This window comes from Nerophis lumbriciformis, linkage group LG12 (genome assembly GCF_033978685.3).
Source record: "Nerophis lumbriciformis linkage group LG12, RoL_Nlum_v2.1, whole genome shotgun sequence".
Lineage (NCBI taxonomy): Eukaryota > Metazoa > Chordata > Actinopteri > Syngnathiformes > Syngnathidae > Nerophis > Nerophis lumbriciformis.
Window position 1 is genome coordinate 2,657,743 of NC_084559.2, and position 72,089 is coordinate 2,729,831.

Here is a 72,089-nt window from a genome sequence, read left to right on the forward strand (position 1 = left end):
AAAGCACTTTTGTGCGTGCCACACAGCAATGCATCATCAGTTCGTAAAATAGTGACAGAGAATAGAACAAGGATGGACAATTCAACCCTAAACTCAACAATGAGTAGATGAGTGTTATGTGTGTGTATGTGTAAATAAATGAACACTGAAATTCAAGTATTTCTCTTATTTATTTATATATGTGTATATATATATATATATATATATGTATATATATATATATATATATATATATATATATATATATATATATATATATGTCTTAATAAGGTTATCCAAAAAATAGTGCTCGATACCGTAGTAGAGCGCAATATATGTATGTGTGGGAAAAAAAATCACAAGACTATTTCATCTCTACAGGCCTGTTTCATGAGGGGGGGTACCCTCAATCATCAGGAGATTTTAATGGGAGCATTCGCATACCATGGTTTGTATAGGGCACAGAGTGGGTGGGTACAGGCTGGCCTAGGGGCGTGGTGATTGGCTCATGTGTTACCTAGGAGGTGTTTCCGTCTATGGCGGCATGCTGTTACAATTTCGCTGCGCTTGTTGAGGGATGACAGGTCTGGGCGGTAAATAATAAACAGTTTCTCTTTCAAGCATAGGTTGCATCTTTTATTACCACTATTGTAAGGTGTGCTGGATGCAAGAATTTGCCATGTTATTGAATATTCAACATTATTGTCTTTGAGGTCCCAAATGTGTTTGCTGAGTTCTGTGGTATTTCGCAGGTTTTTGTTCCTGAAAGAAGCCTTGTGATTGTTCCATCTGGTTTTGAATTCTCCCTCGGTTAATCCTACATATGTGTCCGATGTGTTAATGTCCTTGCGTATTACCTTAGATTGGTAGACAACTGATGTTTGTAAGCACCCCCCGTTGAGAGGGCAATCAGGTTTCTTTCGACAGTTACAGCCTTTGTTGGTTTTGGAGTCGCTCTGTCTGGGGGCCGACGGCTCATTTGCAATTGTTTTGTTGTGGTTTGAGATGATTTGTCGTATATTGTTCATGCAGCTGTAGCTCAATTTAATGTTGTTCTTGTTGAATACTTTTCTTAGGGTGTTGTCTTTGGGAAAGTGTTTGTCAATCAGATTGAGGAATTTGTGTCCAATGTTAGTTGAGACGTTTTTGCTGTAAAAACGTGTCCAATGTTAGTTGAGACGTTTTTGCTGTAAAAAAGTCTCAACTAACATTGGACACAAATTCCTCAATCTGATTGACAAACACTTTCCCAAAGACAACACCCTAAGAAAAGTATTCAACAAGAACAACATTAAATTGAGCTACAGCTGCATGAACAATATACGACAAATCATCTCAAACCACAACAAAACAATTGCAAATGAGCCGTCGGCCCCCAGACAGAGCGACTCCAAAACCAACAAAGGCTGTAACTGTCGAAAGAAACCTGATTGCCCTCTCAACCCCTCATTGAATCTGCCGGAGTGTGTGAGCTATTCAGGGACAAAGGCCCTCGGTAGCACGGCAAGCAATGGCGGCAGTTTGTTCCCGCAGACGAGCGAGCTAAACCCCCTGGATGTCTTGGCTCACACCGTCCCTTATGCCACCGAAGATGATCAAGAGAAGAATATCGACCCTAGCTTCCCTGGCCTGCTGACATCAACTCCAAAACTGGACAGATCAGCTTTCAGGAAAAGAGAGCGGATGAGGGTATGTCTACAGAATATATTAATTGATGAAAACTTTATTCATTACTCGCGGTTTTATGTAAATTATTATACATAAACTGTGTTTACCAATAATTTAGCTTAAAAACATTACAACACTTAAAAACAAAAACATACCAATCGTTGGTTAGAAGGCGATCGCCGAATTCGTCCTCGCTTTCTCCCGTGTCGCTGGCTGTCGTGTCGTTTTCGTCGGTTTCGCTTGCATACGGTTCAAACCGATATGGCTCAATAGCTTCAGTTTCTTCTTCAATTTCGCTTAAGCCGCTGAAATCCGAGTCTGAATCCGAGCTAATGTCGCTACCTTGCTGTTCTATCCGCCATGTTTGTTTGTATTGGCATCACTATGTGACGTCACAGGAAAATGGACGGGTGTGGTTAAAATCAGGCACTTTGAAGCTTTTTTTAGTGATATTGCGTGATGGGTAAAATTTTGAAAAAAACTTCGAAAAATTAAATAAGCCACTGGGAACTGATTTTTAATGGTTTTAACCATTCTGAAATTGTGATAATGTTCCCCTTTAACTCTAGCCTGATTTAGCCATTCCTTTACCACTTTTGACGTGTGTTTGGGGTCATTGTCCTGTTGGAACACCCAACTGAGCCCAAGACCCAACCTCCGGGCTGATGATTTTAGCTTGTCCTGAAGAATTTGGAGGTAATTCTAATTTTTCATTGTCCCATTTACTCTCTGTAAAGCACCAGTTCCATTGACAGCAAAACAGGCCCAGAGCATAATACTACCACCACCATGCTTTACGGTAGACATGGTGTTCCTGGAATTAAAGGCCTCACCTTTTTTCCTCCAAACACATAGCTGGGTATTGTGGCCAAACAGCTCAATTTTTGTTTCATCTGACATTCCATGGACAAAGATAAGGAAAAGTGGAGGAACGTTCTGTGGTCAGATGAAACCTCTAATTGCAGGGGCATATTTACATGGTTTCTGGGGATTGGAGGAGAAAAGGTGAGGCATTTAATCCCAGGAACACCAATCTACCGTCAAGCATGGTGTTGGTAGTATTATGCTGTGGGCCTGTTTTGCTGCCAATGGAACTGGTGCTTTACAGAGAGTAAATGGGACAATGGAAAAAGGAGGATTACCTCCAAATTCTTCAGGACAAGCTAAAATCATCAGCCCGGAGGTTGGGTCTTGGGCGCAGTTGGGTGTTCCAACAGGACAATGACCCCAAACACACGTCAAAAGTGGTAAAGGAATGGCTAAATCAGGCTAGAATGATGGTTTTAGAATGGCCTTCCCAAAGTCTTGACTTAAATGTGTGGACAATGCTGAAGAATGTCAGAAAACCAACAAATTTAGCTGAACTGCACCAATTTTGTCAAGAGGAGTGGTCAAAAATTCAACCAGAAGCTTGCCAGAGATGATGTCATCCTCTAATTGCAGGGGCATGTTTACATAGTTTCTGGAGATTGTTAGGATTTGCTTTGATGTATTTTTGGTTTGATTCTTTGCTATTATTGCTCTCTCAAGCCATGCGCTATTGTTGCTAGTCAGACTCTTATTTAATGGACATAGAAATTAAAAAGACATACCGTCAATGAAACAAACCTAAACCAAGCTAGTGTATTAATTTGCATCAAGGTGGAATGGTGTTCCTGGGATTAAAGGCCTCACCTTTTCTCCTCCAAACATATTGCTGGGTATTGTGGCCAAACAGCTCAATTTTTGTTTCAACTGACATCACATGGACAAAGATTAGATTAGATTTAGATTTATTGGTCCCCGTTGGGGACCAAGTCTACATGTGTTTTGTGGACTTGGAGAAGGCATTCGACAGTGTCCCTCGGGAAGTCCTGTGGGGAGTGCTCAGAGAGTATGGGGTAACGGACTGTCTGATTGTGGCGGTCCGCTCCCTGTATGCTCAGTGCCAGAGCTTGGTCCGCATTGCCGGTAGTAAGTCGGACACGTTTCCAGTGAGGGTTGGACTCCGCCAAGGCTGCCCTTTGTCACCCATTCTGTTCATAACTTTTATGGACAGAATTTCTAGGCGCAGTCAAGGCATTGAGGAGATCTGGTTTGGTGGCTGTAGGATTAGGTCTCTGCTTTTTGCAGATGATGTGGTCCTGATGGCTTCATCTGGCCAGGATCTTCAGCTCTCACTGGATCGGTTCGCAGCCGAGTGTGAAGCGACTGGGATGAGAATCAGCACCTCCAAGTCCGAGTCCATGGTTCTCGCCCGGAAAAGGGTGGAGTGCCATCTACGGGTTGGGGAGGAGATCTTGCCCCAAGTGGAGGAGTTCAAGTACCTCGGAGTCTTGTTCACGAGTGAGGGAAGAGTGGATCGTGAGATTGACAGGCGGATCGGTGCGGCGTCTTCAGTAATGCGGACGCTGTATCGATCCGTTGTGGTGAAGAAGGAGCTGAGCCGGAAGGCAAAGCTCTCAATTTACCGGTCGATCTACGTTCCCATCCTCACCTATGGTCACGAGCTTTGGGTTATGACCGAAAGGACAAGATCACGGGTACAAGCGGCTGAAATGTGTTTCCTCCGCCAGGTGGCGGGGCTCTCCCTTAGAGATAGGGTGAGAAGCTCTGTCATCCGGGGGGGAGCTCAAAGTAAAGCCGCTGCTCCTCCACATCGAGAGGAGCCAGATGAGGTGGTTCGGGCATCTGGTCAGGATGCCACCCGAGCGCCTCCCTAAGGAGGTGTTTAGGGCATGTCCGACCGGTAGGAGGCCGCGGGGAAGACCCAGGACACGTCGGGAAGACTATGTCTCCCGGCTGGCCTGGGAACGCCTCGGGATCCTCTGGGAGGAGCTGGACGAAGTGGCTGGGGAGAGGGAAGTCTGGGCTTCCCTGCTTAGGCTGCTGCCCCCGCGACCCGACCTCGGATAAGCGGAAGAAGATGAATGGATGGATGGAGTAACGCATCATGTAGTAACAGTAACTGAGTTACTGAATATAACAAAATAACGTGTTAGATTACTATTTACCGCCGAAAGTAACGGCGTTACAGTACTTTGTAACGCGTTAGTCCCAACACTGCTAAATTCATAAAAAAAAAAAAACTTAATGAATGTTTTTTTTTACCAACAAGTATGTGCTCCAATCACTCTTATCACAACAAAATAAGAGTTGTAGATATTATTGGAAACTATTATGTTCTTTTACAAGTATATGTCAACTTTTGACCACGACTATATGAGCAAAGAGCTATGGACCACATTATTTTGTTATACATTTCATGTCCTATCATAGCATCCATAATCGGGCTTGCCATATTAAAAAAAAATCAGGGTTCATTCAGGTCACTGAGACAAAGGCCTTTATAGGGCCAGTGGAAGCTCTGTGTGCCAGGGATGACAGATGCCGAGACACCATTGGCCTGTTCCTGCACGGATGAGATTCGCTGTCAACAGGTCTCAATTAGTCCAATCACAGTGGAAGGAAACGGCACAGAAAGGAGACTTTGTTAGCACCGCTGTTTTGTGGAGTCGGAGGCAAAAAAACAAAACACAATCGGGAGCTCATTCTTCCTGCACGACACTCCGCTGGGGGGGGATTAACCCGGTCTTGTCGTAGCGTCGCGTTGTTGACACATTGTTTCAGACGTGAATGTCGCCGCTGATGTAAATACTGCCGTCGGCGTTGCCTTTGTGTGTCTGAATGGCGGTCAACGAACAGCGCCGCTTCCTGACACAAATGTGTCATCGTGAGCCTTTCAAAATGTGAAACAAACACGACCACGATCCAAGCGGTTCACATGAAAGTCCACGTGGGAACGCTAAAGTCAGGGCACACACAAATATGCGACCCCGTTGTGAGGAGTGAGATATTTGTTACTGTACACTGCAAAAACTGAAATGTAAGTAAGATTAAATATCTCAAATAAGGGTGATATTTGCTTATTTTCTGTCTGATAAGACAATTCTTCTAAGCAGATTTTATGTTAGAGTGTTTTACTTGTTTTAAGGCAGTGGTTCTTAACCTGGGTTCGATTGAACCCTAGGGGTTCGGTGAGTCGAGCTCAGGGGTTCGGCGGAGGGCGAGACACACCCGACTCATCGTGTAAATAAAAACTCCCTATCAACGTATTACGGATACGACATTTGTTGTGAGTTTATGCACTGTGTTGGTTTTGTTCTTTGAACAAGGTGATGTTCATGCACGGTTCATTTTGTGCACCAGTAATAAAACATGGTAACACTTTAGTATGGGGAACATATTCACCATTAATTAGTTGCTTATTAACATGCAAATTAGTAACATATTGGCTCTTAACTAGTCATTATTAAGTACTTATTAATGCCTTATTTGGCATGGCCTTATTATAACCCTAACCCTCTAACCCTGGCCCTAACCCATACTTGCCAACCCTCCCGGATTTTCCGGGAGACTCCCGAAATTCAGCGCCTCTCCCGAAAACCTCCCGGGACAAATGTTCTCCCGAAAATCTTCCGAAATTCAGGCGGAGTTGGAGGCCACGCCCCCTCCAGCTCCATGCGGACCTGAGTGACGTGTTGACAGCCTGTTTTCACGTCCGCTTTCCCACAATATAAACAGCTAATGATCGAGGGCGAGTTCTTGGTTTCTTATATGGGTTTATTGTTAGGCAGTTTCATTAACGTCCTCCCAGCGCGGCAACAACACACAACAACAGCAGTCAAGTTTTTGTCCCCCGTAAAGCAGTTCGTCTGCCGTAAACAGCAATGTTGTGACATTTTTAAACAGGACAATACTGCCATCTACTGTACATGCATATGTGACCCACCCATAATGTGTCACATTTTTGTGTTGATTTATTTATTTTATTTTGTGGTTTGAATTCGTTTTTGGAGCTGTCATTACACATTTATCACATTGGTCAGTAGGGGGCAGTAGGGTGTTTCTTCCCAATTGAATGCTATCACCTGCAGACCGGAAGTGTCTTGTCATTCTGATGAGAGCGACCAGTCTGTGAACAATTGAAACGTCCTGTGTGCTTTTTCCTCCTGTACAACAGGTTAGTTTTGGTGAATCAACTCACTGAATAATATCCATGTGATCTTTATAAGTTTAAGTACACATTCTGATGGTGGAGCCTAACTCTAAAGTGTTTGTGAGTTGTAGTTTGTATTTGTGAATGAATCCAGTGCACAGCTGCAGTAATCAATACAAAAAGGCGACGTGAGTGCGCAATGTTTATATAGGAACTTCTGATCCTAATTCAGACTCCCAAATTAGAGCTCCCGTTTTCTTATTGATTTTATAATGTATATTTGTATAATGTGTGTGTTCTGAAATAGTGACAGAGAATAGAACAAGGATGGACAATTCAACCCTTAACTCAACAATGAGTAGATGAGTGTTATGTGTGTGTAAATGTGTAAATAAATGAACACTGAAATTCAAGTATTTCTTTTATTTATTTATATATATATATATATATATATATATATATATATATATATATATATATATATATGTAATAAAATAAAAAAAATAAAAAAATATATATAGCTAGAATTCACTGAAAGTCAAGTATTTCTTATATATATATATCTCTCTTAACCACGCCCCCAACCACGCCCCCCGCCCCACCCCCTGAAATCGGAGGTCTCAAGGTTGGCAAGTATGCCCTAACCCTCAACCCTAACCCTAACCCTAACCAAATAACTCTAAATTAAGTCTTTGTTACTTAGAATATGTTCCCCACACTAAAGTGTTACCAAAAACATATAACTTTGTCTTGAATTTGACAAAAAAACTACATTTTATTTTTCACTAAAGAAGGGTTTGGTGAATGCGCATATGAAACTGGTGGGGTTCAGTACCTCCAACAAGGTTAAGAACCACTGTTTTAAGGGTTTTGGTCCTAAATGATCTCAGTAAGATATTACAGCTTGTTGCTGAGATTTGATGACCTATATTGAGTAAAACATGCTTGAAACTATTTTGTCCAAATGTCCAAAACACACCCAGCAATGGTGCACAGGAAGGCGGGAAGAAGATTGTCATGATCCGTGGTCCGAATCATGTTTTGTTTAGTTATGTTCTGTTAGTTTTGGACTTCTTTAGTTCCCTGTTTGCTTTTGTAACCATGGCGACTTATTGTGTTCACCTGTCTCTGATTAGTGCTCACCTGCTTCCCGAGCACTAATCAGAGGCATTATTTAAGTTACTTTTGCCAGTCAGTCGGCCTGGCTTTGTTGATTATGTCATACTGTTTACGTCTCGTCATGCCAAGTAAGTTTTGTCCTTGTCCAGGCCATAAGTAAGTAGCTTCACCTGTGTTTTAGGCACGCTTGCCTTTTTTGTTGTTGTATTGTTTGTGTTTGTGGTAGTTTGGATTATTTATGTTTAATAAATCTAAGCCTACCTTCACGCTGTCGTCCGGAGCCGTCTTTTGCACTGAAAAAACTAACCGCAGCAAGCTGCAACCCCCACGTGACAAAGAGGGGAAAATGCGGACAAAATGGTCAAAAAGTCCCAATTGTGTCCAAAATACCTCCCCGGGTTCCAGTCCCACGAGTCTCGCCGCCGGCCCCATGACCAAAATGTCCATAACACACCCAGCCGAGTCCCACGGGAAGTGGGGGAGAAAAATGATAAAGTCGGCAAAAGTCCCCAAAAATGTTCAAAATACCTACCCAGGTTGGAGTCCCATAAGTCCCGGGATGACCAAAATGTCCAAAACGCACCCAGCCGAGTCCCACGGAGAAGGGGGATAAAAGTTGGAAAAGTCGGCAAAAGTCCCCAAAAATGTTCAAAATACCTACCCAGGTTGGAGTCCCACAAGTCCCGGGATGACCAAAATGTCCATAACACACCCAGCCGAGTCCCACGGAGAGGGGGGGATAAAAGTTGGAAAAGTCGGCAAAAGTCCCCAAAAATGTTCAAAATACCTACCCAGGTTCGAGTCCCACATGGAGTGCACAATCACACCCGAACCCGGGTGTGAGTTTTGAACATTTTACCGACTTTTCTCACTTTTCTCACTGTCTTCCCGTGGGACTTTGCTGGGTGCGTTTTGGACATGTCGGGCATCCCGGCCAGCGGCAGGACTTGTGGGAATCGAACCTGGGAAGGAATTTTTAACATTTTTGGGACTTTGGCCGACTTTTCTAACTTTTATCCCCCGTCCCCGTGGGACTCGGCTGGGTGTGTTATGGACATTTTGGGCATCCCAGGACTTGCGCGGCCATACATAAGATTTTATGTTAGAGTGTTTTACTTGTTTTAAGTGTTTTGGTCCTAAATGATCTCAGTAAGATATTACAGCTTGTTGCTGAGTTTTGATGACCTATATTGAGTAAAACATGCTTGAAACTATTTTTGTCCAAATGTCCAAAACACACCCAGCAATGGTGCACAGGAAGGCGGGAAAGAAGAGGGGAAAAAGGCGGCCGAAATGGTCAAAAAGTCCCAATTTTGTCCAAAATACCTCCCCGGGTTCCAGTCCCACGAGTCCCGCCTTCGGCCGCACAAGTCCCGGGATCCAAAAAATGTCCAAAACGCACCCAGCAAAGTCCCACGGGAAGTGGGGGAGAAAAGTGAGAAAAGTCGGCAAAAGTCCCCAAAAATGTTCAAAATACCTACCCAGGTTGGAGTCCCACAAGTCCCGGGATGACCAACATTTCCATAACACACCCAGCCGAGTCCCACGGAGAGGGGGGGATAAAAGTTGGAAAAGTCGGCAAACGTCCCCAAAAATGTTCAAAATACCTACCCAGGTTGGAGTCCCACATAGAGTGCCACAAGTCTTAAGACTTGTGGCACTCGAACATTTTGAACATTTTACCGACTTTTCTCACTTTTCTCCTCGCCTTCCCGTGGGACTGTGCTGGGCGTGTTTTGGACATTTTGGGCATCCCGGCCAGCGGCGGAACTTGTGGGACTCGAACCTGGGTAGGTATTTTGAACATTTTTGGGACTTTTACCAACTTTTCCAACTTTTATCCCCCGTCCCCGTGGGACTCGGCTGGGTGTGTTATTGACATTTTGGGCAACCCGGGACTTGCACAGCCATACATAAGATTTTATGTTAGAGTGTTTTACTTGTTTTAAGTGTTTTGGTCCTGAATGATCTCAGTGAGATATTACAGCTTGTTGCTGAGATTTGATGACCTATATTGAGTAAAACATGCTTGAAACTATTTTTGTCCAAATGTCCAAAACACACCCAGCAATGGTGCGCAGGAAGGCGGGGAAGAAGAGGGGAAAAGGCGGCCAAAATGGTCAAAAAGTCCCAATTGTGTCCAAAATACCTCCCCGGGTTCCAGTCCCATGAGTCTCGCCGCCGGCCGCACAAGTCCCGGGATGCAAAAAAATGTCCAAAACGCACCCAGCAACGTCCCACGGGAAGTGGGGGAGAAAAGTGAGAAAAGTCGGCAAAAGTCCCCAAAAATGTTCAAAATACCTACCCAGGTTCGAGTCCCACAAGTCCCGGGTTGACCAAAATGTCCATAACACACCCAGCCGAGTCCCACAGGGAGGTGGGGATAAAAGTAGGAAAAGTCGGCAAAAGTCCCAAAAATGTTCAATATACCTACCCAAGTTCGAGTCCCACATGGAGTGCACAATCACACCCGAACCCGGGTGTGAGTTTTGAACATTTTACCGACTTTTCTCACTTTTCTCCCCGCCTTCCCGTGGGACTTTGCTGGGTGCGTTTTGGACATTTGGGGCATCCCGGCCAGCGGCGGGACTTGTGGGACTCGAACCTGGGTAGGTATTTTTAACGTTTTTGGGACTTTAGCCGACTTTTCCAACTTTTATCCCCCATCCCCGTGGGACTCGGCTGGGTGTGTTATGGACATTTTGGGCATCCCGGGACTTGCGCAGCCATACATAAGATTTTATGTTAGAGTGTTTTACTTGTTTTAAGTGTTTTGGTCGTAAATTATCTCAGTAAGATATTCCAGTTTGTTGCTGAGATTTGATGACCTATATTGAGTAAAACATGCTTGAAACTATTTTTTGACCAAATGTCCAAAACACACCCAGCAATGGTGCACAGGAAGGCGGGGAAGAAGAGGGGAAAAGGCGGCCAAAATGGTCAAAAAGTCCCAATTGTGTCCAAAATACCTCCCCGGGTTCTAGTCCCATGAGTCTCGCCGCCGGCCGCACAAGTCCCGGGATGCAAAAAAATGTCCAAAACGCACCCAGCAAAGTCCCACGGGAAGTGGGGGAGAAAAGTGAGAAAAGTCGGCAAAAGTCCCCAAAAATGTTCAAAATACCTACCCAGGTTCGAGTCCCACAAGTCCCGGGATGACCAAAATTTCCATAACACACCCAGCCGAGACCCACGGTGACGGGGGGATAAAAGTTGGAAAAGTCAGCAAAAGTCCCAAAAATTTTCAAAATACCTACCCAGGTTGGAGTCCCACATGGAGTGTTCTCTTCGGTGTGATTTTTGAAAATTTTACCGACTTTTCTCACTTTTCTCCCCGCCTTCCCGTGGGACTTTGCTGGGTGCGTTTTGGACATTTGGGGCATCCCGGCCAGCGGCGGGACTTGTGGGACTCAAACCTGGGAAGGAATTTTTAACATTTTTGGGACTTTGGCCGACTTTTCCAACTTTTATCCCCCCCTCCCCGTGGGACTCGGCTGGGTGTGTTATGGACATTTTGGGCATCCCGGGACTTGCACAGCCATACATAAGATTTTATGTTAGAGTGTTTTACTTGTTTTAAGTGTTTTGGTCCTAAATGATCTCAGTAAGATATTACAGCTTGTTGCTAAGATTTGATGACCTATATTGAGTAAAACATGCTTGAAACTAGAATATCAACCGTTGCAAAGCTGTGTCATCAGCACACTAAATTAGTTTGCTCGTTGATGATTTGTTTGGTTTTATATTGTGTAGTTATATTTATATGGTCATTATTATTCTGTGACTGTAAATTGTTTGCTTGTTTTCTTATTGATGCTTTTATTTTTTATTTTATTTTATTTTTCTGTATTGTGTAGTTATAATTATATGCTTTTACTTGTAATTGTATTGACTTGTGTACCCCAGGAAGACTAGTGGGATGTTGAGGGAACCAGCTAATGGGGATCCTTAATAAAAATCAAAAATCAAATCAAACACTCACAAGTATAAAACTACTTTTTTAAAGTAATCATTTCTTAATTCAAGCATGAAATAAAAAATCATGACTTTGACACAATTGTGTCTCATAATTAAAACAGATGACAGCCAAATGGACTTTGCTGTTTTATTTTCAATGAAACAACAGAAAATAGGTACTCATATAGTAGTACAGTTTGCACAGTTCAGTAAACTGACAGTTAATATTTAAACATGTGACATTTCTGAACAGAAATAGTTCATGCAAATTCAGATGAATTCTTCAAAATTACAATTACATTTTTTTTGGCCGGGGTCCAGGCTGTATATATGCGCACTTGACGCGATGATGTCATGTTATCCATGGAAAAATGCATTTTTAGACCATATGATTTGCCTGAGCGGCTAGGAGACCCCGAGAGTAACAAGCGGTTGCCTTGTTGCCTTTCCATTAAGAACAATAAATTAGTTTTTAGTATAAGTTTGCTGGTTTCAAGAAATGTAATGCCGAGCGCATATCATTATGTCAAGATAATGGCACTAGCATTTACTTCATTTAAGAACATTTTTCAACATATTGAGCAAAAAGGTCTCTTTTTTTTTTTTCTACCAAGAAAAGTGCACTTGTTATTAGTGAGAATATACTTATTTTAAGGTATTTTTGGTTTCATTGAAGTTAGCTAATTAGGGCCCGCATGGCCCATTGCATAAGGACTCCCACAGGGAGTCCTTATGCAATGGGACATAAGGACCTATTGAATTTGTAAGGTTTTATTATTATTCTTTCTTATTCCGCAGCTTTGTGCGGTACTTTGACCCCCTTAACATGCTTCAAAACTCACCAAATTTGACGCACACATAAATAAACTCGAACAAAACTCTTTGGTAAAAAACCCAAACCCCAAAACTCAAAATTGCGCTCTAGCGCCCCCTACAAAGTAAACTTTTTCTAACTCCCAGTACAAATGTCGTAGAGACATGAAACAAAAACCTCTATGTAGGTTTCACTTAGACTTAAATTTTATTAATTTATTTTCTCCGCCAAAAATCTACAGGAAGTTTGCTATTCCCCCTTCAACACTACATTTTAGTAAAATCAGTCACTTTTGCCTTTTTGAGCTTTAATTTGACCCCCTTAACATGCTTCAAAACTCACCAAACTGAACGCACACATCAGGACTGGCAAACATTGCGATCTACAAAAAAAACCCAAATCTCAAAATTGAGCTCTAGAGCAATTTTTGAATAAAACCGACAAAAAACTGCTCCTCGGAAGAAAAAAATGACAAAACTGCCTGTAACTCCCACTGGGAAGGTCGGAGAGACATGAAACTAAAACCTTTCCGTAGGTCTCACTTAGACCTACATTTCATAAATTGACAACCCCCAGCAAAATTCTACAGGAAGTTTGCTATTCCCCCTTCAACACAACATTTTTGTAAAAACCGGTCACCTTCCTTCAAAAACTATCTCCTCTGAGCGTGTTTGTTGTTTCGGCTTCAAACTAACACAGGAGAGAGATTTGAACCCTTTTGATTAAAAGTTATCGAAAGAGTTTTAATACCGGCTCCGGTTTTGATTTTATGACCCTTCAAAGAGCCGCTGCGCTGATGCTGCTGTTTTTTCCAAGAAGGCTGCTTAAAAGCAGGAAGCACCAACGTGCCCACACAATGCAGACAAGGTAGGTACACTAAACAAAAGTATTGGGAGAATTCGGACTAAAAGTAGACAAAAGTATTGGGACACTTATGACGAAAACTGGACAAAAGTATTGGGACACTTAGGACTAGCACCTGCCAAATATGCGGGCCCGACCAATGCTGCTTGCAGCTTTAATTTTACTTGTTTTGGAAAGTCTTGACAAGCCACATTTTCTTGTTCTATTAGCAGATAATTTTGCTTAGTTCAAATAAAATACCCCTATTTTTTTTTTTTTTTCTTGTTTTTGAACACTGACTTTTTGCAGTGTACAAGAATTAGATAAGGCATCTAAATACCCTTTTTTTTTAGGATTCTTGTAATTTAAATCAACAGGAAATCTTTTATCAAATCCGGCAAAGGACTATTGGGTGACCTTGACCGGCCTAAGTCATCAAGCAGGACTCGATGATTGACGGGACATTGATCTTTGACCCCCGGGGATATCACATAGGTGGGGTGGAACTGAAGGCCCGATTCATGCTGAGGAATATCAGCAAGAGTCGCCATGGCAAAGGTGAGGATGGACAGGTAATTGGCAAGGTGGGGCAGAGATGTCCTTTGTTTCCTCCATTTTCAGTGCATGTTCTCTTTTTGTCAGAATATTTGTACAAATGTTTGCAAAATACATTACTATCATGTGAAATACTTAGTTCAAGTGGTTGTGTTCACACTGTGTAAACCTTTACAAGCAACTAAATTTAACAACAGAGGCAGTCAAAAATTGTGTTAATGGCCGAAAATCATAAGAGCTCTAATTTTTAGTTCAGATAAAAATCAATGCATCTGTGGTTGGTATGTAAAGTATAAATTATATTATAAATATTGTATTGTAATTTAAATTATACTGTGTATTAGTGTTGTCCCGATACCAATATTTTGGTACCAGCACTAAAATAATTTCGATACTTTTCGGTACTTTTCTAAATAAAGGTGATCACAAAAAATTGCATTATTGGATTTATTTGAACTACAAATCTGAGGGTACATTAAACATATGTTTTTTTTGCAAGTTTGTCCTTAAATAAAATAGTGAACATACTAGACAACTTGTCTTTTATTAGTAAGTAAGCAAACAAAGGCTCCTAATTTAGCTGATGACAAATGCAGTAACATATTGTGTCATTTCCCTTTCTACTATTTTGTCAAAATTTTTAAGGACAAGTGGTAGAAAATGAATTTACTTAGTCATTTACTGTTAATATCTGCTTACTGTCATGTCTGTGTAATCATGTTTTGTTTTAAGTCATGTTTTGTTTAGTTTCTGGCTTTTCACTCCCTTGTCTTGTTTGCATGATTACCCATTAGTTTCACCTGTTCCACGTTTGGACTCATTGTGCACTCTTGTTTGTCACCATAGCAACCATTAGTTTTCACCTGTCACGTCACGCACCTGTTTCACGTTTTGAGTCACGCACCTGTTTTCGTTAATCATGTCTGTGTTATTTAAGCTTTTCATTTTCTGTTGTTCGTCCTGGAGTCATAGCCTTTCTCACCCTGTTATCCTCACGTTTTTCAAGCCCTGTTCACGGTCCCATGCCACACCTACTCAGTGGCCTAGTGGTTAGAGTGTCCGTCCTGAGATCGGTAGGTTGGGAGTTCAAATCCCGGCCGAGTCATACCAAAGACTATAAAAATGGGACCCATTACCTCCCTGCTTGGCACTCAGCATCAATGGTTGGAATTGGGGGTTAAATCACCAAAATGATCCCCGGGCGCAGCCACCGCTGCTGCCCACTGCTCCCCTCACCTCCCAGGGGGTGATCAAGGGTGATGGGTCAAATGCAGAGAATAATTTCGCCGCACCTAGTGTGTGTGTGACAATCATTGGTACTTTAACTTTAACTTTAAGTGTTTTATTTCGTGTTCAGTTTCTGCCTTTGTGCAAGTTTTTTACCTCCGCCAAAGTGCGCGCTTTTCGTTTATTCTTTGTTTGATAAATAAATCATGTACCCACCTTCAAGCCATGTCCGATCCAAATTCTCTTGCATCTTGGGAAAACAAAAACTCCACAGTCCAAGTCCTGACACTTACTTTCTCTTTTAACATTACACTTCTGTTAAAATGTAATAATCACTTATTCTTCTGTTGATTGATACTTCACATTAGTTTTGGATGATACCACAAATTTGGATATCAATCGGATACCAAGTAGTTACAGGATCATACATTGGTCATATTCAAAGTCCTCGTGTCCAGGGACATATTTCCTGGGTTTATAAACATAACATACATTTTAAAAAAACGAAAGAAGATGTGATGCCAAAAAATATTGTCCTGGGTCTTCCCCGTGGCCTCCTACCGGTCGGACGTGCCCTAAACACCTCCCAAGGGAGGCGTTTGGGTGGCATCCTGACCAGATGCCCGAACCACCTCATCTGGCTCCTCTCGATGTGGAGGAGCGGCGGCTTTACTTTGAGCTCCTCCTGGATGACAGAGCTTCTCACCCTATCTCTAAGGGAGAACCCCGCCACCCGGCGGAGGAAGCTCATTTCGGCCGTGATCTTGTCCTTTCGGTCATAACCCAAAGCTCATGACCATAGGTGAGGATGGGAACGTAGATAGACCGATAAATTGAGAGCTTTGCCTTCCGGCTCAGCTCCTTCTTCACCACAACGGATCGATACAGCGTCCACATTACTGAAGACGCCGCACCGATCCGCCTGTCGACCTCACGATCCACTCTTCCCTCACTCGTAAACAAGACTCCGAGGTACTTGAACTCCTTCACTTGGGGCAAGATCTCCTCCCCAATCCGGAGATGGCACTCCACCCTTTTCCGGGCGAGAACCATGGACTCTGACTTGGAGGTGCTGATTCCCATCCCAGTCGCTTCACACTCAGCTGCAAACCAATCCAGTGAGAGCTGAATATCTTGGCCAGATGAAGCCATCAGGACCACATCATCTGCAAAAAGCAGAGACCTAATCCTGCAGCCACCAAACCAGATACCCTCAATGCCCTGACTGCGCCTAGAAATTCTGTCCATAAAAGTTATGAACAGAATCGGTGACAAAGGGCAGCCGGGTCCGACTTACTGCCGGCAATGCGAACCAAGCTCTGACACTGATTATACAGGGAGCGGACCGCCACAATCAGACAGTCCGTTACCCCATACTCTCTGAGCACTCTCCACAGGACTTCCCGAGGGACACGGTCGAATGCCTTCTCCAAGTCCACAAAGCACATGGAGACTGGTTGGGCAAACTCCCATGCACCCTCAAGGACTCTGCCGAGAGTATAGAGCTGGTCCACAGTTCCACGACCAGGACAAAAACCACACTTTTCCTCCTGAATCCGAGGTTCGACTATCCGGCGTAGCCTCCTCTCCAGTACACCTGAATAGACCTTACCGGGAAGGCTGAGGAGTGTGATCCCACGATAGTTGGAACACACCTTCCGGTTCCCCTTCTTAAAGAGAGGAATAACCACCCCGGTCTGCCGAGTTGCAAATACAATTCTGCTAATGGCCCCAATTGGGGTCAGGGCGGCCCTGCTTGCTACTATGTGGCTTTAGAAATTGTTCTACTTGTGTTACAGGAATCCTAATTGTGCATGTTTTTAATAAGCTCCATAGTCTGATTGTGGATCCCTCTGGTGTACTTTTTGGTGCAATGTCACATACTAAAAGTAAGGCACACTCTACTTTGGGAACGTTTTCCAGGAAGGCTCTCTACCATGAATTCCATCTCCTGGAAAGGGCCTTCAGAAATCAGAGGACAAATTCAGGAAGCTATAGTGATGAAGTATAAATAGTGAATTTCCACTCAGGGAGTTGTTGTTGGTGGTAGATGAGTGATAAGCACACAACTCAAACCCAGGAGACCGGGGGGGGGGGGGGTAAAGCCTCATGTTACGTTGTTTAATTGTTATTTTTAGATCACTTGGTCCTTCTAAAAAATAAACATGCCCACCGCACAGAGAACCAAACCAGTCCCATGCAGGAATGCAGACAAGGAGAGATGAGAGAAGTGGTTCACAATAATTATTGCTGGGTTGCAGGATTCATTGCTTTGCTTAAGGCATATCTTGACATAAGTCTGCAACTATCACTCCAACAACACATTTGCCATGTTTGGAACCAAGACACAACCCTTACAGACTGAATAAAAGTCATTTTATTCACATGATGACTATTGACTATGAAAGTTTGCATTACAAGCTATAGTTTCAGTACCTCCACTATCACATTCAATATGTAGCATGCAGTCAATTTGCTTTGTTATTGACTTGCGACCAATCCAGGTTGTAGGATGGACGCAAAAACTTCATTTGATGATTAGTGTTTTGCAGTGTTAATTCTTCAGTAGGTACGACTCTATAATAAAATAACCATTTTACACAAGACCCTAATCAAAAGTTATGTCTATACCAGGGTTGTACGGTATACTGGTATTAGTATTCTACCGCGATACTAATGAATCATATTTGGTACTATGCCGCCTCTGAAAAGTACCGGTCCACCAATTTTCCTGGCAGTTGTGGCTGAAATCTTTGCTGGTCTACCTGAATCCTTAATTTTCCACTTCTTAATCAGCGTTTGAACACTGCTGATTGGCATTCCCAATTCCTTGGATATCTTTTTATACCCCTTTCCTGTTTTATGCAGTTCAATTACCTATTCTCGCAGATCTTTTGACAATTATTTTGCCTTCCCCATGACTCAGAATCCAGAAACATCTGGATGAAAGATGCAATGGTCTGTCAGAAGCCCAGAAACTCACTGACCTTTTATACACACACATGAATTACAAACAAACAGGTCACAGGTGAGGATTGGAACCTTGATTAGCCATTCAAACATGTTTGTGTCAACTTTTGTGCATGTTATCAGATCAAAGTCACTGGGGTATGTAAACTTTTGATCAGGGTCATTTGGGTACTTTCTTTTGTCATTTTGATTTAAAAAGAGTAAACACAGTTGTTTTCCAATAAATAGCTTCACACAACCATTAAGCATGAGTGGAAGAAAGGTTTTTGTGTTATCATTCGTATTCTCTGAAGAATGGCCAAGAAATCATAGATTCTCCCAGGGTATGTAAACTTATGAGCACGACTGTATATATGTATATATATATATATATATATATATATATATATATATATATATATATATATATATAAATATATATATATATATATATATATATATATATATAATATAGTTGACTTACAGTCAACTATCCAAATGTAAAGGGATAGCAACTGCTTGGCTTAAAGGCATAAAACGATCTTAAAGCTCTCAGTTTTTGTTTTTTGCGGTGAAATCTTCTTAAAGGGGAACATTATCACCAGACCTATGTAAGCGTCAATATATACCTTGATGTTGCAGAAAAAAGACCATATATTTTTTTAACCGATTTCCGAACTCTAAATGAGTGAATTTTGGCGAATTAAACGCCTTTCTATTATTCGCTCTCGTGACGTCACATCAGGAAGCAATCCGCCATTTTCTCAAACACCGAGTCAAATCAGCTCTGTTATTTTCCGTTTTTTTCGACTGTTTTCCGTACCTTGGAGACATCATGCCTCGTCGGTGTGTTGTCGGAGGGTGTAACAACACGAACAGGGACGGATTCAAGTTGCACCAGTGGCCCAAAGATGCCAAAGTGGCAAGAAATTGGACGTTTGTTCCGCACACTTTACCGACGAAAGCTATGCTACGACAGAGATGGCAAGAATGTGTGGATATCCTGCGACACTCAAAGCAGATGCATTTCCAACGATAAAGTCAAAGAAATCTGCCGCCAGACCCCCATTGAATCTGCCGGAGTGTGTGAGCAATTCAGGGACAAAGGACCTCGCTAGCACGGCAAGCAATGGCGGCAGTTTGTTCCCGCAGACGAGCGCGCTAAACCCCCTATCGACCCTAGCTTCCCTGGCCTGCTGACATCAACTCCAAAACTGGACATATCAGCTTTCAGGAAAAGAGCGCGGATGAGGGTATGTCTACAGAATATATTAATTGATGAAAATTGGGCTGTCTGCACTCTCAAAGTGCATGTTGTTGCCAAATGTATTTCATATGCTGTAAACCTAGTTCATAGTTGTTAGTTTCCTTTAATGCCAAACAAACACATACCAATCGTTGGTTAGAAGGCGATCGGCGAATTCGTCCTCGCTTTCTCCCGTGTCGCTGGCTGTCGTGTCGTTTTCGTCGGTTTCGCTTGCATACGGTTCAAACCGATATGGCTCAATAGCTTCAGTTTCTTCTTCAATTTCGTTTTCGCTACCTGCCTCCACACTACAACCATCCGTTTCAATACATGCGTAATCTGTTGAATCGCTTAAGCCGCTGAAATCCGAGTCTGAATCCGAGCTAATGTCGCTATAGCTTGCTGTTCTTTCCGCCATGTTTGTTTGTGTTGGCATCACTATGTGACGTCACAGGAAAATGGACGGGTGTATATAACGATGGTTAAAATCAGGCACTTTGAAGCTTTTTTTAGGGATATTGCGTGATGGATAACATTTTGAAAAAAACTTCGAAAAATAAAATAAGCCACTGGGAACTGATTTTTAATGGTTTTAACCCTTCTGAAATTGTGATAATGTTCCCCTTTAAGATCATGGAGCTCTAACATGCTGCCTCCAAAGAAGGAGTGGCGACGTATTCGTTTAATCTGGAGCCAGAAGATGTTTAAAGAGGACACGGTGTGTAAACTTAAAATCAGAAGTATTTATTCCCTATTGGATGCAATTCTAATACATATTGTCTGAGCGCTATCTGTCCCTTCAACACGGCGACTTACACAGGGCTCTTCCTCTCACGCTCTCACAATGTATGAATATCCAAGGAGGTGTCTGCTTCCAGGCGTGGAATCTTCCTCTGCCTTCTCCTTCCTGGACTCCGACTTCATATCTGGTGTTGTCCTTCAGACCTCGGCAAAGAAGCCACGCCAACAGTGATGTGTCGATAAGACTGAATGTGCGTACGCCTCAACTTGGACCCAGTTTCAACTGAAACTCAGAACATATGATTAGTTGCACAGCCTATTCCTAATCATAGCTATACTACACATTTCTTAAAGGGGAACATTATCACAAATTCAGAATGGTTAAAACCATTAAAAATCAGTTCCCAGTGGCTTATTATATTTTTCGAAGTTTTTTTCAAAATTTTACCCATCACGCAATATCCCTAAAAAAAGCTTCAAAGTGCCTGATTTTAACCATCGTTACATACACCCGTCCATTTTCCCGTGACGTCACATAGTGATGCCAATACAAACAAACATGGCGCATAGAACAGCAAGCTATAGCGACATTAGCTCGGATTCAGACTCGGATTTCAGCGGCTTAAGCGATTCAACAGATTATGAATGTATTGAAACGGATGGTTGTAGTGTGGAGGCAGGTAGCGAAAACGAAATTAAAGAAGAAACTGAAGCTATTGAGCCATATCGGTTTGAACCGTATGCAGGCGAAACCGACGAAAACGACACGACAGCCAGCGACACGGGAGAAAGCGAGGACGAATTCGGCGCTCGCCTTCTAACCAACGATTGGTATGTGTTTGTTTGGCATTAAAGGAAACTAACAACTATGAACTAGGTTTACAGCATATGAAATACATTTGGCAACAACATGCACTTTGAGAGTGCAGACAGCCCAATTTTCATCAATTAATATATTCTGTAGACATACCCTCATCCGCGCTCTTTTCCTGAAAGCTGGTCTGTCCAGTTTTGGAGTTGATGTCAGCAGGCCAGGGAAGCTAGGGTCGATAGGGGGTTTAGCTCGCTCGTCTGCGGGAACAAACTGCCGCCATTGCTTGCCGTGCTAGCGAGGTCCTTTGTCCCTGAATTGCTCACACACTCCAGCAGATTCAATGGGGGTCTGGCGGCAGATTTCTTTGACTTTATCGTTGGAAATGCATCTGCTTTGAGTGTCGCAGGATATCCACACATTCTTGCCATCTCTGTCGTAGCATAGCTTTCGTCGGTAAAGTGTGCGGAACAAAAACGTCCAATTTCTTGCCATTTTCGCATCTTCGGGCCACTGGTGCAACTTGAATCCGTCCCTGTTCGTGTTGTTACACCCTCCGACAACACACCGACGAGGCATGATGTCTCCAAGGTACGGAAAACAGTCGAAAAAACGGAAAATAACAGAGCTGATTTGACAAAATTCACCCATTTAGAGTTCGGAAATCGGTTAAAAAAATATATGGTCTTTTTTCTGCAACATCAAGGTATATATTGACGCTTACATAGGTCTGGTGATAATGTTCCCCTTTAATCACTTCATCCTTCATTATCTTAATTATATCCCAACATAATATATCCCAACAGGATCCAAGTCATGTGGCTCTCAATCATAGTTTGTCTGGCTACCAGGTCTACAGTAAAAAACAACAACAACTAAGAAACAGCTGGGTGTCGTGCTGTTTGCAAACAGACACTTTACTTTGAGACTGGACGCCAATGTGGCCTATCAGGTGTCTTTGGGCTGGGAGCAGGAGGTCAGGACTACTCCGAGTCAAAGATCCGCACAAGGGTGTTAGGCACAAAAGCATTGAATATTAGGTTCTTTCATCATTAAGGGTAAAATAATGTCAAATTAATCAAATGCTACTTAATTAAACACATTTGACTAATTACACACATTTTAAATGACCTATAAGGCAATCTCTATTATGGTCCAAGCACACAGTCTTACATAAGCAGGATAAAAAAGTATTTAAAGGCCCGTTGAGATTTCTCTGTGAGGTGGTATTCTGAGAAGACATGGTGCTATGTCGTATATCATGTATATGGAGTGTGAGATCGACCTGTTTATTTTGCTAGTGGAACACATCTTGGAGAAACCAATGAGCAGCTCACTAATGAATACGAATTCAGGGTTTGAAAACATGTGCTGCCCAGATTGAATCTTAACCCTTGTGTAATGTTCATATTGTTGTTACTCAGCCAGCGTTTGTGGGTCTGATGGACCCGTTGCATTTTGTGGCTTTTAATTAACAGATGTTTATTGGAATAAGGTAAACATCTGTTCAGTATTTTAACATAAAAGTGTTTGATTGTGAGGCATTAAAAGCCACAAAATGCAACGGGTCCATCAGACCCACAAACGCTGGCTGAGTAACAACAATATGAACGTTGCACGGAAAATTCCTCTGCCAGTTTCTGCATCCCACAGGGATTATTCTTTTGCGTTTCTGCACCTGTGGTTCCCACACAAGGTTGCAACATTGTTTGTCAACACTGTCTGCTCTCTTTTTCTCGCACATTTGACACTCTGATGGGTCAAATAAGTCGGGATGGTCTCCTGCTGGCCCCACTATGGACTGGACTCTTACTATTATGTTAGATCCACTATGGACTGGACTCTCACACTATTATGTTAGATCCACTATGGACTGGACTCTCACTATTATGTTAGATCCACTATGGACTGGACTCTGACTATTATGTTAGATCCAATATGGATTGAACTCTCACTATTATGTTAGATCCTCTATGGACTGGACTCTCACTAGTATGTTAGATCCTCTATGGACTGGACTCTCTCACTATTATGTTAGACCCACTCGACGTCCATTGAATCCGGTCTCCCCTAGAGGGGGGGTCACCCACATCTGCGGTCCTCTCCAAGGTTTCTCATAGTCATTCACATCGACGTCCCACTGGGTTGTGAGTTTTTCCTTGCCCTTATGTGGGCTCTGAACCGAGGATGTCGTTGTCGCTTGTGCAGCCCTTTGAGACACTTGTGATTTAGGGCTATATAAATAAACATTGATTGATTGGTTGAAAATACAAACCCTGAGTTCGTAAATCAAGGTTCCACCTTATGAACAATCATTTCAAAGAAATTAACTGACTAATTATTTTGTAGTGAATTAAAAGCTTTAAAAAAAAATCTGGTTTATATTCATTAATTTTTGTATTTATTATTTTTGTATATATTTATTTATTTGAGTCTGCAAAACATGTGTTCATAACTATAGCACCCATCCATCCATCCATCCATTTTCTACCGCTTGTCCCTTTAGGGGTCGCGGGGGGTGCTGGAGCCTATATCTCAGCTGCATTCGAGTGGAAGGCGGTGTACACCCTGGACAAGTCGCCACCTCACCACAGGGCCAACACAGATAGACAGACAACATTCACACTCTAGGGCCAATTTAGTGTTGCCCATCAGCCTATCCCCAGGTGCATGTCTTTGGAGGTGGGAGGAAGCCGGAGTACCCGGAGGGAACCCACGCAGTCCTGGGGAGAACATGCAAACTCCACACAGAATGACCCAGGACCTGGGGATCGAACCCAGGACCTTCCTTTTGTGAGGCACCAGCACTAACACCTGTTCTACCGTGCTGCCCTAATCACTAAATTATCAAAGGAATACTTTTGCAAGGCACTGTAACTGCACTGTGTCATACTGAACAGACTTGATAAGACCTATATGAAACTTTTTAACAGAATAGACTAGTGTTGTCCTGATACCAATATTTTGGTCCCGGTACTAAGAACTCACGCAGTCATGGGGAAAACATGCAAACTCCATACAGAAAGATCCCAAGCCCGGGATTCAACTCAGGCAATAACCCCTGTTCCACCCTGCTGCCCTAACTATAGCATATCATTTGAAATATTCATATTTACTTAAAAATATCGATGTTAAGTGTTGCTTTGATTTTCGTTAGCCAATGTATCATTTTATTTAATGCCTATTTTTTCCTGTTTTTCTTAATGCTTGTTGGGACCTAAGTCCAAAAGCTCCTTGAATCCTTCTAGTGCAGAGGTCGGCAACCTTTACCAGTCAAAGAGCCATTTTGACCAGTTTCACAAATTAAAGAAGACAATGGGAGCCACAAAAATCTTTTGAAATTTAAAATGAAATAACACTGCATACAAAGTATTTTTTTTGCTTTGTGCTATGTATAAACCAGGGGTCTCAGACACGCGGCCCACATCTTTTTAATATGAAAATTGAATGTTAGTGCGGCCCGCAAGTTTTATATGAATAGAGCTTGACAGCATCACACTTGTCAACCCCCCCGATTTTTTCGACAGACTACGAATTTCAAGGCAAGTATTCTCTCGAACGTACCGTGATGGTACAGCATTTAGCGCCCACTACAACCAGCGTGCCGACCCAGCCACACGTTGTATAGGGCTTCTGCTTGCTCACGTAAGTGACAGCAAGGCATACTTGGTCAACAACCACACAGGTTACACTGACGGTGGCGGTATAAAAAACTTTAACACTCTTACTAATAATGCGCCACACTGTGAACCCACACCAAACAAGAATGACAAACACATTTCGGGAGAACATCCGCACTTTAACACAACATAAACACAACAGAACAAATACCCAGAATCCCATGCAGCCCTAACTCTTCCGGGCTACATAATACACCCTCACTACCAAACCCCGCCCACCTCAACCGACGCACACACTGTGAACCCACACCAAACAAGAATGACAAACACATTTCGGGAGAACATCCGCACTTTAACACAACATAAACACAACAGAACAAATACCCAGAATCCCATGCAGCCCTAACTCTTCCGGGCTACATAATACACCCTCACTACCAAACCCCGCCCACCTCAACCGACGCACAGAGGGAAGGGGGGGAGGGGGGGCGGGGGTTGTGTGTGAGGGAGCAGGGTTGGGGTGGGGGCGGGGTTTGGTGGTAGCAGGGGTGTATAATGTAGCCCGGAAGAGTTAGGGCTGCATGGGATTCTGGGTATTTGTTCTGTTGTGTTTATGTTGTGTTAAGGTGCAGATGTTCTCCCGAAATATGTTTGTCATTCTTGTTTGGTGTGGGTTCACAGTGTGGCGCATTATTAGTAAGAGTGTTAAAGATGTTTTATATGTCCACCGTCAGTGTAACCTGTGTGGCTGTTGACCAAGTATGCCTTGCTGTCACTTACGTGTGCAAGCAGAAGATTCATATAACAAGAGGCTGGGCTGGCACGCTGTTGGTACAAAATCGTAGAGAGCGCTAATTGCTATACCATCATGGCACGCCCTTATTATTATTGTAAGGGTGAAAATCGGAGAATATTAATCCCGGGAGTTTTCTGCGAGAGGCACTGAAATCCGGAAGTCTCCCCGGGTAAATCGGGGGGGGTCGGCAAGTATGCAACTGAGCCGCATCAGAGTGGTCAAAGAGCCGCGGGTTGCAGACCCCTGTTCTAGTGCATCTGCTTGACTGACTGATCAATTTTTAATAACTTCTTTCTTTTGGACACTGACTCAGGGACCAAACACGATGACCTGCCAGTCAAAGATAATTAAGGGGAGGAACCCTCCAGTATCTGGCCTGAAGCTTGGAGGCTGCCAAACTCAGCATACCTGTCCGGCAGTGACGGAAATAAAGTGCTCGTCTGAAGACTCAGACCTTCCGAGGTACACGTTCTGTACACACACTGCATGTTTGTGTAAAACGTGTGTGTGTGTGTGCAGGAGAGTTTGATGTGAGCTTTTTTGAGCGTCTGCCACAATGAAATACACACCTTTCCAATTTTAATACGTCCCAGCATGCCTCTAAAGCAGCAACACTTGTGTTATTCTTTCAGCAACATTCGCCTCACACTGACAGGCCCTCTGTTAACTAGCCAGCCGGCCGCAGTGCAACCCTGCCAGGTCTGTTGCAACACACACTGATGCATTCTTACTAAAACATACGCACACGTCTTACTTAGACTTCCTTTATTGCCAATCAAATTGGAACTTTACAGTACAGATAAGAATTAAAGGCCTACTGAAATGCGATTTTCTTATTTAAACGGGGATAGCAGGTCCATTCTATGTGTCATACTTGATTATTTCACGATTTTGCCATATGTTTGCCGAAAGGATTTAGTAGAGAACATCGACGATAAAGTTCGCAACTTTTGGTCACTGATAAAAAAGCCTTGCCTGTACCGGAAGTAGCAGACGAGTAGCGTGACGTCACAGGTTGTGGAGCTCCTCACATCAGCACATTGTTTACAATCATGGCCACCAGCAGCGAGAGAGATTCGGACCGAGAAAGCGACGATTTCCCCATTAATTTGAGCGAGGATAAAAGATTTGTGGATGAGGAAAGTGAGAGTGAAGGACTAGAGGGCAGTGGGAGCGATTCAGATAGGGAAGATGCTGTGAGAGGCGGGTGGGACCTGATATTCAGCTGGGAATGACTAAAACAGTAAATAAACACAAGACATATATATACTCTATTAGCCACAACACAACCAGGCTTATATTTAATATGCCACAAATTAATCCCGCATAACAAACACCTCCCCCCTCCCGTCCATATAACCCGCCAATACAACTCAAACACCTGCACAACACACTCAATCCCACAGCCCAAAGTACCGTTCACCTCCCCAAAGTTCATACAGCACATATATTTCCCCAAAGTCCCCAAAGGTACGTACGTGACATGCAGATAGCGGCACGCACGTACGGGCAAGCGATCAAATGTTTGGAAGCCACAGCTCCATGCGTACTCACGGTACCGCGTCTGCGTATCCAACTCAAAGTCCTCCTGGTAAGAGTCTCTGTTGTCCCAGTTCTCCACAGGCCAATGGTAAAGCTTGACTGTCATCTTCCGGGAATGTAAACAATGAAACACCGGCTGTGTTACTTGGCACAACAGTCAGGGGGTGCATTCTACGGCGGGGGTGCGTTATCCAGCACAACACCTGTCGCAATACACCGCTTCCCACCTACAGCTTTCTTCTTTGCTGTCTCCATTGTTCATTGAACAAATTGCAAAAGATTCACCAACACAGATGTCCAGAATACTGTGGAATTTTGCGATGAAAACAGACGACTTAATAGCTGGCCACCATGCTGTCCCAAAATGTCCTCTAAAATCCGTGACGTCACGCACAGGCGTCATCATACTGAGACGTTTTCAGCAGGATATTTCCCGCAAAATTTAAAATTGCACTTTAGTAAGCTAACCCGGCCGTATTGGCATGTGTTGCAATGTTAAGATTTCATCATTGATATATAAACTATCAGACTGCGTGGTCGGTAGTAGTAGGTTTCAGAAGGCCTTTCAATTTTGTTGCATTAGCTCATTGTCTGGATTGGCAGACCGGGGTGGTGGTTCCTCTCTTTAAGAAGGGGAACCGGAGGGTGTGCTCTAACTATCGTGGGATCACACTCCTCAGCCTTCCCGGTAAGGTCTATTCAGGTGTACTGTACTGGAGAGGAGGCTACGCCGGATAGTCGAACCTCGGATTCAAGAGGAACAGTGTGGTTTTCGTCCTGGTCGTGGAACTGTGGACCAGCTCTATACTCTCGGCAGGGTCCTTGAGGGTGCATGGGAGTTTGCCCAACCTGTCTACATGTGTTTTGTGGACTTGGAGAAGGCATTCGACCGTGTCCCTCGGGAAGTCCTGTGGGGAGTGCTCAGAGAGTATGGGGTATCGGACTGTCTGATTGTGGCAGTCCGCTCCCTGTATGATCAGTGTCAGGTCCGCATTGCCGGCAGTAAGTCGGACACGTTTCCAGTGAGGGTTGGACTCCGCCAAGGCTGCCCTTTGTCACCGATTCTGTTCATAACTTTTATGGACAGAATTTCTAGGCGCAGTCAAGGCGTTGAGGGGATCTGGTTTGGTGGCTGCAGGATTAGGTCTCTGCTTTTTGTAGATGATGTGGTCCTGATGGCTTCATCTGGCCAGGATCTTCTGCTCTCACTGGATCGGTTCGCAGCCGAGTGTGAAGCGACTGGGATGAGAATCAGCACCTCCAAGTCCGAGTCCATGGTTCTCCAGGGTGGAGTGCCATCTCCGGGTTGGGGAGGAGATCTTGCCCCAAGTGGAGGAGTTCAAGTACCTCGGAGTCTTGTTCACGAGTGAGGGAAGAGTGGATCGTGAGATCGACAGGCAGATCGGTGCCGCGTCTTCAGTAATTCGGACGCTGTATCGATCCGTTGTGGTGAAGAAAGAGCTGAGCCGGAAGGCAAAGCTCTAGATTTATCGGTCGATCTACGTTCCCATCCTCACCTATGGTCATGAGCTTTGGGTTATGACCAAAAGGACAAGATCACGGGTACAAGCGGCCAAAATGAGTTTCCTCCGCCGGGTGGCGGGGCTCTCCCTTAGAGATAGGGTGAGAAGCTCTGCCGTCCGGGGGAAGCTCAAAGTAAAGCCGCTGCTCCTCCACATCGAGAGGAGCCAGATTAGGTGGTTCGGGCATCTGGTCAGGATGCCACCCGAACGCCTCCCTAGGGAGGTGTTTAGGGCACGTCCGACCGGTAGGAGGCCGCGGGGAAGACCCAGGACAGGTTGGGGAGACTATGTCTCCCGGCTGGCCTGGGAACGCCTCGGGGTCCCACAGAAAGAGCTGGACGAAGTGGCTGGGGAGAGGGAAGTCTGGGCTTCCCTACTTAGGCTGCTGCCCCCGCGACCCGACCTCGGATAAGCGGAAGAAGATGGATGGATGGATGGATGGATAGCTCGTTGTAGTGCAGGATAAAAGAGCAATAAGGTGCAGATATAAATACATTTACTGTACAGATAAATGAATTGCACTTTTGCATATGCATCCACGTTTCCGGATGTATGTTATATTGTCTTTGTATTCCAGCCAGTTAATCCATTTTGGGGGGGTTTTGAGGGGATTATTATGATGCGTTCAAGAGTCTTATGGCCTGAAGGAAGAAGTTGTTACAGAACCTGGAGGTTCTGCTACGGAGGCTGCGGAACCTAAGTTTGAACAGTCCTAGGTGGGGGTGGGAGGAGTCTCTACAGATTTTCTGAGCCCTGGTCAGGCGGCGGCTTTTTGCGATTTCCCGGATAGGAGGAAGAGGAGTCCTGATGATCTTTTCAAGGTCAAGTTCAAGTTTCAAGTTTATTCACAATACCATATTACAGTTACAACAGTAGTGAATATCCATTTGAGGATGGTGGTAAGTGAAAGGGTCGCCCAGATAAGCTAGAAGAAGCTTTTGGCAGGGGGACCAGAGGACAATATATGCATGGAATGCTGAAACATGGTGGCAGGCACAAAAACGCTATATGATAAACACAAAATAGGAGCATGCATACATTCATTCAACCACGCACAACCCAACAGTAGTCTACCCCACATGAGACAATCTATGTTGATTGTTGCTCATCAACATAGAGCAGGGGTGTCAAACTCAAATACAGAGTGGGCCAAAATTTAAAACTGAACCAAGCCAAGGTTGAACAAATAAACCTATTAATAGGGACCCAAACAAGTTTTGCATTGAATATTGAACAAGCAAGGCTTATATAACTTTATAGTGATATGCATCGAGTTTCAAATAATAATAATAATAATTAAAAAATATTAATGGCATATCAAATACAATTTAAATAAAAATTGAATGCCTATTTTCTATTTGCAGCCTTCTGAGGTAAATATCAACATTAACTTTTTCCACAGGCTAATAAATTAGAAAATAAAATAACAATAAACAAACCAACCATTCAGGACTTTAAACTGCTCAGTTTGCAACACACTGATCTAATCTGATGTGCCCAAGCCAGATACCTGCCATCTTTTCTTGGATGCTAGTTCATTAATGTCGGGGCTCAGGCTTTGAGCTGAGGCAACCTTCATTATCGAACACACTTTTTCATCAGTCTTGGGGGCGTTCCTTAAAGGCACTGCGTTTAACGTCCTCTACGAGCTGTCGTCACGTCTGCTTTTCATCCATTCTACCAACGTGCCGGCCCAGTCACATAATATGTGCGGCTTCTGCACGCACACACGCGTGAATGGAAAGCATACTTGACCAACAGCGATACAGGTTACACTGAGGGTGCCCGTATAAATAACTTTAACACTGTTAGAAATATGCGCCACACTGTGAATCCACACCAAACAAGAATGACAAACACATTTCGGGAGAACATCCGCACAGTAACACAGCATAAACACAACAAAACAAATACCCAGAATCCCATGCAGCCCTAACTCTTCCGGGCTGCAATATACACCCCCGCTACCAATAAACCCCCCCCCCCCTCCGTGCGTCGGTTGAGGTGGGCGGGGTTGGGGGGTTTTGCACCCTCAATGCAAAACCCCCCCATGTGTGTGTGCGTGCAGAAACTGCACATATTATGTGACTAAGCCAGCACTCGTTGGACTGGGTGAAAAGCGGACGTGACGATTTTTGGGACGGGCACTGAAATTTGGGAGGGTTGGCAAGTATGAGAACTAACTATCGTGGGATCACACTCCTCAGCCTTCCCGGTAAGGTCTATTCAGGTGTACTGGAGAGGAGGCTACGCCGGATAGTCGAACCTCGGATTCAGGAGGAACAGTGTGGTTTTCGTCCTGGTCGTGGAACTGTGGACCAGCTCTATACTCTCGGCAGGGTCCTTGAGGGTGCATGGGAGTTTGCCCAACCAGTCTACATGTGTTTTGTGGACTTGGAGAAGGCATTCGACCGTGTCCCTCGGGAAGTCCTGTGGGGAGTGCTCAGAGAGTATGGGGTATCGGACTGTCTGATTGTGGCGGTCCGCTCCCTGTATGATCAGTGTCAGAGCTTGGTTCGCATTGCCGGCAGTAAGTCGGACACGATTCCAGTGAGGGTTGGACTCCGCCAAGGCTGCCCTTTGTCACCGATTCTGTTCATAACTTTTATGGACAGAATTTCTACGCGCAGTCAAGGCGTTGAGGGGATCTGGTTTGGTGGCTGCAGGATTAGGTCTCTGCTTTTTGCAGATGATGTGGTCCTGATGGCTTCATCTGGCCAGGATCTTCAGCTCTCACTGGATCGGTTCGCAGCCGAGTGTGAAGCGAGAATCAGCACATCCAAGTCCGAGTCCATGGTTCTCGCCCGGAAAAGGGTGGAGTGCCATCTCCGGGTTGGGGAGGAGATCTTGCCCCAAGTGGAGGAGTTCAAGTACCTCGGAGTCTTGTTCACGAGTGAGGGAAGAGTGGATCGTGAGATCGACAGGCGGATCGGTGCGGCGTCTTCAGTAATGCGGACGCTGTATCGATCCGTTGTGGTGAAGAAGGAGCTGAGCCGGAAGGCAAAGCTCTCAATTTACCGGTCGATCTACGTTCCCATCCTCACCTATAGTCATGAGCTTTGGGTTATGACCGAAAGGACAAGATCACGGGTAAAGGCGGCCGAAATGAGTTACCCCCGCCGGGTGGCAGGGCTCTCCCTTAGAGATAGGGTAAGAAGCTCTGCCATCCGGGGGGAGCTCAAAGTAAAGCCGCTGCTCCTCCACATCGAGAGGAGCCAGATGAGGTGGTTCGGGCATCTGGTCAGGATGCCACCCGAACGCCTCCCTAGGGAGGTGTTTAGGGCACGTCCGACCGGGGAAGACCCAGGACACGTTGGGAAGACTATGTCTCCCGGCTGGCCTGGGAACGCCTCGGGGTCCCACAGGAAGAGCTGGACGAAGTGGCTGGGGAGAGGGAAGTCTGGGCTTCCCTGCTTAGGCTGCTGCCCCTGCGACCCGACCTCGGATAAGCGGAAGAAGATGGATGGATAACTTTTTCCACAGGTTAATAAATTAGAAAATAAAATAACAATAAACAAACCAACCATTCAGGACTTTAAACTGCTCAGTTTGCAACACACTGATCTAATCTGATGTGCCCAAGCCAGATACCTGCCATCTTTTCTTGGATGCTAGTTCATTAATGTCGGGGCTCAGGCTTTGAGCTGAGGCAACCTTCATTATCGAACAAACATATTCATCAGTCATTGTATCTCGTAGTCCAACCGGACCACAGTCTTGGGGGCGTTCCTTAAAGGCACTGCGTTTAACGTCCTCTACGAGCTGTCGTCACGTCTACTTTTCATCCATTCTACCAACGTGCCGGCCCAGTCACATAATATGTGCGGCTTCTGCACGCACACACACGTGAATGGAAAGCATACTTGACCAACAGCGATACAGGTTACACTGAGGTATGCCCGTATAAATAACTTTAACACTGTTAGAAATATGCGCCACACTGTGAATCCACATCAAACAAGAATAACAAACACATTTCGGGAGAACATCCGTACAGTAACACAGCATAATCACAACAAAACAAATACCCAGAATCCTAAATTTGGCCCGCGGGCCAGAGTTTGACACCCATGACATAGAGCAACAATGTAAATATGCCGAAGTTAGCACAATAGCTCATTTTCATCCGTTGTCCTAATGTACATAGTTTTTATATTTCAACAAGTCTTAGTATGCATCACTAAGACTAAAATATCATTTTATCCACTGTCTCATTGTTATGCATGTCTTGAACAGCAGCAGTCTGGAATCCAGCATTTGTTTTCCCTGGTTAATCCGACATTTGATAGGTTTTTGTGGTATTAATCTTCACACATATGTCATGTCACTCTCTCTCATACACACACAATATATGTTTTGTTTTTTTGGTTCCCCTTTCAAATTCACACACTGCTAAGGCTGACAGGGTGATCCTTTTTTTTACGGGGCAGCTAACACAAACAGTTCATAGGCCATAAGTCCTTGTCTCAACTTTTTTTTTTCTTTGTTTGACCATAAATTAGAGACCGGAGCCCCCGAGGTACGTTATTCATTTAGTCTGAGACCCAACCACAGTGCTGTTTGTGTGAAGGTCATATTATTGGAATAACACTTGTTTTCACATGCTTTTTGTGTGAAAGTAATACTTTTCAAACTGCATATTCGGCTCTTCCGATTCGTATATGTGCACCAAGGCCCCTCAGTAGAGTACATATGATATTCCTGAACTCCAAAATAAAATACTTTTACAGTACAAAAGTACCTGGATTTTTGTACGCACCACTTTTTGTGTGATTCTGTTTTTTTTTTTCAGACAGTTCTGCTAAAAGTTTGATCCGATTTTTGTATGCCGTCCTTCTAATTGTATGGCCAAAAACATGCTTGTAAGAAAATTGCAGAATTAAGGATCCCACACATTGGTGACTCAGTCCCTGTGTTTTCTTTTTAAGTGCATACGACTGCCAAATACCCCAACATGGGGCCCAAAAAAGTTGCGAGTTGCATCATCAACCGAACAATTACACAAGGCGACTCGGTAAAGAATGTGGGTATTATTTTCCACCCAACTCTCTCGTTTGAGTCACACATTAAGAGTGTTACTAAAACGGCCTTCTTTCATCTCCGTAATATCGCTAAAATTCGTTCCATTTTGTCCACTAGCGACGCTGAGATCATTAATCATGCGTTCGTTACGTCTCGTCTCGATTACTGCAACGTATTATTTTCGGGTCTCCCTATGTCTAGCATTAAAAGATTACAGTTGGTACAAAATGTGACTGCTAGACTTTTGACAAGAACAAGAAAGTTTGATCATATTACGCCTATACTGTATATACCTTTATATACTTATAAACATACCTATACTGTATATACCTTTATATACTTATAAACATACCTATACTGTATATACCTTTATATACTTATAAACATACATATACTGTATATACCTTTATATACTTATAACCATACCTATACTGTATGTACCTTTATATACTTATAAACATACCTATACTGTATATACCTTTATATACTTATAAACACACCTATACTGTATATACCTTTATATACTTATAAACATACCTATACTGTATATACCTTTATATACTTATAAACATACCTATTCTGTATATACCTTTATATACTTATAAACATACCTATACTGTATATACCTTTATATACTTATAAACATACCTATACTGTATATACCTTTATTTACTTATAAACATACCTATTCTGTATATACCTTTATATACTTATAAACATACCTATTCTGTATATACCTTTATATACTTATAAACATACCTATAATGTATATACCTTTATATACTTATAAACATACCTATTCTGTATATACCTTTATATACTTATAAACATACCTATACTGTATATACCTTTATATACTTAAAAACATACCTGCACTGGCTCACCTGCACTGGCTTCCTGTGCACTTTAAAGTCACACCTGGCCCCGTTACACTAACAGTGTTTTTCAACCTTTTTTGAGCCAAGGCACATTTTTTTGCGTAGAAAAAATGCGGAGGCACACCACTAGCAGAAATCATTAAAAAACAAAACTCAGTTGACAGTTAAAAAGTCGTTGTCACAATTGTTGGATCTGACTTTAAAGCATAACCAAGCATGCATCACTATAGCTCTTGTCTCAAAGTAGGTGTACTGTCACCACCTGTCACATCACACCCTGACTTATTTTGAGTTTGTTGCTGTTTTCCTGTGTGTAGTGTTTTAGTTCTTGTCTTGCACTCCTATTTTGGTGGCTTTTTCTCTTTTTTTGGTATTTTCCTGTAGCAGTTTCATGTCTTCCTTTGAGCGATATTTCCCGCATCTGCTTTGTTTTAGCAATCAAGAATATTTCAGATGTTTTTATCCTTCTTTGTGGAGATATTGTTGATTGTCATGTCATGTTCGGATGTACATTGTGAACGCCGTCTTTGCTCCACAGTAAGTCTTTGCTGTCGTCCAGCATCCTGTTTTTGTTTACTTTGTAGCCAGTTCGGTTTTAGTTTCATTCTGCATAGCCTTCCCTAAGCTTCAATGCCTTTTCTTAGGGGCACTCGCCTTCTGTTTATTTTTGGTTTAAGCATTAAACATCTTTTTACCTGCACCCTGCCTCCCGCTGTTTCCGACATCTACAAAGCAATTAGCTACCGCTGCCACCTACTGATATGGAGGAGTATTACACGGTTACTCTGCCGAGCTCTAGACAGCACCGACACTCAACAACAACACATCATTTGCAGACTATAATTCCTGGTTTGCAAAACATATTTTTAACCCAAATAGGTGAAATTAGATAATCTCCCAGACTGTATTTTACTGCACACTAGTGGTTGAAAAACACTGATCTAGCAAACACTATTGTAATCGGTCATTGCCACAGGTATGTATCAATTATCATTATTAATCATTATTACTTTTGCTGGAGTTGTGATAATATAGTGCAGTGGTTCCTTTACCTTGTTGGAGGTACCGAACCCCACCAGTTTCATGTGCGCATTCACCGAACACTCCTTTTTTTTCAAATTCAAGACAAAGTTATATGTTTTTGGTAACACTTTAATATGGGGAACATATTCTAAGTAACAAAGACTTAATTTAGAGTTTATTGGACACTAAGGGAACATATTCTAAGTAACAAAGTGTCACGACTGGGACTGTGGCGTGGTTTGTTCTCCCGAGGTGCAAAAGATTTGGACCATACGTGGCGTTAAGGGGTGTACATGATTCATTTAAACACTATAACTACAAAAAAAAAAGGATCAAACAAAAGGCGCGCACAGGGGCGGAAGTACAAAACTTGACTATAAACACAAAACTTGCACAAAGGCAGAAACTATGAACAATTAAACAAAACTTGCAAACTATGGCATGAATAAAGAAAACTTACTTGGACGAGAAACCGGCATGAAAAAAGAGCAGCAAGGGTTTTAAGGGTGTGTGGAGAGTGTGCAGAAACATAAATGCGGCATGTCGCCAGAAAGACAAACTGAAAACAATGAACTTAAATACTACAGACATGATTAACTAAAACAGACTCAAAACGTGAAACAGGTGCGTGACGTGACAGGTGAAAACTAATGGGTTGCTATGGTGACAAACAAGAGTGCACAATGAGTCCAAATGTGGAACAGGTGAAACTAATGGGTAACCATGGAAACAAGACAAGGGAGTGAAAAGCCAGAAACTAAAGAGTCCAATAACTAAACAAAACAAAACATGACTAAAACAAAACATGATTACACAGACATGACACAAAGACTTAATTTAGAGTTATTTGGTTAGGGTTAGGGTTAGGGTTAGGGTTTGGGTTAGGGTTAGAGGGTTAGGGCCAGGGTTAGAGGGTTATAATAAGGCCATGCCGAATAAGGCATTAATAAGTACTTAATAATGACTAGTTAAGAGCCAATATGTTACTAATTTGCCAGTTAATAAGCAACTAATTAATGATGAATATGTTCCCCATACTAAAGTGCTACCATGTTTTTTAAATGGTGCACAAAATGAACCGTGCATGAACATCACCTTGTTCAAAGAACAAAACCAACACAGTGCATAGAATCACAACAAATTACACACCTGCAAATCAGTCTGAGTTTTGCTGTTGCCGTATCCGTAATACGCCGATAGGGAGAAGTTTCTATTTACACGATGAGTCGGGTGTGTCTCGCCCTCCGCCGAACCCCTGAGCCCGACTCACCGAACCCCTTGGGTTCAATCGAACCCAGGCTAAGAACCACTGATTTAGTGTACAATTGTCATTCCCTGTGTTGTGTATTTTTGCCAGTTTTGCCAAGATAATTATGACAGTTTGTTCAAGGATTTATTTTTCATGCTTGGTGCTGTAATGGTAGAGACTTCTGTCTTTAATGGCGGAGGGCATTGCTTCTATTCTAGGATAGGATAGGACTTTATTGTCATTGCACAAGTACAACGAAACTATGTTTTCAGCACAAACCCGTTCAAGATTAGACAAACAAACAGTGTACAGGGTTACAGAACAGGAACGCTGATGGGTCGCCAAGGGCGCCCCGTAAAAGATAAGAACAAGGTAAAACGCTGGGGAAGAAGATGAGTAAAAAAATACAATCTAGACTGGGCTCCGAAGGGGGCCTAGTCTGGAGTGGGAAAAAAAACTCCCTGCAATGCTCACATAAACACGTTACATTTAATCACGACAACTCTCACGAGTTCGAGTGGGGGAAGAGTGGATCGTGAGATCGACAGGCGGATCGGTGCGGCATCTTCAGTAATGCGGACGCTGTATCGATCCGTTGTGGTGAAGAAGGAGCTGAGCCGGAAGGCAAAGCTCTCGATTTACCGGTCGATCTACGTTCCCATCCTCACCTATGGTCATGAGCTTTGGGTCATGACCGAAAGGACAAGATCACGGGTACAAGCGGCCGAAATGAGTTTCCTCCGCCGAGTGGCGGGGCTCTCCCTTATAGATAGGGTGAGAAGCTCTGTCATTCGGGGGGAGCTCAAAGTAAAGCCGCTGCTCCTCCACATCGAGAGGAGCCAGATGAGGTGGTTCGGGCATCTGGTCAGGATGCCACCCGAACGCCTCCCTAGGAATGTGTTTCGGGCACGTCCGACCGGTAGGAGGCCACGGGGAAGACCCAGGACACGCTGGGAAGACTATCTCTCCCGGCTGGCCTGGGAACGCCTCGGGATCCCCCGGGAGGAGCTGAACGAAGTGGCTGGGGAGAGGGAAGTCTGGGCTTCCCTGCTTAAGCTGCTGCCCCCGCGACCCGACCTCGGATAAGCGGAAGAAGATGGATGGATGGATGGAACTCTCAACAGAGGGGCGGGGAGTTGGGGCCCTGGAGGTCGACTGCTGCTGCGCTGCCAGCCGACCATCACCCCGAGGACTGCCCTCACCAGAGGCAAGACAGAAACAATTTCTAGCCAGAGTTATATCAGAAAGGGCATCCGGCGTAAAAGCTCAACCAAAACCATTTAAAATATGTCCATGTTGCCTGTTCCTGCCCACGGTCACCCACAATGCACGATATCATGGGGAGATGTTGCAGTCTAAGGAGCTTGAGTTCAAACAATCTGAGTACAGTGACAGATGCTGTGTGCAAAAACATGCATGCCGCATTAGCTTCAGCATGTTTAACTTGACGAGCTGTCTGTGTCATTCTTAGAATGGCCAATTTGTGGATTTACCGCAACATCTGTAGTCCTCACTAACGGAGGAAATTCAATGCCTCCCATGAAAAATGAACAATGTCTCAAGTGCGACTCTAAAGTATGTTTCAGCTTGTTTCCCAGGCTGTTTTTAGACGTGTTATATCCATGGGCATCAGTCATAATGCCAAGGCCGTGGCTTCTAGATGGCTTTTCCACTATTAGAACTCATTAAAGCTCATTAGGCGTCAGCTGCTTGTCTTGTTCCCCCATACACACTCTCACAGAGTCACAAATGGACTGTTGCACATTCCAACACAAACACACGCATACGATACGCAAACACAAACACAGCCGCCACCGCGACTCCTGTGGTACACACTCTTAGCGTGGCAAATGGCGGTGCTCGGGAGTTCTTAGAACCTGGTGTTTGGTAAAAGGAGAAGGCTGGGAGTCAGGGAGTGGAGTGGGCGAGAGCAGCAGGTGTTTTATTTTCAGGTCCCACAGGGTGCATTCCTCCTTTCTAAACCGCAGGCCAAGGTAGCCCGGCTGTCTGGAAACAAGTTCATCAACAGCTTGTGACGCGCCGACCCAAGCCGGGTGGTTTAAGCCGTGCAAAGTGTCGGGAGCCCAGATCCCAGCTCTTCCCTGAATGCTGATCTGGCATGTCACAAAGTATTTGAACTAAGGCTTCAATCAATCAATCAATCAATGTTTATTTAAATAGACCTAAATCACAAGTGTCTCAAAGGGCTGCACAAGCCACAACGACATTTTCGGTAGGGCAAGGAAAAACTCACCCCATAAACAACTTTAACACTGTTACTGTCATGTCTATGTAATCATGTGCTGTTTTAGTCATGTCATGTTTTGTTTTGTTTAGTTATTGGACTCTTTAGTTTCTGGCTTTTCACTCCCTTGTCTTGTTTCCATAGTTACCCATTAGTTTCACCTGTTCCACGTTTGGACTCATTGTGCACTCTTGTTTGTCACCATAGCAACCCATTCGTTTTCACCTGCCCTCACGACTCACGCACCTGTCTTTAATCATGTCACTATTATTTAAACCCATTGTTGCCAGGAAGTCTCCCTGGCGACATCATACCCCTGACTCTCTGCTTCACACTTTGTTTACCTCTGCGCACTTCATGCCATGTCCTACTCAGTGGCCTAGTGGTTAGAGTGTCCGCCCTGAGATCGGTAGGTTGTGATTTCAAAACCCCGGCCGAGTCATACCAAAGACTATAAAAATGGGACCCATTACCTCCCTGCTTGGCACTCAGCATCAAGGGTTGGAATTGGGGGTTAAATCACCAAAAATGATTCCCGGGCGCGGCAACCCCTGCTGCCCACTGCTCCCCTCACCTCCCAGGGGGTGATCAAGGGTGATGGGTCAAATGCAGAGAATAATCTCGCCACACCTAGAGTGTGTGTGTGACAATCATTGGTACTTTAACTTTAACTTTAACTTTAACTTTAAGTAAGTTGTTTCTATTCATGCCACAGTTAGCGACTTTTGTTCATGTCCTTATTTTTTTTGCCCACGTGCAAGTATTTGTTTTCATAGCCAAGTTGTTTTACCTCCGCTGTTTGTTTATACCTTTTTGTATTTTTTTGAGTTAGAATTAAAATGTATTCACCTTCACGCCATGTCTGGTCCAAATCATTTGCACCACGGGAGAACAAACCTAGCCATAGTCCAAGTCTTGACAGTTACAAATAAGCGCCACACTGTGAACCCACACCAAACAAGAATGACAAACACATTTCGGTAGAACATCCGCACCGTAACACAACATAAACACAACAGAACAAATACCCAGAATCCCTTTGCAGCACTAACTCTTCCGGGACGCTACTACAATATACACCCCCCCAACCCCGCCCACCTCAACCTCCTCATGCTCTCTCAGGGAGAGCATGTACCCAAATTCCAAGCCGCTGTTTTGAGGCATGTTAAAAAAAAATAATGCACTTTGTGACTTCAATAATAAATATGGCAGTGCCATGTTGGCATTTTTTTCCCCCATAACTTGAGTTGATTTATTTTGGAAAACCTTGTTACATTGTTTAATGCATCCAGCGGGGCATCACAACAAAATTAGGCATAATAATGTGTTAATTCCACCACTGTATATATCGGTATCGGTTGATATCGGAATCGATAACGAAGAGTTGGACAATATCGGCATTTTTAATCAGAATTTTTTTCATCGCATTTTGTCTGGAGTTAACTCATTATCTCTCATTTCTGTAACAATCTAAATGTTATAATATCACTGCACCTTAACCGTAATCTAACCATGGAAGTGAAGCACCACCCACCTCTAGAACGACGCGCGCAGCAGGCGTTTGCTGCAGGGACATCGCCTCTTCTCACGGCGAAAAATAGTCATTTCTTGTCAGGAGAACAACTTGCCATGGCTTTGAACCTGATATTTACATTTATTCATTTAATTCTAGTTATTAGTTGAACTAATCATTCAAAATGTCAAACATAAGAATTTAAAAAACTATCAGTCATTTAGTTGATTTGTGCTCATGTGAACATGTGATATCAATAAATGTGATGTGGTGATCAAGTTCAAAATAAATATATTAAATATCTCAAATAAGGGTGATATTTGCTTATTTTCTGTCTGATAAGATAATTATTCTCACAAAGCAGATTTTATGTTAGAGTGTTTTACTTGTTTTAAGGGTTTTGTTCCTAAATGATCTCAGTAAGATATTACAGCTTTTTGCTGAGATTTGATGACCTATAATGAGTAAAACATGCTTGAAACTAGAATATCAACTGTTGCAAAGCTATGTCATCAACACTCACAAGTATAAAACTACTTTTTTAATATAAGAATTTCTTATTTCAAGCATGAAAAACAAAATCATGACTTTGACACAATTGTGTCTCATAATTAAAACAGATGACAGCCAAATGGACTTTGCTGTTTTATTTTCAATGAAACAATAGAACATACATACCGTATTTTTCGGAGTATAAGTCTCACCGGAGTATAAGTCGCACCTGCCCAAAATGCATAATAAAAAAAGGAAAAAAAAACATATATAAGTCGCACTGGAGCCCGGCCAAACTATGAAAAAAACTGCGATTTATAGTCCGAAAAATACAGTACTCATATAGTAGTATAGTTGGCACAGTACAGTAAACTGACAGTTAATATTTAAACATTTAACATTTCTAACAATTTTGAACAGAAATAGTTCATGCGCATTCCGATTAATTCTTCAAAATTACATTTGACATTTTTTTGGCCGGGGGCCGGGCCGTATATATTGCACTAATTGACTAAAAGAGCACGCACTTGGTGCGATAATGTCATGTTATCCATGGAAAAATGCATTTTTAGACAATACGATTTGCCTGAGCGGCTAGGAGACCCCGAGAGTAACAAGCGGTTGCCTTGTTGCCTTTCCATTAAAAACAATAAATTATTTTTTAGTATAAGTTTGCTGGTTTCAAGAAATGTAATGCCGAGTGCATACCATTATGTCAAGATAATGGCACTAGCATTTACTTCATTTAAGAATATTTTTCAACATATTGAGCAAAAAGGTCTCTTTTTCAGTGGCCTAGTGGTTAGACACCGGGCTTTCTGCTGAACGCTCTCCCTGACCACCTGAGGGTACCACAGACTGTGGATGCTTTTAAAAAAAGGCTTAAAACCCTTCTTTTAAAAAAAACATTTTTGTAGATTTATGCATACTAGTTCTAGCGATTTGTGCACTTGTTATTAGTGAGAATATACTTATTTTAAGGTATTTTGGGGTTCATTGAGGTTAGCTAAATTTACTTGTTTTGGAAAGTCTTGACAAGCCGAATTTTCCTGTTCTATTGGCAGATAATTTTGCTTAGTTCAAATAAAATACCCCTCATTTTTGTATTTTTTTTTTCTTGTTTTTGAACACTGACTTTTTGCAGTGTAGACATTGTTGTTATTTTGTTCCAATGCACTTAGATGCTCAAACGGACCAGTTCATTCACACGATTTTGGGATGTGTGATTGAGATATTTTTGAAGCAGTGGTAATAAATACACGTACTCCACATCTCACCTTAACATCTTGCTCCAAGTTACCATTGAGGGACTAACGGGAGAATGATTATGACAGGGAGAGCCTGTTGATGTGACAGGTTCATGGGTCAACGGCTATGGTTGAACGTCCCTGCTGGCTGCCATGTACTGAAGTGTATCAGCCAGGAACGGGATGCTGAGCGGTGGAGAGCAGAAGCAGCGGGAGGTGGACTTTTCGCAGTAAAAATGGGCTGTTTCAGTCCATTAGTTTGCAGGATAATAATAGTGGGAGGTAACATAACGGTAGCAGCAGGGGCTGCGCTCCTAAAGAGGAAGGAATGTTTAAAATAGCAAGAACTTATGTTGACATATCCCTATGCAATCATTAAAAGGCTAATAAACAAGAGCAATTTGATTGACTCTACATTCAGTCTATATTCCAAAGTCAAAAACTTGACATCTCTTGGGGACTACTGTTCATACTCAACAAAAATCAGTGATGTGCGGTGAGGTTCACGGCTGGTGAGGCACCGACTTTTGTTAACACGGGTTGCATATGAAGAGGAAAACTACAACACGAAGAGAACAATTCCCTTTGGGTAAATATTTTGACTTTTTTTATAATTCCTTTAAAAAACAACAACTGAAAACTAGACCTGTCCGATAATGGCTTTTTGCCGATATTTCCAATTCAACTAAACGACTGATAGTTTTTTTTTAATTCTTATGTTTGACATTTTGAATGATTAGTTCAACTAATAACTAGAATTAAATGAATAAATGTAAATATCAGGTTCAAAGCCATGGCAAGTTGTTCTCCTGACAAGAAAGGACTATTTGTCGCCGTGAGAAGAGGCGATGTCCCTGCAGCAAACGCCTGCTGCGCGCGTCGTTCTAGAGGTGGGTGGTGCTTCACTTCCATGTTTAGATTACGGTTAAGGTGCAGTGATATTATAACATTTAGATTGTTACAGAAATGAGAGATAATGAGTTAACTCCAGACAAAATGCGATGAAAAGAATTCTGATTAAAAATGCCGATATTCCGATATTGTCCAACTCTTAGTTATCGATTCCGATATCAACCAATACCGATATATACAGTGGTGGAATTAACACATTATTATGCCTAATTTTGTTGTGATGCCCCGCTGGATGCATTAAACAATGTAACAAGGTTTTCCAAAATAAATCAACTCAAGTTATGGAAAAATAAATGCCAACATGGCACTGCAATATTTATTATTGAAGTCACAAAGTGCATTATTTTTTTTAACATGCCTCAAAACAGCGGTTTGGAATTTGAGTACATGCTCTCCCTGAGAGAGCATGAGGAGGTTGAGGTGGGCGGGATTGGGGGGGTGTATATTGGAGCGTCCCGGAAGAGTTAGTGCTGCAAAGGATTCTGGGTATTTGTTCTGTTGTGTTTATGCATTCACTTGTGTATGTGAAAAGCCATAGATATGTTGTGATTGGGCCGGCACGCAAATATTGTTGTCTGGGTGGAAATCGGGAGAAATTCGGGAGAATGGTTGCCCCGGGAGATTTTTGGGAGTGGCACTGAAATTCGGGAGTCTCCCGGGAAAATCGTGAGGGTTGGCAAGTATGACTGGGAGACGCAACTGCTCTGTACTTCTCCCTACGTCCGTGTACCACTCCGTATAGCGGCGTTTTAAAAAAGTCATAAATTTTACTTTTTGAAACCGATACATCTCTACTGAAAACCTTTTGTGGGAAGTCCACATATATCCTTCTCCAGGAAAAGCCTTGTTGTACAAGTCCTTCATTCTTTCTTTCAGTCTAGGGCAGGCCTGGGAAATTATTTTGCCTCGGGGAAATTTGTTTTACTGAATGAGACACCCGGAATTAACATGAAAATAAAGAATGTGGGATTTACAATATTAACTATGAACGATAAAACACTGAATATTGACAACATATGAATGTCACCTCCCCCTCTCCATCCACATATTTTACTATCAAGCGAAACGCAAGAAAAATGAAACAAACGGAGCGAAATATGAACGCGAAGGGTAAAAAATATCGCTCCTACTATCTGATGTATCTGATATATCACGAAGCTTTGGAACTTTGTTGTAAAAATCTCCTTCTGCGTTTGTCCCTGACACCCGCATTTCAGGCTGACACTCTGTGAAAACCAGTGACGTGCAGTCATGGAAAGAAAAAAAATGTAAAAAGAAAAAAAAAAATTAAATTGTTATATGTATCCAGTGATTATACTATAAAGTTATTTTCCATTTAACTTCACCAGTTTTAGATTATTTTAATTCAAAATCGCTGAATTTTCACATTTGCCGTTCAAATACTGATAAGAGACGGTGCGGTGAACAGCAGCCAGTTGAGGCACGTCACTCAGTGCCTCAACATGGATTACGCAATGACTCGCTGCAAAAGACGCACAGGCTGAGGCTCGCCTCCTGCACCCCCGCCGTAGAATTGTTATATCAACTAAAGCCCACACTTAAACTTTCCACGTGCAAGATTGAATCTATTTAAAAAAATTATTTCATAAGAAGCCAAAAAGTGCAAAAACAATAATGTTGGTGTTGGAGGAGTTGTGAATGACTGCAGGGACACAACATTAGATACACCTGCAGACTGCAGGTGTACCTAATTCACAACTCCTCCAAAACGAACATTATTGTTTTTGCACTTTTTGGCTTCTTATTAAATAACTTTTGTAACCTATTTTCATGGGCTTTCCTCTTTGTGATGTTAAGTTCCTGTTATGCGCTGTTATACAGTATATGCCTTGAGCTCTTATTTTGAAGGCGCTAAGAGCGGAAGTGATGTCACGTTGCGGAGGTTTTTGAAAGAAGGTAAACAAAGTGGTCCTCGTGTAAACTGGAGCCTCCGTGTTTGTTATTTTGTAGTTTCATACAGTATAGGCGACATTTATAAACCCTCGGTTACACTTTTTTAAATAGATTCAATCTTGCACGTGGAAAGTTGAAGTGAGGGCTTTAGTTGTGGCGCATTGACTTAATTTCTAAGTAAAGGTAAGACCATAATAACGTTTTTTTTATTAAATGTGCTTTTTTGTGTGCTACAGTTTGTATGTGTAAAGTTAAAGTTAAGTTAAAGTATTAATGATTGTCACACACACACTAGGTGTAATAAAATTTGTCCTCTGCATTTGACCCATCCCCTTGATCACCCCCTGGGAGGTGAGGGGAGCAGTGGGCAGCAGCGGTGCCACGCCTGGGAATCATTTTTGGTGATTTAACCCCCAATTCCAACCCTTGATGCTGAGTGCCAAGCAGGGAAGAATGCTGGTATGAGCTTTTAAACATAACCCGTTAACTGCTGCCAATCAAATGGTGAATAAGATACTCTTTAGGGTTCATATGTTTGTAAATCTGACTGTGATGAAGTCAGTGCCTCACCAGCCATCAACCTCACCGCACGTCACTGTTAGATTACCATAGTAACTAGTATATCATGCAAAAGCGCAAATTCCAACCATTGAAATACTTTGTATAGTTGAAGACTTACAGTCATTTGAAAACATCACTGCACATCATAATGGCAGCTGCACTTTCCATCTTAAAGATCTAAAAAAAATATTTGGGAATGTCCGGCGGGCCAGATTGAAGAGCTTAACAGGCCGCATGTGGCCCCCGGGCCTTAATTTGCCCAGGTTTGGTCTAGGGCAAATCAAAAAACACCTGAGAAAACACTTGGCTGTCTAGGTACCACCACAATGACCAACGTTAAAATACACTAGCGTAGTAGCCCTACATATTCATTAAAAACAAGGCAGAGGTTTTATTTAACAATTATATTCAATATTGTTGGCCCTGTAACATTGCACACAGTTTGAACAGTAACACAATGTTTGAAGATTTATATACATACTTTGTCTTGTCTGGTGAGGGCGGTCAAATTTTTTTCCGCTCCCTTCTTCTTCCTGCTTGCTCTCTCTGTTTTGTCTTGTCTGAACTTTTTTGAAGCCTCTTTCTTTGCGCTGTCCTCCAATCTAAACATCAGACATGGAAATGATCAGCTGGACTCTCGACGCAATTGACAAAATCTTTTCGACGAGGAAAAGAGGTTCGGGGGAGCCTGGCTGCCTTGATGGAACCATTGCTGCGGGGTACGAGATTCCTGGGATAAATGGAGAATCGGTCCTTTCCATCAAGGACGTGGAAGACATCTACCTATTTGGAACAGTGATCGCGGGGCACCTGCTGATTGGGCCGGGCATTGCTCTGGTGTATCGTCAAATTCGTAAGACGATGGCAGCCACTCAAGGAGCCCAAAGGCTGTTCGTCGTAACGGAAGGTTTGGGCCAGGCTGTGGGATCATAGACTGTGGCAATTTCTGAACTGAATCGCAAGATGGATCACATCATGGAGAAGCTTGCTGAAAAGGAAAATTGAATATGAGAGCAGCCAGCATGGACGAATAGAACAGACAAGTCATTGTATTGTCTGCTCGCGGAAAACAAAGATCCTAATTTACGATTTGACTCCCTCGAATGGCCTTGACGCTGTGAACGACAGGAACAGGCTGTTCTGAAAACACCCCCGAGGACACCTCAACGATGAACGCTTTTGACCTCCCTCCCCCCTCAACGACACCTGGGGTCGAACTTTTGCAGATCGGCCTCAGTCTATAAACATTACATCATCACACCCAAGAATGCACTACAAAGACAACATATTTGATGTTCAAACTCATAAACTTAATTTTTATTTGCAAATAAGAATTAACTTAGAATTTCATGGCTGCAACACGTGCCAAAGTAGTTGGGAAAGGGCATGTTCACCACTGTGTTACATGGCCTTTCCTTTTAACAACACTCAGTAAACGTTTGGGAACTGAGAAGACACATTTTTAAGGTTCTCAGGTGGAATTATTTCCCATTCTTGCTTGATATACAGCTTAAGTTGTTTAATAGTCCGGGGGTCTCCTTTTTAGGCTTCATAATGCGCCACACATTTTCAATGGGAGACAGGTCTGGACTACAGGCAGGCCAGTCTAGTACCCGCACTCTTTTACTATGAAGCCACGTTGATGTAACACGTGGCTTGGCATTGTCTTGCTGAAATAAGCAGGGGCGTCCATGGTAACGTTGCTTGGATGGCAACATATGTTGCTCCAAAACCGGTATGTACCTTTCAGCATTAATGGCGCCTTCACAGATGTGTAAGTTACCCATGTCTTGGGCACTAATACACCCCCATACCATCACACATGCTGGCTTTTCAACTTTGCGCCTATAACAATCCGGATGGTTCTTTTCCTCTTTGGTCCGGAGGACACGACGTCCACAGTTTTCCAAAAACAATTTGAAATGTGGACTCGTCAGACCACAGAACACTTTTCCACTTTGTATCAGTCCATCTTAGATGAGCTCAGGCCCAGCGAAGCCGACGGCGTTTCTGGGTGTTGTTGATAAACGGTTTTCGCCTTGCATAGGAGAGTTTTAACTTGCACTTACAGATGTAGCGACCAACTGTAGTTACTGACAGTGGGTTTGTGAAGTGTTCCTGAGCCCATGTGGTGATGTCCTTTACACACTAATGTCGCTTGTCGATGCAGTACAGCCTGAGGGATCGAAGGTCACGGGCTTAGCTGCTTACGTGCAGTGATTTCTCCAGATTCTCTGAACCCTTTGATGATATTACGGACCGTAGATGGTGACATCACTAAATTCCTTGCAATAGCTGGTTGAGAAAGGTTTTTCTTAAACTGTTCAACAATTTGCTCACGCATTTGTCGACAAAGTGGTGACCCTCGCCCCATCCTTGTTTGTGAATGACTGAGCATTTCATGGAATCTACTTTTATACCCAATCATGGCACCCACCTGTTCCCAATTAGCCTGCACACCTGTGGGATGTTCCAAATAAGTGTTTGATGAGCATTCCTCAACTTTATCAGTATTTATTGCCACCTTTCCCAACTTCTTTGTCACGTGTTGCTGGCATCAAATTCTAAAGTTAATGATTATTTGCAAAAAAAAAAAAAAGTTTATCAGTTTGAACATCAAATATGTTGTCTTTGTAGCATATTCAACTGAATATGGGTTGAAAATTATTTGCTAATCATTGTATTCCGTTTATATTTACATCTAACACAATTTCCCAACTCATATGGAAACGGGGTTTGTACTTGTGCAACGACAATAAAGTCCTATCCTATCATGTGCTTAGAAACAAAACCTCCCATCTTAGACTCGTCCAAATGAACCTCTTCTGTTCTACAATGTTGTAATCTGCACTCAATCGATTTGTTGTGTAAGAGAGCTGGAAGGATATTACCTTTTTGTGCGCTTACATGATTGTCGAGATAGATATCACCCGTGCACAACCTCAGTGTTGTACATCTCTGTTCTATCTCCCCACCCCTCACTGTGGAGTATCAGATATGGTCCTGGGCTATTTATAAGGTTACAATGGCCCTGTCATGGTGGTTGAGATTAATGAAGACTGTTTATGTAGCTGGGGGGGGCTTTGAGGATTCCGCTTTCCTGCTGCACATGTTCTTGAAGTGTAATGCTTCAGCCAAATCACAAGGATGCTTAAAGGGGAACATTATCACAATTTCAGAAGGGTTAAAACCATTAAAAATCAGTTCCCAGTGGCTTATTTTATTTTTCGAAGTTTTTTTCAAAATTCTACCCATCACGCAATATCCCTAAAAAAAGCTTCAAAGTGCCTGATTTTAACGATCGTTATATACACCCGTCCATTTTCCTGAGACGTCACATAGTGAAGCCAATACAAACAAACATGGCGCATAGAACAGCAAGCTATAGCGACATTAGTGGTTAAGAGGGGAGGAGTATATTTACAGCTAGAATTCACCAAGTCAAGTATTTCATATACTGTTTTATATATATATATATATATATATATATATATATATATATATATATATATATATATATATATATGTATATAAGAAATACTTGACGAAATACTAAGTCAAGTATTTAATATATATATATATATATATATATATATATATATATATATATATATATATATATATATATATATATATATATATATAAATATATATATATATGTATGTGTGGGGAAAAAAAATCACAAGACTACTTCATCTCTACAGGCCTGTTTCATGAGGGGTTCCCTCAATCATCAGGAGATGATGAGATGAGATGAGAAAATCTCCTGATGATTGAGGGAACCCCTCATGAAACAGGCCTGTAGAGATGAAGTAGTCTTGTGATTTTTTTTCCCACACATACATATATTGCGCTCTACTACGGTATCGAGCACTATTTTTTGGATAACCTTATTAAGACATACATATATATATATATATATATATATATATATATATATATATATATATAAGAAATACTTGACTTTCAGTGAATTCTAGCTATAAATATATATTTATTTTATTATATATATATATGTATATATATATATATATATATATATATATATATAGATATATATATATATATATATATATATATATATATATATATACATACATATATATATATATATATATATATATATATATATAAGAAATACTTGACGAAATACTAAGTCAAGTATTTCATACATATATATATATATATAAATATATATATATATATATATATATAAAATAAATACTTGACTTTCAGTGAATTCTAGCTATAAATATATATTTATTTTATTATATATTTTTATATATATATATATATATATATATATATATATATATATATTTATCTATCTATCTATCTATCTATCTATCTATCTATCTATCTATCTATCTATCTATCTATCTATCTATCTATCTATCTATCTATCTATATATATATATATATATATATATATATATATGTATAAAATAAAAACTTGAATTTCAGTGTTCATTTATTTACTCATATACACACACATAACACTCATCTACTCATTGTTGAGTTAAGGGTTGAATTGTCCATCCTTGTTCTATTCTCTGTCACTATTTTTCGAACCATGCTGAACACCCTCTCCGATGATGCATTGCTGTGTGGCACGCACAAAAGTGCTTTCATCAAATGCACTAGATGGCAGTATTGTCCTGTTTAAGAGTGTCACAACATTGCTGTTTACGGCAGACGGACTGCTTTACGGTAGAAAAAAACGTGACTGCTGTTGTTGTGTGTTGTCGCCGCGCTGGGAGGACGTTAATGAAACTGCCTAACAATAAACCCACATAAGAAACTAAGAACTCGCCCTCCATCCTTCTACAGTTATACCTGAGTCCGCCTGAATTTCGGGAGATTTTCGGGAGAAAATTTGTCCCGGGAGGTTTTCGGGAGAGGCGCTGAATTTCGGGAGTTTCCTGGAAAATCCGGGAGGGTTGGCAAGTATGACTTTGAGAGTGCAGACAGCCCATTTCAGGCGCACTAAGAACATATATTTTTCCATGATTTCAGCACTCAGGTTAACCATACTTAAATAGACACAAAATACTGCATTACACAAGACTACTCGAATGTACTCGAATGATTGAAGAAAATACATCTTTTTAAGCTAAATTATTGGTAATCTGTCATGTCTGTGTAATCATGTTTTGTTTTGTTTTGTTTAGTTATTGGACTCTTTAGTTTCTGGCTTTTCACTCCCTTGTCTTGTTTCCATAGTTACCCATTAGTTTCACCTGTTCCACGTTTGGACTCATTGTGCACTCTTGTTTGTCACCATAGCAACCCATTAGTTTTCACCTGCCCTCACGACTCACGCACCTGTCTTTAATCATGTCACTACTATTTAAGCTTCCAGTTGCCAGGCTGTCTGTCTGGCGACATCTGTCAAGACTCGGACTATGGCGTGGTTTGTTCTCCCGTGGTGCAAATGAACATTTGGACCAGACATGGCGTGAAGGTGAAGACATATTTAATTTTACTATAACAAAAAGAACAAACTAAAGGCGCGCACAAGGCGGAAGTACAAACTTGACAAATGAAACCAATACTTGCACGTGGGCAAAAAACTAAGGACATGAACAAAAGTCGCTAACTGTGGCATGAATCGAAAAAACTTACTTGGACAGGGCATGAAGTACGCAGAGGTAAACAGAGTGTGACAGGGGTATGATGTCGCCAGACAGACAGCCTGGCAACTGGAAGCTTAAATAATAGTGACATGATTGTGCGTGAGTCGTGAGGGCAGGTGAAAACTAATGGGTTGCTATGGTGACAAACAAGAGTGCACAACAGGTGAAACTAATGGGTAACTATGGAAACAAGACAAGGGAGTGAAAAGCCAGAAACTAAAGAGTCCAATAACTAAACAAAACAAAACAAAACATGAAATGACATGACTAAAACAAAAGATGATTACACAGACATGACATAAACACAGTTTATCTATAATAATTCACGTAAAACCGCGAGTACTGAATAAAGTTTTCATCAATTAATATATTCTGTAGACATACCCTCATCCGCTCTCTTTTCCTGAAAGCTGATCAGTCCAGTTTTGGAGTTGATGTCAGCATCTGCTTTGAGTGTCGCAGGATATCCACACATTCTTGCCATCTCTGTCGTAGCATAGTTTTCGTCGGTAAAGTGTGCGGAACAAACGACTGACCATTTCGTCGGCTTTCCCCACAGCCTCGTATTTTGAATATTGCTGCCCACTGCTCCCCTCACCTCCCAGGGGGTGATCAAGGGGATGGGTCAAATGCAAAGGACAAATTTCATTACACCTAGTGTGTGTGTGACAATCATTGGTACTTTAACTTAACTTTAACTTTACACATACATACTGTAGCACACAAAAAAGCACATTTAATAAAAAAAAACGTTATTATGGTCTTACCTTTACTTATAAATGAAGTCCATTCACCGCTGTTGTGCTGGATTAATGAACCCCCTGATGGGAGTGTTATATCAACTAAAGCCCTCACTTCAACTTTCCACGTGCAAGATTGAATCTATATAAAAAAAAGTGTAACCGAGGGTTTATAAATGTCGCCTATACTGTATGAAACTACAAAATAACAAACACGCAGGCTCCAGTTTACACGAGGACCACTTTATTTACCTTCTTTCAAAAACCTCCGCTCCACTACAACATGTCATCACTTCCGCTTTTGGCGCCTTCAAAATAAGAGCTCAAGGCGTATACTGTATAACAGCGCATAACAGGAACTTAACATCACAAACAGGAACTTAACATCACAAATAGGAAAGCCCATAAAAATAGGTTCCAAAAGTTATTTAATAAGAAGCCAAAAAGTGCAAAAACAATAATGTTCATGTTGGAGGAGTTGTGCAATAGATACACCTGCAGTCTTCAGGTGTACCTAAGTTGTGGCCCTGCAGTCATTCACAACTCCTCCAACACGAACATTATCGTTTTTGCACTTTTTGGCTTCTTATGAAATAACTTTTTTAAATAGATTCAATCTTGCACGTGGAAAGTTTAAGTGTGGGCTTTAGTTGATATAACAATTCTACGGCGGGGGTGCAGGAGGCGGGATTACTGCGAGCCTCAGCCAGTGCGTCTTTTGCAGCCGTTTTATGATCGCTCAGCACAAGAAATACGTTACACACATACAGTTGTTGACAAAATACACTGTACATTATATACCTCAGCTAACTAAACTATGGAAATGTATAATATAGTTCATATAGCAATACGGTCTCACTGAACAGCAGGCCAGCAGTTAGCCGAGTCCGTCCATGTTGAGGCACTGAGTGACGTGCCTCGACTGGCTGCTGTTCACCGCACCGTCTCTTCTCAGTATTTGAACGGCAAATGTGAAAATTCAGCGATTTTGAATAAAAATAATCTAACTTTATAGTATAATCACTGCATACATATAACAATTTAATTATTTTTTTTTCTTTTTACATTTTTTTTCTTTCCATTGCACGTCACTGGATAATGTTTCCCTTTAACACACAGCAAACTTCAAAGTAAATGAATCATCAGCCGGCCGTTGCTACGGTGACTATTGGAATGTGAATTTCCTCCTGGGTTCTAATCGCCGTGGAGTCTGATCGTACTCAACATGTGAAAGTGACCCGCTACATGATCGGATCATTGCATCTTAACATTAGTCATAGGCCTTGTATCCAGGGGACAATTGGACAATGCCAGACATGTTGTGAACTCTCCAGTTCAGTGTGAACTTTCCCCCCCCCGAGCGGTCGTATCAGATGTTGTTGGCCTCCGTGTGCAGCTGTCAGCGTATTAGCTCATCAGATGAAGGGAGGCGACTTTAAGAAAAAGAACACATCACCTGCAAGTTCACACAATAGGCTGCTGGCCTTGTCCTCACTCTGGGGATGTGTCAAGGGTTACAGAGGGAGGAAACCTTCCATTCTGCAATGAACTCAATCCTATGCACTGCAAAAACTGAAATCTAAGTAAGATGAAATATCTCAAATAAGGGTGATATTTGCTTATTTTCTGTCTGATAAGATAATTCTTCTCACTAATCAGATTTTATGCTAGAGTGTTTTACTTGTTTTAAGGGTTTTGGTCCTAAATGATCTCAGTAAGATATTACAGCTTGTTGCTGAGATTTGATGACCTATATTGAGTAAAATATGCTTGAAACGAGAATATCAACTGTTGTGTCATCAACACTCACAAGTATAAAACTGATTTTTTAAAGTAATATTTTCTTACTTCAAGCATGAAAAAAAAAAATCATGATGCCGAGCGCATATCATTATGTCAAGATAATGGCACTAGCATTTACTTAATTTAAGAATATCTTTCAACATATTGAGCAAAAAGGTCTCTTTTTCAGTGGCTTAGTGGTTAGAGACCAGGCTTTCTGCTGAACGCTCTCCCTGTCAGACTTAGCCTTGTCGTGGTTTAACTCTTATCTTACTGACAGGATGCAATGCGTCTCCCATAACAATGTGACCTCGGACTATGTTAAGGTAACGTGCGGAGTCCCCCAAGGTTCGGTTCTTGGCCCTGCACTCTTTAGTATTTGCATGTTGCCGCTAGGCGACATCATAAGCAAATACGGTGTTAGCTTTCATTGTTATGCTGATGACACCCAACTCTACATGCCCCTAAAGCTGACCAACACGCCGGATTGTAGTCAGCTGGAGGCGTGTCTTAATGAAATTAAACAATGGATGTTCGCTAACTTCTTGCAACTCAACACTAAGAAAACGGAAATGCTGATTATCGGTCCTGCTAAACACCGACATTTATTTGATAATACCACCTTAACATTTGACAACCAAACAATTACACAAGGCGAATCAGTAAAGAATCTGGGTATTATCTTCCACCCAACTCTCTCCTTTGAGTCACACATTAAGAGTGTTACTAAAACGGCCTTCTTTCATCTCCGTAATATCGCTAAAATTCGTTCCATTTTGTCCACTAGCGACGCTGAGATCATTATTCATGCGTTCGTTACGTCTCGTCTCGATTACTGTAACGTATTATTTTCGGGTCTCCCTATGTCTAGCATTAAAAGATTACAGTTGGTACAAAATGCGGCTGCTAGACTTTTGACAAGAACAAGAAAGTTTGATCATATTACGCCTATACTGGCTCACCTGCACTGGCTTCCTGTGCACTTAAGATGTGACTTTAAGGTTTTACTACTTACGTATAAAATACTACACGGTCTAGCTCCAGCCTATCTTGCCGATTGTATTGTACCATATGTCCCGGCAAGAAATCTGCGTTCAAAGAACTCCGGCTTATTAGTGATTCCCAGAGCCCAAAAAAAGTCTGCGGGCTGTAGAGCGTTTTCTATTCGGGCTCCAGTACTATGGAATGCCCTCCCGGTAACAATTAGAGATGCTACCTCAGTAGAAACATTTAAGTCCCATCTCAAAACTCATTTGTATACTCTAGCCTTTGAATAGCCCCCCTTTTTTTAGACCAGTTGATCTGCCGTTTCTTTTCTTTTCTCCTCTGCTCCCCCCTATCCCTTGTGGAAGGGGAGACACACAGATCCGGTGGCCATGGATGGGGTGCTGGCTGTCCGGGGTCGGGACCCGGGGTGGACCGCTCGCCTGTGCATCGGCTGGGAACATCTCTGCGCTGCTGACCCGTCTCCGCTCGGGATGGTTTCCTGCTGACCCCACTGTGGACTGGACTCTTACTGTTATGCTGGATCCACCATGGACTGGACTCTCACAATATTATGTTAGACCCACTCGACATCCATTGCATTCGGTCTCCCTAGAGGGGGGGGTTACCCACATATGCGGTCCTCTCCAAGGTTTCTCATAGTCATTCACATCGACGTCCCACTGGGGTGAGTTTTTTCTTGCCCTTATGTGGGCTGTACCGAGGATGTCGTTGTGGCTTGTGCAGCCCTTTGAGACACTTGTGATTTAGGGCTATATAAATAAACATTGATTGATTGATTGATTGAAAAAAGGCTTAAAAACCCTTCTTTTTAAAAAAGCATTTTTTTTAGATTTATGCATACTAGTTCTAGCAATTTGGCTTTTCTAGTTTTTATTTGTATTTATTTTTTATTATATATATATATATATATATTTTTTTATGACACTGTAGCACTTTGAGGTGGTTTACTCAATGTAAAGTGCTTTTTACAAATAAAATCTATTATTATTTGTCTGGACTTGTACTTTGGCGTGGTTTGTTCTCCCGATGTGCAAATGATTTGGACCAGACATGACGTGCAGGTGAATACATATTTAATTTTAACACTCAAAAATAGAATAAACAAAAGGCGCGCACAAAGGCGGAAGTACAAAACTTGACTATAAACACAAAACTTGCACAAAGGCAGAAACTATGAACAATGAAACAAAACTTGCAAATATCAGCATGTGGAATTAAATGATGGAATGGATTAAGTAAAGAAGTTAAAAATTGTACTGATATGATCCAGTTTAAGAGGTTGTTCAAAATAATAGTGCTTACAGAGTACAAAGAAGAAGAATTATGAGAAATACTTTCAACCTTATTGAAAATAAGATATTCTTCATCTCAGTATGTTAATAATGACTGAATTAATTAATTAATTACATATTACAAAACTGTTGTATACTAATTCATAGATGTTATTTTATTATATAAAAAGGTCAGTAAATGATTCTATATATTTGTAAATGCTTTGAAGTGGGAAAGGGGTAGGATTAAATAAGCTTTGCTTCTTCCTACTCCTTTTCGGGCATGATGTAAAATGAAATGATATGAAATTGTGTCATGTATTATGATGTAAGTGTGTTCATGTTCGAAATAAACTAAAGAAAAAAAGAAAAAAAAAACTATGGCATGAATAAAGAAAACTTACTTGGACGAGAAAACGGCATGAAAAAGAGCAGTGAGGGTCATAAGGGTGTGTGGAGAGTGTGACAGGAGTTTGTTGTCGCCAGGCTGACTGCCTGGCAACTCCCGGGTTAAATAGTAGTGACATGATTAAAGACAGGTGCGTGAGTCGTGAGGGCAGGTGAAAACTAACGAGTTGCTATGGTGACAAACAAGAGTGCACAATGAGTCCAAACGTGGAACAGGTGAAACTAATGGGTTAACCATGGAAACAAGACAAGGGAGTGAAAAGCAGGAACTAAAAAGAGTCCAAAACCAAGCAGAACATAACTTAAACAAAACATGATCACACAGACATGACAATTATTATTGTTATTAGAGTGTCCGCCCTGAGATGGGTAGGTTGTGAGTTCAAACCCCGGCCGAGTCATACCAAAGACTATAAAAATGGGACCCATTGCATCCCTGCTTGGCACTCAGCATCAAGGGTTGGAATTGGGGGTTAAATCACCAAAAATGATTCCCGGGCACGGCCACCGCTGCTGCTCACTGCTCCCCTCACCTCCCAGGGGGTGAACAAGGGGATGGGTCAAATGCAGAGGACAAATTTCACCACACCTAGTGTGTGTGTGACAATCATTGGTAGTTTTACTTTCTACCAAGAAAAGTGCACTTGTTATTAGTGAGAATAAACTTACTTTAAGGTATTTTTGAGGTTCATTGAGGTTAGCTGATTTGACTTGTTTTGGAAAGTCAAATGTTCTTGTTTTATTGGCAGATAATTTTGCTTAGTTCAAATAAAATACCCCTCATTTTTGTATTTTTTTTTTCTTGTTTTTGAACACTGACTTTTTGCAGTGCACATGGCAAGAAATGTTAAAAATAAACACTGGTGCTAACAATACCAGGGTTGAAAATGTACTTCCTGCTTTGTGCCTTGAACCGTAATCACACAGTTGTGGTCAAAAGTTTACATACACTTGTAAAGAATATAATGGCATGGCTGTCTTGAGCTTCCAATCATTTCTACACTGCAAAAAGTCAGTGTTCAAAAACAAGAAAAAAATATAAAAAATGAGGGGTATTTTATTTGAACTAAGCAAAATTATCTGCCAGTAGAACAAGAAAATTCGACCTGTCAAGACTTTCCAAAACAAGTAAAATTAGCTAACATCAATGAACCCAAAAATACCTTAAAATAAGTATATTCTCACTAATAACAAGTGCAATTTTCTTGGTAGAAAAAAAAGAGACCTTTTAGCTCAATATGTTGAAAAATATTCTTAAATGAAGAAAATGCTAGTGCCATTATTTTGACATAATGATATGCGCTCGGCATCATGATTTTTTTTTTCATGCTTGAAATAAGAAATGATTACTTTAAAAAAGTAGTTTTATACTTGTGAGTGTTGATGACACAGCTTTGCAATTCTAGTTTCAAGCATGTTTTACTCAATATAGGTCATCAAATCTCAACATCAAGCTGTAATATCTTACTGAGATCATTTAGGACCAAAACCCTTAAAACAAGTAAAACACTCTGACATAAAATCTGCTTAGTGAGAAGAATTATCTTAACAGAGAAATAAGCAAATCCATCCATCCATCCATCTTCTTCCGCTTATCCGAGGTCGGGTCGCGGGGGCAGCAGCCTAAGCAGGGAAGCCCAGACTTCCCTCTCCCCAGCCACTTCGTCCAGCTCCTCCCGGGGGATCCCGAGGCGTTCCCAGGCCAGCCGGGAGACATAGTCTTCCCAACGTGTCCTGGGTCTTCCCCGTGGCCTCCTACCGGTCGGACGTGCCCTAAACACCTCCCTAGGGAGGCGCTCGGGTGGCATCCTGACCAGATGCCCGAACCACCTCATCTGGCTCCTCTCGATGTAGAGGAGCAGCGGCTTTACTTTGAGCTCCCCCCGGATGACAGAGCTTCTCACCCTATCTCTAAGGGAGAGCCCCGCCACCCGGCGGAGGAAACTCATTTCGGCCGCTTGTACCCGTGATCTTGTCCTTTCGGTCATAACTCAAAGCTCATGACCATAGGTGAGGATGGGAACGTAGATCGACCGGTAAATTGAGAGCTTTGCCTTCCGGCTCAGCTCCTTCTTCACCACAACGGATCGATACAGCGTCCGCATTACTGAAGACGCCGCACCGATCCGCCTGTCGATCTCACGATCCACTCTTCCCTCACTCGTGAACAAGACTCCGAGGTACTTGAACTCCTCCACTTGGGGCAAGATCTCCTCCCCAACCCGGAGATGGCACTCCACCCTTTTCCAGGTGAGAACCATGGACTCGGACTTGGAGGTGCTGATTCTCATCCCAGTCCCTTCACACTCGGCTGCGAACCGATCCAGCGAGAGCTGAAGATCCTGGCCAGACGAAGCCATCAGGACCACATCATCTGCAAAAAGCAGAGACCTAATCCTGCAGCCACCAAACCGGATCCCCTCAACGCCTTGACTGCGCCTAGTTAAAGTTATGAACAGAATCGGTGACAAAGGGCAGCCTTGGCGGAGTCCGACCCTCACCGGAAACGTGTCCGACTTACTGCCGGCAATGCGGACCAAGCTCTGACACTGCTCATACAGGGAGTGGACCGCCACAATCAGACAGTCCGATACCCCATACTCTCTGAGCACTCCCCACAGGACTTCCCGAGGGACACGGTCGAATGCCTTCTCCAAGTCCACAAAGCACATGTAGACTGGTTGGGCAAACTCCCAATGCACCCTCAAGGACCCTGCCGAGAGTATAGAGCTGGTCCACAGTTCCACGACCAGGACGAAAACCACACTGTTCCTCCCGAATCCGAGGTTCGACTATCCGGCGTAGCCTCCTCTCCAGTACACCTGAATAGACCTTACCGGGAAGGCTGAGGAGTGTGATCCCACGATAGTTAGAACACACCCTCCTTAGATTTCAGTTTTTGCAGTGTATGAGCTAACTGGGCAATGGATATTTTACCTAATTTTTTTCATGCCTCCACAACCTGTAGAAAGGGTGGTCCCCTCAAGTGATGATCAAAAACTTGGTCCCCATTCCAAATGATAACCAGTATGTGTGTGTGTGTGTGTGTGTGTGAGTGTGTGTGTGTGTGTGTGTGCAGCAGCCTGGTGGGTGTGAGATGGCTATCTGGGGCCATACATCAGGGCCAGTGTGGCAGTAGGCCCATGTAATTATTGGGTCTCAATGGGACACTGTGTTATTTTTTGCCCAGGGTGAGATGCTTATCTCGCCCTGTCAGCAGTCACCTGGATGGATGAGCCTCACTCTTCATAGAGGAGCTGATGCTCACCTTCCGAATGTTCAGCACCGAAAGGCAACTGATATTTTTTTCTCCCCCAGGAGACTCTGCGAGCCGCTCAGCATGTCCAAGTAGCTGCCCTTGGACGCACAGTATCACTCTCTTGTTGATCTCTAGATAAAATACACAATAATAGTTCATTAATGTGTTCATTTTTAATGCTTATTCAGGTCAGGGGTCACAGGTGAGAGGCAGGAACCAGGGACTGGTCAGTAATCAATCACATATACAGGTAAAAGCCAGTAAATTAGAATATTTTGAAAAACTTGATTTATTTCAGTAATTGCATTCAAAAGGTGTAACTTGTACATTATATTTATTCATTGCACACAGACTGATGCATTCAAATGTTTATTTCATTTAATTTTGATGATTTGAAGTGGCAACAAATGAAAATCCAAAATTCCATGTGTCACAAAATTAGAATATTACTTAAGGCTAATACAAAAAAGGGATTTTTAGAAATGTTGGCCAACTGAAAAGTATGAAAATGAAAAATATGAGCATGTACAATACTCAATACTTGGTTGGAGCTCCTTTTGCCTCAATTACTGCGTTAATGCGGCGTGGCATGGAGTCGATGAGTTTCTGGCACTGCTCAGGTGTTATGAGAGCCCAGGTTGCTCTGAGAGTGGCCTTCAACTCTTCTGCGTTTTTGGGTCTGGCATTCTGCATCTTCCTTTTCACAATACCCCACAGATTTTCTATGGGGCTAAGGTCAGGGGAGTTGGCGGGCCAATTTAGAACAGAAATACCATGGTCCGTAAACCAGGCACGGGTAGATTTTGCGCTGTGTGCAGGCGCCAAGTCCTGTTGGAACTTGAAATCTCCATCTCCATAGAGCAGGTCAGCAGCAGGAAGCATGAAGTGCTCTAAAACTTGCTGGTAGACGGCTGCGTTGACCCTGGATCTCAGGAAACAGAGTGGACCGACACCAGCAGATGACATGGCACCCCAAACCATCACTGATGGTGGAAACTTTACACTAGACTTCAGGCAACGTGGATCCTGTGCCTCTCCTGTCTTCCTCCAGACTCTGGGACCTCGATTTCCAAAGGAAATGCAACATTTGCATGGTTGGGTGATGGTTTGGGGTGCCATGTCATCTGCTGGTGTCGGTCCACTCTGTTTCCTGAGATCCAGGGTCAACGCAGCCGTCTACCAGCAAGTTTTAGAGCACTTCATGCTTCCTGCTGCTGACCTGCTCTATGGAGATGGAGATTTCAAGTTCCAACAGGACTTGGCGCCTGCACACAGCGCAAAATCTACCCGTGCCTGGTTTACGGACCATGGTATTTCTGTTCTAAATTGGCCCGCCAACTCCCCTGACCTTAGCCCCATAGAAAATCTGTGGGGTATTGTGAAAAGGAAGATGCAGAATGCCAGACCCAAAAACGCAGAAGAGTTGAAGGCCACTATCAGAGCAACCTGGGCTCTCATAACACCTGAGCAGTGCCAGAAACTCATCGACTCCATGCCACGCCGCATTAACGCAGTAATTGAGGCAAAAGGAGCTCCAACCAAGTATTGAGTATTGTACATGCTCATATTTTTCATTTTCATACTTTTCAGTTGGCCAACATTTCTAAAAATCCCTTTTTTGTATTAGCCTTAAGTAATATTCTAATTTTGTGACACACGGAATTTAGGATTTTCATTTGTTGCCACTTCAAATCATCACAATTAAATGAAATAAACATTTGAATGCATCAGTCTGTGTGCAATGAATAAATATAATGTACAAGTTACACCTTTTGAATGCAATTACTGAAATAAATCAAGTTTTTCAAAATATTCTAATTTACTGGCTTTTACCTGTATATATAGACAAACAACCACTCAAATTCACACCCATGTCGAATTGTGGAGTTTTTTTCAGTTCTGTTCAGTTTCAGTTTATTTGGAACGTGCATACGATACGATGTCATGTGTCACGCATTTCCAGTTGTTTCGTTACATCCACGTCCGAAAAAGAGTAGGAAGAAGCAGAGCTTATTTAAATTGGAACATTATCACCAGACCTATGTAAGCGTCAATATATACCTTGATGTTGCAGAAAAAAGACCATATATTTTTTTAACCGATTTCCGAACTGTAAATGGGTGAATTTTGGCGAATTAAACGCCTTTCTAATATTCGCTCTCAGAGGCGTGGCGTCACATCGGGAAGCAATCCGCCATTTTCTCAAACACCGAGTCAAATCAGCTCTGTTATTTTCCGTTTTTTCGACTGTTTTCCGTACCTTGGAGACATCATGCCTCGTCGGTGTGTTGTCGGAGGGTGTAACAACCCGAACAGGGACGGATTCAAGTTGCACCAGTGGCCCAAAGATGCCAAAGTGGCAAGAAATTGGGACGTTTGTTCCGCACACTTTACCGACGAAAGCTATGCTACGACAGAGATGGCAAGAATGTGTGGATATCCTGCGACACTCAAAGCAGATGCATTTCCAACGATAAAGTCAAAGAAATCTGCCGCCAGACCCCCATTGAATCTGCCGGAGTGTGTGAGCAATTCAGGGACAAAGGTCCTCGGTAGCACGGCAAGCAATGGCGGCAGTTTGTTCCCGCAGACGAGCGAGCTAAACCCCCTATCGACCCTAGCTTCCCTGGCCTGCTGACATCAACTCCAAAACTGGACAGATCAGCTTTCAGGAAAAGAGCGCGGATGAGGGTATGTCTACAGAATATATTAATTGATGAAAATTGGGCTGTCTGCACTCTCAAAGTGCATGTTGTTGCCAAATGTATTTCATATGCTGTAAACTAGAGATGCGCGGTTTGCGGGCACAACCGCGGAGTCCGCGGATTATCCGCGGATCGGGCGGATGAAATTTTAAAAAATTAGATTTTATCCGCGGGTCGGGTCGGGTCGGGTCGGGCGGTTGAAATAAAAAAAGATTAGATTTTAAATAGATTCAGGCGGGTGGCATTTAAACCAATTCGTAAATATATATACATAGTTAAATGTTGTTACCCACATACGAAAAACGAGCAGGCACCTGCAGCATATGCCACAACAGAAGAAAAAAAAAAGAAGAGATGGACACTTTTACGGAGCGGAGAAGGCCCCCGACGCCTCGCCGGGGTCCGGGACCGAGGCCCCTTCCCCCGAGAGGGCCCCACCGGGAGCCGTAGCTGAGGCGATCCGCGAGAAGGGCCCGACGCACGTCCAGGGTCACCACCGCGCCCACCGCACCGACACCCCGCCTCGTCCGCCTTCGCCGCGGCCGGCGTCACGCGCAGCAGGTAAGCAGCTTACCTGCCCGCCACCCCCGTGGCCGGGGGCTCGTAACAGGGGTCACTCCGCGCGCTCCGCCCGCGCAGCTTACCTGCCCGCCACCCCTGTTGCCGGGGGCGCGTAATAGGGGTCACTCCGCGCGCAGTGCGCTCACGAAAGGGGTGGGGCTCACCCTGGTTGATATAGACAGCAGGACGGTGGCCATGGACGTCGGAACCCGCTAAGGAGTGTGTAACAACCCACCTGCCGAATCAACTAGCCCTGAAAATGGATGGCGCTGGAGCGTTGGGCCCATACCCGGCCGTCGCCGGCAGCGAGACGCGCTTGGAGGTGCGCTCAGCGCGGCTCCCATATGATTGCGCACTGGTGTGCGTCTGGGTCGTGACAGCGTGGCACGCGAATGTCTGTGCTGCATTGGATCAGTCTCCTTTCTTTAACAGGCAAAAGCTTTATAACCTCACTAATGCCTTGCATCGTCTATATTAGATATATAACAACGGGCGGGTGCGGGCGGATGGCGGGCGGGTGCGGTTCTGATCAAATGTTACATGGGGTGGATGGCGGATGGTTGACGACTTTCTGATGCGGTTGCGGATGAAATAATTGCCTATCCGCGTATCTCTACTGTAAACCTAGTTCATAGTTGTTAGTTTCCATTAATGCCAAACAAACACATACCAATCGTTGGTTAGAAGGCGATCGCAGAATTCGTCCTCGCTTTCTCCCGTGTCGCTGGCTGTCGTGTCGTTTTCGTCGGTTTCGCTTGCATACGGTTCAAACCGATATGGCTCAATAGCTTCAGTTTCTTCTTCAATTTCGTTTTCGCTACCTGCCTCCACACTACAACCATCCGTTTCAATACATGCGTAATCTGTTGAATCGCTTAAGCCGCTGAAATCCAAGTCTGAATCCGAGCTAATGTCGCTATAGCTTGCTGTTCTTTCCGCCATGTTTGTTTGTGTTGGCATCACTATGTGACGTCACAGGAAAATGGACGGGTGTATATAACGATGGTTAAAATCAGGCACTTTGAAGCTTTTTTTAGGGATATTGCGTGATGGGTAAAATTTTGAAAAAAACTTCGAAAAATATAATAAGCCACTGGGAACTGATTTTTAATGGTTTTAACCCTTCTGAAATTGTGATAATGTTCCCCTTTAACAGAGCGACAGGTGATCAGACAAACACTCAAAGCTGTGTCACCTACGCACCTGTCACTAATCTCGAAGCCGATCCTGACACACCCCGCTTCGCTGCAGGTCCGCAGGCCACGCCCCCCCCCCCACAAAAGGGTTTGTATGTTCTCTATATCCAACATAATGTATTATTCTAATTGATCCTTTTTTGTAACACAGTTAGTGAATGTAGCGCACATTTGTAGTTGTTTCCCCATATTTCTGCACAGTTAGACGTTGGCTTGTGCATTCATTTGTTATTTTTAAGAACCCTGTGACCTCGAAAGGGACAAGCGGTAGAAAATGGATGGCTGGATGGAGTTAGCAACATAACTCAGAAAGTAATGGACACATTTGGATGAAGCTTTAGGACATATCCAAAAGGGAATAAGATACAAGAACTTTGATTTTGGGGATAATCACAATCTTTTCTACTATGTTACGGGCTTGTGTGTGTCTGATACTACTATGATTACATCGATATTTTTTGGCATCACAACATACTTATTTCAGGTTTTTTTTGTATTTATATTATGTTTATAAACTCAGGAAATATGTCCCTGGACACATGAGGACTTTGAATATGACCAATGTGTGATCCTGTAACGACTTGGTATCGGATTGATACCCAAATGTGTGGTATCATCCAAAACTAATGTAAAGCATCCATACAACAGAAGAATAAGTGATTATTACATTTTAACAGAAATGTAGATAAAACATGCTAAAAGATAAAGTAAGCAGATATTAACAGTAAATGAACAAGTACATTAATCATCAATTTTCTACCATTTGTCCTTAATAATGTTGACAAAATAATAGGTAGATAAATGACACAATATGTTACTGCATATGTCAGCAGACTAATTAGGAGTCATGCCTTCACGATGGTTTGGATGTTGTATGTATTTTATGTATTTGTACCTTGTTTTACTGTTGTACCTTGTTTTTACAGTTGTACCTCGTTTTTACTGTTGTACCTTGTTTTTTACTGTTGTGTCTCGTTTTACTGTTGAACCTTGTTTTTAATGACTACTGCTGCAAACCAAATTGCCCCTCGGGGACAATAAAGATTTTCTAAGTCTAAGACTAAGTTTGTTTGCTTACTCACTAATAAAAGACAAGTTGTCTAGTATGTTAACTATTTTATTTAAAGGGGAACATTATCACAATTTCAGAAGGGTTAAAACCATTAAAAATCAGTTCCCAGTGGCTTATTTTATTTTTTGAAGTTTTTTTTCAAAATTTTACCCATCACGCAATATCCCTAAAAAAAAGCTTCAAAGTGCCTGATTTTAACCATCGTTATATACACCCGTCCATTTTCCTGTGACGTCACATAGTGAAGCCAACACAAACAAACATGGCGCATAGAACAGCAAGCTATAGCGACATTAGCTCGGATTCAGACTCGGATTTCAGCGGCTTAAGCGAGTCAACAGATTACGCATGTATTGAAACGGATGGTTGTAGTGTGGAGGCAGGTAGCCAAAACGAAATTGAAGAAGAAACTGAAGCTATTGAGCCATATCGGTTTGAACCGTATGCAAGCGAAACCGACGAAAACGACACGAGAGAAAGCGAGGACGAATTCGGCGATCGCCTTCTAACCAACGATTGGTATGTGTTTGTTTGGCATTAAAGGAAACTAACAACTATGAACTAGGTTTACAGCATATGAAATACATTTGGCAACAACATGCACTTTGAGAGGGCAGACAGCCCAATTTTCATCAATTAATATATTCTGTAGACATACCCTCATCCGCGCTCTTTTCCTGAAAGCTGATCTGTCCAGTTTTGGAGTTGATGTCAGCAGGCCAGGGAAGCTAGGGTCGATAGGGGGTTTAGCTCGCTCGTCTGCGGGAACAAACTGCCGCCATTACTTGCCGTGCTACCGAGGTTCTTTGTCCCTGAATTGCTCACACACTCCGGCAGATTCAATGGGGGTCTGGCGGCAGATTTCTTTGACTTTATCGTTGGAAATGCATCTGCTTTGAGTGTCGCAGGATATCCACACATTCTTGCCATCTCTGTCGTAGCATAGCTTTCGGCGGTAAAGTGTGCGGAACAAACGTCCAATTTCTTGCCACTTTCGCATCTTTGGGCCACTGGTGCAACTTGAATCCGTCCCTGTTGGTGTTGTTACACCCTCCGACAACACACCGACGAGGCATGATGTCTCCAAGGTACGGAAAACAGTCGAAATTAAAGCTGCAAGCAGCGTTGGTCGGGCCCGCAAACTTGGCAGGTGCTAGTCCTAAGTGTCCCAATACTTTTGTCCAGTGATAGTCATAAGTGTCCCAATACTTTTGTCTACTTTTAGTCTGAAGTGTCCCAAGACTTTTGTCTAGTGTACCTACCTTGTCTGCATTGTGTGGGCACGTTGGTGCTTCCTGCTTTTAAGCAGCCATCTTAAAAAAACAGCAGCGCAGCAGCTTCAGCGCAGCGGGTCTTTGAAGGCTCATAAAATCAAAACCGGAGCAGTTAGAAAAAAAGCGCTTCTGTCATTGTAATCACAAGGGTTCAATCTCTTTCTTGTGTTAGTTTGAAGGCGAAACGACAAACGCACTCAGAGGAGTTCGTTTTTGAAGGAAGGTGACCGGTTTTTACAAAAAAAATTGTTTTGAAGGGGGAATAGCAAACTTCCTGTTGATTTTTGCTGGGGGTTGTCAGATTATGAAATGTAGGTCTAAGTGAGACCTACGGAGAGGTTTTTGTTTCATGTCTCTCCGACCTTCCCAGTGGGAGTTACAGGCAGTTTTGTCATTTTTTTCTTCCGAGGAGCAGTTTTTTCTCCGTTTTATTCAAAAATTGCTCTAGAGCGCAATTTTTAAATTTGGGGTTAGGTTTTTTTACTAGATCGCAATTTTTGCCAGTCCTGATGTGTGCGTTCAGTTTGGTGAGTTTTGAAGCATGTTAAGGGGGTCAAATTACAGCTCAAAGAGGCAAAAGTTACTGTTTTTAGTACTTTTTTGTCTTGAAGGGGGAATTGCCAACTTCCTGTTGATTTTAGCCCGACAATGTACTATTATGAAATGTAGGTCTAAGTCAGACCTACATAAAGGTTTTTTCATGTCTCTCCGACCTTCCTAGTGGGAGTTAAAGGCAGTCTAGTTTTTTTCTTCCTAGCGGGCGCTAGAGCGCAATTTTGAGTTTTGTGGTTCGTTTTTTTTTTTAAAAGGCAATTTTCGCAGGTCCTGATGTGTGGGTCAAATATGGTGAGTTTTGAAGCATGTTAAGTGGGTCAAATTACAGTTTAATGTGGCGGCGGAAGAATAAAGAATAAAGAATAAAACCTTACAAATACAATAGGTCCTTATGTCCCATTGCATAAGGACTCCCGTTTTGCAATGGGCCATGCGGGCCCTAAAAACGCAAAATAACAGAGCTGATTTGACTCGGTGTTTGAGAAAATGGCGTATTGCTTCCCGAGAGCGAATAATAGAAAGGCGTTTAATTCGCCAAAATTCACCCATTTAGAGTTCGGAAATCGGTTAAAAAAATATATGGTCTTTTTTCTGCAACATCAAGGTATATATTGACGCTTACATATGTCTGGTGATAATTTTCCCCTTTAAGGACAAACTTGCAATAATAAACATATGTTTAATGTACCCTAAGATTTGTTGTTAAAATAAAGCCTATAATGACATTTTTTTGTGGTCCCCTTTATTTAGAAAAGTACCAAAATAATTTAGGTAAAATATTGGTATTGGGACAACACTACCACAAACTGTGCTACAAGCTTTGTTAAAAATGACCACATTCTGTAGAGACACATTAATCAGGTGACTGCAATTACCTTGATTTTGCATTATTTTCCACCTCCGCCGACATGGCATTCACCAGGTATTTGCTGTTTGAAAATGGATGCAGGCACATGACAGCCTACTATCAGACGACATTCTTGTCCCAGTTCAAAAGCGAGAATTCAAGGCACTTGTCTTGGAGGATCACTTTACACGGTGCAGTTTGTTTGTGATGGGTTGTGTAGTTCCATAATGATCCATCAGCACTTTCCTTTATCCTCTTCCAACGGTGCAATAGTAAACATACTGCAGATACGCACAACTTTTTTCTTTTTTTTTTTTAAATACAAGTTATTAAGGTTGTGTTATAGCTTTTTGGATATCTGTTGAAGCACTTATCTTCTGCAGAAAATTACCTTGTGGAGTTGAAAACAAATGCATTAAATTAAATGATAAATAAACTAAATAAACTCTGCTTCTTCCTTCTCCTTTTCGAACATGTTGAAAAAGAGAAACTAGAAATTGTGATGCATCATGTTGTATGCATGCATGTTCCAAATAAACTCAAACTCAAACTCAAACTCATTGATATTTTGAACGTTGATGTTCCAGGCAATCTAATTTTCAGTGAAAGTATAGGATATGCAAATACAAGCCTTGGCTTCAGCCTATTCCTTTTTCGGTCATTCTTTTTCTTTTTCTGTGTGTATGTGTATGATTGTTAATATGTATAATATGCAGGGGCGCCGAAAAGGGGGGGGTAAAGGAGACGGATTCTAGGGGCCCATGATGGAGGGGGGCCCAGAGAGGCCCCTAATGATGATGAAATTATATACAGAAAAAATGACACTGTGTTGGGGGCCCTGTAAAAATTATTTTCATGGTGCCCAAAATACCTAGCGGCGCCCCTGATAATATGTACTGTTAAATTGATCACAGCCCCCAGCAACCCCGAAGGGATTAAGCGGTAGAAAATGGATGGATGGATGGAAATTGATCACACAAAATGGTTGATTAAATGACCGAAAAAAACATGAATTCATTCAAATAGACATGGCAAAATTAAAGCAATTAGATGATCTCCTATTTAGATTTTTTTTTTTAACAGAGTGGCGTCTCTGCTCTTTACCACACTGCAAAAAAGTCAGTGTTCAAAAATAAGAAAAAAAAAAATACAAAAATGAGGGGTATTTTACTTGAACTAAGCAAAATTTTCTGCCAATAGAACAAGAAAATTCGGCTTGTCAAGACTTTCCAAAACAAGTAAAATTAGCGAACCTCAATGAACCCAAAAATAGCTTAAAATAAGTATATTCTCACTAATAACAAGTGCACTTTTATTGGTAGAAAAAAAAGAGACCTTTTTGCTCAATATGATGAAAAATATTCTTAAATGAAGTAAATGCTAGTGCCATTATCTTGACATAATGATATGCGCTCGGCATTACATTTCTTGAAACCAGCAAACTTATACTAAAAACTAATTTATTGTTCTTAATGGAAAGGCAACAAGGCAAGCGCTTGTTACTCTCGGGGTCTCCTAGCCGCTCAGGCAAATCATATTGTCTAAAAATGCATTTTTCCATGGATAACATGACATCATCGCGCCAAGTGCGTGCTCTTTCAATCAATTAGTGCACATATATACAGCCCGGCCCCCGGCCACATTTTTTTTTATTGTAATTTTGAAGAATTTATCTGAATGTGCATGAACTATTTCTGTTCAAGATAGTTTGAAATGCCAAATGTTTAAATATTAACTATGGAGAATGATACTAAACACAAAAACAAGACATGACCGGTTATTCTCTACACTGCAAAAAGTCAGTGTTCAAAAACAAGAAAAAAATAAATACAAAAACTAGGGGAATTTTACTTGAACTAAGCAAAATTATCTGCCAATAGAACAAGAAAATTTGACTTGTCAAGACTTTCCAAAACAAGAAAAATTAGCTAACCTCAATGAACCCAAAAATACCTTAAAATAAGTATATTCTCACTAATAACAAGTGCACTTTTCTTGGTAGAAAAAAAAATATATGAGACCTTTTTGTTCAATGAAAAATATTCTTAAATGAAGTAAATGCTAGTGCCATTATCTTGACATAATGATATGCGCTCGGCATTACATTTCTTGAAACCAGCAAACTTATACTAAAAACTAATTTATTGTTCTTAATAGAAAGGCAACAAGGCAAGCGCTTGTTACTCTCGGGGTCTCCTAGCCGCTCAGGCAAATCATATTGTCTAAAAATGCATTTTTCCATTGATAACATGACATCATCGCGCCAAGTGCGTGCTCTTTCAGTCAATTAGTGCGTATATATATAGTCCGGCCCCCGGCCACATTTTTTTTTATTGTAATTTTGAAGAATTTATCTGAATGTGCATGAACTATTTCTGTTCAAGATAGTTTGAAATGTCAAATGTTTAAATATTAACTATGGAGAATGATACTAAACACAAAAACAAGACATGACCGGTTATTCTCTACACTGCAAAAAGTCAGTGTTCAAAAACAAGAAAAAAAAAAATACAAAAACTAGGGGAATTTTACTTGAACTAAGCAAAATTATCTGCCAATAGAACAAGAAAATTTGACTTGTCAAGACTTTCCAAAACAAGAAAAATTAGCTAACCTCAATGAAACCAAAAATACCTTAAAATAAGTATATTCTCATTAATAACAAGTGCACTTTTCTTGGTAGAAAAAAAAATATATGAGACCTTTTTGTTCAATGAAAAATATTCTTAAATGAAGTAAATGTGTCATTATCTTGACATAATGATATGCGCTCGGCATTACATTTCTTGAAACCAGCAAACTTATACTAAAACCTAATTTATTGTTCTTAATGGAAAGGCAACAAGGCAACCGCTTGTTACTCTCGGGGTCTCCTAGCCGCTCAGGCAAATCATATTGTCTAAAAATGCATTTTTCCATGGATAACATGACATCATCGCGTCAATTAGTGCGCAAGGAATGTATGTATATATATATATATACAGCCCGGCCCCCAGCCGCATTTTTTTTAATTGTAATTTTGAAGAATTTATCTGAATGTGCATGAACTATTTCTGTTCAAAATAGTTAGAAATGTCAAATGTTTAAATATTAACTGTCAGTTTACTGTACTGTGCCAACTGTACTACTATATGAGTACCTATTTTCTATTGTTTCATTGAAAATAAAACAGCAAAGTCCATTTGGCTGTCATCTGTTTTAATTATGAGACACAATTGTGTCAAAATCATGATTTTTTTTTTTTTCATGCTTGAAATAAGAAATGATTACTTTGAAAAAAGTAGTTTTATACTTGTGAGTGTTGATGACACAGCTTTGCAACAGTTGATATTCTAGTTTCAAGCATGTTTTACTCAATATAGGTCATCAAATCTCAGCAACAAGCTGTAATATCTTACTGAGATCAGTTAGGACCAAAACACTTAAAACAAGTAAAACACTCTAACATAAAATCTGCTTAGTGAGAAGAATTATCTTATCAGACAGAAAATAAGCAAATATCAGCCTTATTTGAGATATTTCATCTTCATTTTTTGCAGTATAGACATGGCAAAATAAAAGCAATTACATGATGGCCTATTTTAAATCATTTTGTCCAGAGTGGCGTCTCTGCTCTTTACCAGCAAAAAACGAGAATGTCTGAACGCAACACTGGCATCCAGCTTTGTTGCACGTATTTGCTTTTAACCAGTCCATTAGGTTCAGATAACCTCTGTCTGGTGGACCTTAGCAGCTTAAAACCATGCAACCCCACCCTTGACCTTTGCCCCCCCCAGCCGTCCACTTCAGCAGTCACCCGCTTGAGAAGAAAAGTGGGTGCTCTCCCAGCTCGGATTGGAGATAATATTACAACACATGGCTTCATTAACAAATAGTCATCTGTTTGCTGCAGTAATGAGTTAGGCGGCAAATTTTGAAGTCAAACAGCCGTTTTGATGGCAGGCTGCTGGTGTCAATCAAAGAGCAAAGGTTCACATGTAGGACATCCTTGTAAGGATGCTGACACAAACACAATGCTGGTGTAGTCATGGGTAAATGGGTTGGATCTAATCCACAGATTTAGGGTCATATAAATGACAGGCCAGAAGAAAGTCAATAACAAGTAGAGTTCTTCCACCACCATCTGGCCGAAGAGAGGAACAGCAGGATTGTATTAAACAACAACAAGACGTTTTAGATTCAAAGATACAAAACGAGCAAATGCATTTATAATGTTTTTATGAATAAGAACTATTAAATATTTCATCATCCAGTGGATTTGAGGTGGTGGTACAAAACTTGAATGGCAAGTAAGATAGATAGATGGTAAATGGCAGGGGCGTCACTAGCTTTTAAGGACAGGGGGGGGCTTTG